At 41.4% G+C, this 71,866-nt stretch overlaps 2 protein-coding genes across 5 annotated transcripts; one reads left to right on the top strand and one right to left on the bottom strand.

Annotated features, from left to right (window-relative positions):
* Window positions 1-32,162: 32,162 nt before the first annotated feature.
* Window positions 32,163-52,835, bottom strand: CYLD (CYLD lysine 63 deubiquitinase). Of its 2 annotated transcripts, none has more exons than XM_026713966.2 (17): window positions 52,666-52,835; window positions 47,605-48,281; window positions 46,819-47,121; window positions 45,658-45,763; window positions 43,726-43,821; window positions 42,416-42,532; window positions 40,494-40,876; window positions 39,479-39,644; window positions 39,004-39,145; window positions 38,228-38,350; window positions 37,815-37,906; window positions 37,345-37,411; window positions 36,406-36,538; window positions 35,456-35,564; window positions 34,572-34,690; window positions 34,204-34,420; window positions 32,163-32,646 (listed from the first exon to the last, which is right to left on the bottom strand). In XM_026713966.2, exons 2-17 carry the CDS (start codon window positions 48,115-48,117, stop codon window positions 32,462-32,464), a joined length of 2,871 nt encoding a protein of 956 aa, XP_026569751.1. In that variant the 5' UTR covers window positions 48,118-48,281; window positions 52,666-52,835; the 3' UTR covers window positions 32,163-32,461. The 2 variants fall into 2 exon arrangements, with proteins under 2 accessions (XP_026569751.1, XP_026569752.1); XM_026713967.2 differs by having other exon boundaries at window positions 46,954-47,121; window positions 52,666-52,833.
* Window positions 52,836-60,335: 7,500 nt separating this feature from the next.
* Window positions 60,336-65,644, top strand: SNX20 (sorting nexin 20). 3 transcript variants are annotated; one of them, XM_087940358.1, is made up of 4 exons: window positions 60,336-60,467; window positions 60,878-61,093; window positions 63,181-63,323; window positions 64,032-65,643. In XM_087940358.1, exons 2-4 carry the CDS (start codon window positions 60,934-60,936, stop codon window positions 64,695-64,697), a joined length of 969 nt encoding a protein of 322 aa, XP_087796484.1. In that variant the 5' UTR covers window positions 60,336-60,467; window positions 60,878-60,933; the 3' UTR covers window positions 64,698-65,643. The 3 variants fall into 3 exon arrangements, with proteins under 3 accessions (XP_087796484.1, XP_087796486.1, XP_026569801.1); XM_087940360.1 differs by having other exon boundaries at window positions 60,350-60,467; window positions 60,927-61,093; window positions 64,032-65,644; XM_026714016.2 differs by having other exon boundaries at window positions 60,351-60,467; window positions 60,850-61,093; window positions 64,032-65,644.
* Window positions 65,645-71,866: the final 6,222 nt, after the last annotated feature.

Raw genomic sequence — 71,866 nt, 5'->3', positions numbered from 1 at the left:
GTTTTTGAAGTACAAATAGATAATGACAAAGAAGCACCCGAAACATAGTTCAGTTTATTTCAAAATAGCTCAGATCTGTCTGGAAGAATCAGGTCAACTAAATTTAGCAGTAGCTTAGCAAATGTGATTCAGACTGGAATGATTCAGATAGATAGATAGATAGATAGATAGATAGATAGATAGATAGATAGATAGATAGATAGATAGATAGATGATAGATAGATAGATAGATAGATAATAGAGGAAGGAAGGAAGGAAGACAAGAAAGAAAAAGAAAGAGAGAGAGAGAAACAGAAGAAATAAAAAAGGAAGGAAGGAAGGAAGGAAGGAGGGAGGAAGGAAGGAAGGAAGGAAGGACGGAAAGAAAGAAAGAAAGAAAGAAAGAAAGAAAGAAAGAAAGAAAGAAAGAAAGAAAGAAAGAAAGAAAGAAGGAAAGAAAGGTTGGCTGCAATATCGAGGCAGCTGGATTATCTCCTTGAGATAAACACAGAGTTACCAAGAAGAAATGTTGTTAATTTTGATTATGGTATTTCTCTTTTAAAATAGCAATTCACTATTTATGCCCATTTTACAGGTGAAGCTTTAAGACTGATCACTGTAGAACAGTGTTCCTCAACCGTAGCCAATTTCAGATGAGTGGGCTTCAACATCCAGAATTCTCTAGTCAGCATGGCCTGCTGGGGAATCCTGGGAATTGAAGTCCGCTCATCCTACAGGCACTAATGGTTGAGAAACTCTGGTGTAGAGGGTCGAGAAGTAATCTCCATATTAGTGGAAGCTCTGGACAAAAGTTCACCTTTATGGATGCTTGAAAACTGACCTGATCGGCAGAGCAAAAACAGAGGGAGCCGCCATTTCAATTCCCCCTAACACAGTGGTGGGATTCAAAAATTTTTTACTACCGGTTCTGTGGGCGTGACTTGGTGGGCATGGCTTGGTGGATGTGGCAGGGGAAGGATACTGCAAAATCCCTATTCCCCACCCTACTAACCTGCTTCCCAGCTCCGTTCTCCTGTGCAGGGCAACCAACGAAGACCCAGCCGATCAGCTGGGACTCAATGGGAGGCAGAGGATAGATGGGGTTGGCGCTGCCAGTCAGAGGTGGGATTGGCCAGTTCTCCAAACTACTCAAAATTTCCACTACCGGTTATCCAGGACTGGTCAGAACCTGCTGAAGACCACTTCTGCCCTAACACCTAAGTCTCAACCTCTGCTACGATGCACTGCAGGAAAAGGAAAGGTTAACGAGACCCCTCCCATGCAAGCTTATTTGGAACAGCAGCCCTAGGAAAATAAATAAAGAGGTGAGGGGGAGGGAATGAGAGCCACGGATGTCAAATGTAGGCCATGGACTCATCCAGGGATGACTTGGTTTCCCCAAAACCTCCCTGGAGTTTTCAGCTCCTATTGAAGGCAAACAAGCATTGATCCCTCCACACATCAAAGCAGCTGCCATTAAAGCCAAGCATTAGAAGAGGATTCTATCGATTCTGCTTTAAGGTTCCTGATATTGACCCAAAAAAAGGGGGGGGGAGAAGTGTGTTCCAGCTACAATATGGTTGGCATCGCCGGGGAGGGAAACGGGCTTCTAAATCCCTTGTCTTCTGGGTATCAATTACAGCGTTTTCACCCAAAAAATACTTTATTACAGAGACTGGCAAACAAGGGGGGAAACATCCCGTGTCATTTGCCACGTCTCAAACTCTCTGTGTCAGAGATAACAATAGGTCCTTTCTGTACGCTGACATATTTTTTGTTTTCTAATGTATTCCACCCTTTTGTGCCAGAGAGTATTCTTAAATAACAGGCACAGATGTACCGTTTTCCAAAGGTCTTTGACTCATCATGAGGTTACTGTCCTTCCCAATGAAATAAATTGATTACTAGCGACAATGTTAACTGTTATACAAAGACCACAGCTCGTGTGTGTGTGCGTGTGTGTGTGTGTGTGTGTGTGTGTGTGTGTGTCCTTTGTTGCATTTTTAAGAGTGGGATGAAGGGTGGAGGGGAGGGTGGAAAAGTGATTATTTGTTCCATATGACCGTTTGCAAGATTTGCCAGATTGGGAGGGGGAAGGAAGGAAGGAAGGAAGGAAGGAAGGAAGGAAGGAAGGAAGGAAGGAAGGAAGGAAGGAAGGAAGGAAAGAAAGAAAGAAAGAAAGAAAGAAAGAAAGAAAGAAAGAAAGAAAGAAAAAGAAAGAAGAAGGAAGGAAAGAGAGAGAAAGAGAAGGGAGGAAGGAAAGAGAAAAGAAGGAAGGAAGGAAAAAGAAAGAGAAGGACGGAAGGAGAGAGAGAAAGAGAGAAGGGAAGGAGAAGGAAGGAAGGAAAAAGAAAATGAAAGAAAGAAAGAGGGAGGGAGAGAGAGAAGGGAGGGAGGGGAAAGGAAGGAAAGAGAAAGAAAGATGAGAAGGAAAGAAGGAGAGAGGGAAAGAGAGGAGGGAGAAGGAAAGAAGGAAAGAAGGGAAGGAAGGAAGGAAATGAAAACTCTTTCTGACAAATATGGAAGACTATGATAGCCAGCCTTTACAGATAGATCTTCAATTATCCATTATGATTTATTCACAAGTTGAGCAACCTTAAATAACAGGCACAGATGTACCAAACAAGAGGCATTGAAACGGCCTGGAACATGAATGACTTTAATGAGAGTGTTTGTATCGAAGAAAGGAAAGGCGGTTGGTGCTTCCTTCAAAACCCCAAGAGGTCATCTAATACGGTCGTTCCCAAAACGTACCATTTCTGACCGCGGGTTTTCCAATCTTCCTTCTCCCCCAAGAAAACAGCATGAATGATATGGGGAGTAAGCGCCTTTAAGATGCTCCATCCTTGGTTTTAGATTTTTACTAGTTGAACCCATGAGACTACAAGTCATTGTATATGCTTATGGGAATGCAAATTTCAGTATATATTTTATTTTACTTTTATTTATTCTATTATTTGATATCCCCACTTATTTTATCACACATTTTATCACAAATAAGTTATCCCTTATTTTTTTAGAAATAACTCAAGTGGCAAACATATTCAACCCACCTTCCTCCTCCTATTTTCCCCACCACAGCAAACTTTGAGGTGGATTGGGCTAAGAGCGGGGAGGGAATGACCCAAAGTCACCCAGCAAGAGTTCATGTCTAAGGCAGGACTAGAACTCCCAGTCTCCTGGTGATTGGCCCCAAGCCACCAGCCAGCTTTTGAGCCTAAGGAGAAATTTCCTGACAATGAAAACAATTAAATCAGTGGAACAGTGATGGATCTTCCATCACTGGAGGTTTTTAAGAAGAGATTGGACAGCCATTTGTTTGGAATTGTGTAGGATTTCCTACAAGGGGTTGGACTAGAAGACCTCCAAGATCCCTTTCAATCCTATTATTCTGTATCCTGGTAATGAAAACACAATAATTGCACACCAAAATATTTTGCTGCTCTTTCATGTCTTCTAAACTCTTCCATCCATGGCAACGGATTCATCTTCTCAGCAATAGGACAGGTGGCCCTGGCAATATTTCACCTCGCTTTGGTTCCTATTGGCATATTTTATATAAGTTTCCAATTATTCACTGTGGCCTCTGGCATCTTTTTTTTTTTTCCCCACCATGTTTCTTCCATTAGTTTAATCTGGAAATAGTCTTAATTGCTTTATAGAGTAGGCGTCAACTCAAGAATAATTCAAGCTGGCTGTGCGGCTGTAACGGGAACAGTAAGTGTAAGAATCAAACATCTTTATGGGAAAGATTGATATAAAACCATAAAACTTCCCCCTATTTCAACCCACTAGGCCTAACAGCTTCCTAGATAAAGTAAATGAAAATTCATGGTAGTGTAGTGTGCCCAAGAGCCAGCTTAACTACCGGCAATATACAATTATTTATAGCTGGGAACCATCAGAGAGAACTGCTCACCCACCTCCTTGCTCTGCGGGGTAATTGATGTGAAGTGAGGCATCACTTCCCTGATGACCCCAGTGGAGCAAAAGTCAGATGGATTACATCTGACTCAATTATGATTGATATGATCAAAATCCGCGATGCATAACATGCCATAACAAGCTTTCTCGGGATAGCCATTGATTAACTCGGCTGGAGAGAGACGAGGGATAGGAATAGCCCGGCGTTTCCAGCTATTGGCTGGATGGCTTTCCTGTGATAACAGGGAAGCCATCTCCATAGGCAGAAGGAACTCTGGTCTCACAGGATCCCAGTGTCTGTATTATATTCCCCGGTATGTAATTCCTGAGCATAAATAAGCTTTAAACTTTCTCCACTGAGTTGGTGGGCAGAAAAAATGGGGGGGGGTGGGGGTGGAGAGACTAAAGAGTTTGGAAGGGACCTTGGAAGTCTTCTAGTCCTACCCTCTGCTTGAGGAAGAGACTCTGCCTATACCATTCCAGAGAAGTGGCTGTCCAGTCTCTTCTTAAAAGCCTCAAGTGATGGAGCCCCTAACAACCTCTGACTTTACACAAAGCCTCAATCCTGAGGAACCTCAACCCAAGTCAACGGGCCTCTCCACCCACAACTTCTGAAGGCAAGCTGACTTTACACAAAGCCTCAATCCTGAGGAACCTCAAGCCAAGTCAATGGCCACAACTTCTGACTTTACACACAAAGCCTCAATCCTGAAGAACCTCAACTCAAGTCAATGGCCTCTCCACCCACAGCTTCTGACTTTACACAAAGTCTCAGTCCTGAGGAACCTCAAGTCAAGTCAACGGGCCTCTCCACCCACAACTTCTGAAGGCAAGCTGACTTTACACAAAGCCTCAATTCTGAGGAACCTCAACCCAAGTCAATGGCCACAACTTCTGACTTTACACAAAGCCTCAATCCTGAGGAACCTCAACCCAAGTCAATGGCCTCTCCACCCACAACTTCTGACTTTACACAAAGCCTCAATCCTGAAGAACCTCAACTCAAGTCAACGGGCCTCTCCACCCACAATTTCTGAAGGCAAGCTGACTTTACACAAAGCCTCAATCCTGAGGAACCTCAACAAGCTTCTCCAACCAGCGCCATCCCTGTAGGCCAGCTGCCATCCCCAACTCCTGAAATTAATATTCGCCTCCACACATATTCCAGAGCCGTGAAATTCCACCAGCAATATTTTTGAGCAAGGGGACTCCCTATGCCGATTCCCAGCTGCATGAGGTGCCAAAGTTACAGGTGAGAACAGAATGAGATATGTAGTAGAGGGGAAAAGGCTTCGAGGTGTCAGCGGTGAGCTGTATTTCTTTGAACTTCTCCGATATAACCTTCTCCAACCACTTCTCGATGGTGGGATTTGCTTCTTAGTGATGGCAAACATCCCACTGCAAACAGAACAGAATAACAGAGTGGAATGGGACCTTGGAGGTCTTCTAGTCCATCCCCCTCCTCGAGCAGGAGACCCGATAGATTTCAGACAAATAGTTCTTTTTAAAAAAAATCTCCAGGGTTTGGAGCATCCACAACTTCTGGAAGCAAGCTGTTCCACTGATTAATTGTTCTAACTGCCAGGAAATTTATCTTAGCTCTTGGTTGCTTCTCTCCTTGATTAGTTTCCATCCATTCCTGCTTATCAGGCCCTTAGATTGACCCCGCCCTTCAAAAGAAAAAGAAGGCCCCTAGAAGCCTTTTTGCTTGGGGTTTAATTAAACATGAAAAACCAGGGAAGCTGTAGTGGCTGGCTGAGGAATTCTGGGACTTGAAGTCCCCAATTCTTAAAGTTGCCAAGTGTGGAGACTCCTTCGGTCAATCAAGGCAGAGAAGCTCATGCATTGAAAGTCAAGGCATTCACACATATCCTGTCACCATCTCTTCCTAAAAAAGTGCAAGGATACCATCCTCCCCGCCTTGAGAAGTTCTATAAATCACCTTCTCTTAGAAAGAAGTTCTATGCTACTTATTTTTCATCAAGTTGGGTGAGAACTGGTAGGGACGAAATGCAGGATAATTTCCTGGAGTGGCCCTAATAGGTGGGACTCTTTCTCCTTGTTTATGTTCTCCAAAATATTATTTCTCCGCTTTGATACTAGGCCGTACATAATATGCAAATCTGATAAAGCCGAGGTATGAATATCTACTGCAATGCACGTTGTAATATTAATTGTGTTTAATGCAGTCTTGCATTAGGTTGCATTCTTGACTCCCAACCCATGTTTGCAAAATGATATCAGAAACCATTAAAAATCTTTTGATTGCATTAGGTAAACATTCAATAGATAAATACATATGAAGAATGTCTTTTTTAACTTATTTATTGAATTTATATGCTATCATTACCTTATCAGCTCAAGGTAGGTCACAATAAATCGAAAATATCTGCTGTATATGAAAAATATATAAATAAGACTTGCGCAGTAAGTCTGAAACAAGAGCATCCATACCCCAGAATTAAAGCATCCTTATTAAGAACAAATAATGTCAACCCCATAACATCACAACATAATTAACTTATAATCAAACTCACTTTATTTGTCACACTTAAGCATAAAAGAAAAGTACACAATTAGAAACCAGCCAATTCCAGCAAGGCAATGCCAACAACCGAAGAAAATAGTGTTCATTCCAATCCAGAAAAAGACTCATTGAGTTTCGTTTTGACTTTGGCTCAGAATCCAAAACACCACCATGCCTGAACTGTGAAGATACGGATTGTATCATTCTAGATTTTTATCACAAATTCCAGTCAAAACAACCACATCCCTCCCAAAAATGTACATCTGAATATGTTGTTCTATAAGAGAGAAAGGCCACGACTCAAATGGTTAACCATAGGTGGTAGGCTTCAGTGTTTCTTCAGTTCATCGGAATGTAAAAACGAGAGGAACATCTTCAACAACCTAGTCCAGTTGCCCCTTGATAAAGGATATTTGAGGGTATCATGGCCTGGATGACTGGGAATCTCCATAGACATCTTTGAAAGTTGCTGTAGATGCATGTTATATATGTTGACGAAAGCAAGATTATGCATAATGAAGCAAAATCCAGATAACTAACGTGTTTTGTGAACTCAACTCATGTGATTAATTACCACTTCAGTCTGTTATACAAAACCCCAAGGTGGGTTAAAGAATAGAATAGAATAGAATAGAATAGAATAGAATAGAATAGAATAGAATAGAATAGAATAGAATAGAATAGAATAGAATAGAATAGAATAGGAATAGAATTCTTTATTGGCCAAGTGTGGTTGGACACACAAGGAATTTGTCTTGGTGCAAATGGTCTCAGTGTACATAAAAGAAAAGATACATTCGTCAAGAGTCAAGAATCATAAGGTACAACAATGATAGTCATGGGGTACAATAAGCAGTCGAATCATACTAGGAAACAGTCAATAAAAATCGTTCAGCTACAAGCAACAAGGCTACAGTCATACAGTCATAAGTGGGAGGAGATGGGTGAAAGGAAGGATGGGAGGATTAATAGTAATAGTAATGCAGACTTAAGCAAACCATGGTCCAGCAAACTCTAGGTACGTATGTCCCACAACCCAATCTTAAGAAAAGAACCTAACAATAAAAGAAATTGCAAGAGCTGTTACCGGCTCTCCCTCCACAAAAACATACCTACCCTATTTTCCATTTTCCCCTCCTTATCTAGAGAATCTTAATTTTACCAGGGAGGTAGCAGAACAAGAGGGGATACTTTGTTTGAAATTTGTATCTAATTTCATCTGGTTCAAAGGCTGCTTTGAGAACGATCCTTCCAACATCCCCAGCTAATGAATTAGTCTAAGCCCGCAGGATTCCTTCAGAGTTAGATTTTTCCAATAAGTTGAGTTTCTTGTGGCACACACAGTCCTCTACAAGCACAGGGGTCAGTGCCCGACCCACCTGTTGTAACGCTGATGAAAACCGGTCTTTGAAATTCATAAATTCAGGGGAAACCTGTTCTACCCGGACCGATAGCGCCGTATTAGTTGCATGAAGTTAATGAGGTCCTGTGTTTGAGTAGGACCAGATTAAAATGAAAAACGAACTACATTACATTTTGTTTCAACAATTATTATCAGTTGGTTGTAATATAAATATGCAAATTTCCCCGGCTTGAACTTTCACATCCTCCATTTGAGACCATTCATCTCTTCAAAGTATTAATTTAAGTTGGAAAAGGATCCATACATCACCGCCGTGTCATTTTGAAAACAAATATTAATCAATTTTAGAACGCGGGGTTGCCCAGGTGCAAACCCGACGTCCTCTTACGTTAGCAGCAAGGCAACAACGAGAACGATTTACATATTCATCCTGGGCTTAAGAAGTCATATGATAAATACAAGAACAATCTCCAGAAACTGAGCGGACTTAAGACCTTATCATCCCCCAGGCTAAGAGGACGGGGGAAAGGGAAGCCTGGCTCTGCATCTTCAATGCAATAAGCTCCTTCTTCGTATCTCTATAACCTTGAAAGTTTGTGACACTTGATGTCCGGGTATAGGATCTTCCTTCTGGCTCGGAAAGCAAAACACACAATGTACACAAAAAGGCATTTTAACTTTATTTTTTTCTTTTTCTTTTTTTTTTAAGAGACGGGACAAGTTTCAAAGAGGCCTTCCTGAACGGTTCTTTCTTCTGTAGCTCATTTTTATGTTTTGTCTCACGAGGTCTGGAAGGACTTGATAGCCCTATGAAAAGTTGCGACTGCATTTTTGTTCCCCCTCCTCCATTTTCCTCCTCCTCTTCCTTTTCCTCCTCCTCCTTTTCCTCTTCTTCTTCCTTTTCCTCTTCCTTTTCCTCTTCTTCCTCCTTTTCCTCCTCCTATTCCTTTTCCTCTTCCTTTTATTCTTCCTTTTCCTCTTCCTATTCCTTTCCCCTCCTCCTTTTCCTCTTCCTCCTTTTCCTCCTCCTCCTCCTCCTCCTTTTCTTCTTCCTCCTTTTCCTCTTCTTCCTCCTTTTCCTCTTCCTCTTTCTTTTCCTCTTCCTATTCTTTTCCCTCCTCTTTTCCTTTCTTCCTCTTCCTCCTTTCCTCCTCCTCCTCTTCCTTTCCTCCTCCTCCTTTTCCTCTTCCTCCTTTTCCTCTTCTTCCTCCTTTTCCTCTTCTTCTTCCTTTTCCTCCTCCTCCTCTTCCTGTTCCTCCTCCTACTTTTCCTCTTCCTCCTTTTCCTCTTCTTCCTCCTTTTCCTCTTCCTCTTCCTTTTTTCCTCTTCCTCTTCATTTCCCTCCTTTTCCTTTTCCTCCTCTCTTTCATTGTCCTCCTTTTCCTCCTCTTCTTCCTTTTCCTCCTCCTCCTCCTTTTCCTCCTCCTCTCCTTCCTCCTCTCCCTTTTTTGATCCAAAGGATAAACATCCTTCAGGCCTTAACCCGAGGCCCTCCGTTATGCACATCCAACAGGTCCCCCTGATAACAGCAAATCTGCCAGAAGTGGCTACCCTTAGCAAACTCCAAGAGAGAGCCAGGGGATTTTAGGGAAGTCCACTCTGCTAGTTTATTAAAATGCAGCGCCTGATACTGGCAACTCAATGTGCTGGGCAGATGGCAGAGGGGTGGGGGGGATGCTGGTTTACTCCTCATTCAGAAGCACCGCTGCCATCTGCTCGTGGAAAGTCCTCCTGGGGTGAGTTTGGGGGCAGCAGCAGAGGCAGGAGGAAATAGCACTCTTTCATGGCCAGCGATAACAGTGCGTGGAAAGCAAAGGACTTTGATAGGTTTTCTATTGTTCAAGGAAGTCCTCGACGTTCCAAGAATTGTCGTGCAAGGGCGAGATTTGACTGTTGAGATTAAAAACCCAAAGCTTGCCCTTTGCATGTTCCTTTGACACCCCTGATATAGGACCTCCTGCTTGAGCAGGGGGTTGGACTAGAAGACCTCCAAGGTCCCTTCTAGCTCTGGTCTGATTGATTGACTGTGTTCAACTTGGTGAACTGAACCTGGTCTGAAATGCCTGGGCATCATCTTAAGAAAACTGATGGAATGAGTTTCGATTAAAAGACCCTCGACTTTTGGGTGTTACAGATCTATAATGTATGTGGGTATATGCATAATTTTGTATTTATTTATTTATCGTGCCATGTTTATGTTTATATTAGAGGTGGAGACCCTTTGAGAGCTGTATGCAACATAGTTTCATTTTAATGCATGCCAATTAGTGTATATTCAAAGTGACAATAAAGTATGCTATGCTATGCTATGCTATGCTATTCTAATATTCTATTCTATCCTATTCTATTCTATTCTATTCTATTCTGTTCTGTTCTGTTCTGTTCTGTTCTGTTCTATTCTATTCTATTCTCATGGTTCTCTTCTCTTCTCTTCTCTTCTCTTCTCTTCTCTTCTCTTCTCTTCTCTTCTCTTCTCTTCTACTCTCTTCTACTCTCTTCTCTTCTATTCACCTTGTTTCCAAGCAGAATTGAGACATGATTTTTACCTGCTCGCTTGCATTAAGATTTGGTTAAGGTATATTTTACAAAGCACAATGCTGATGTGTCTGAATGCATAGCAGTGGTACGGAATCAGTAGAAGCCACCAAGAAGGAAGGGGAGAGAGGGGAGGGAGGGAGAGGGAGGGAGGGAGGGAGGGAGAGAGGAAGAGAAAGGGGGAGAGAGGGGAAAGAAGGTGCAGAAGTGATATGAGAGCAGTGTCCCAACATTTGAGGGGCTGCCACAAACAAGAGGGGTTCAACTTGTTTTCCAAAGCACCAGAAGGCAGGGCAAGAAACAATGGATGGAAACTAATCAAGGAAGAGAAGCAACCAGGAATTAAGGAGAAACTTCCTAACATTGAGAACAATTAACCAGTGGAACAGCTTGCCACCAGATGTTGTGGGTGCTTCATCACTGGAGGCTTTTAAGAAGACTCTGGACAGCCATTTGTCTGAAGTGGTACAGGGTCTTCTGCTTGAGCTTGGGGGTTGGACTAGAAGACCTCAACCATCCCTTCCAGCACTATTCAGTATGTATGTAGGTATGATCTGCAAAGCACAAAGGTACCTACCCGGTGGAAAGTACTATGGAAAGAACTATTAGCCGACGAGTGGAAAGCAGGAGGTAGATAATGAATAAAGCACCTGACTTTTGCTCCCTTCATCTCTTCTGCAAATTTTCTTTGCCCCTGTATGCATATTTGACAGCCAACCTTAAGACGCCCAGAGCTCCTATCCATCCCTTGCCGTGTCAACAGCTATTTTTTTCCTGCACGGCATAACAAATATTAAAAGCAAACAGAGTCTATTAGGTAATTTACCAAGGGGGGCCGGGAAATGGGATTCGCCCCTATAAAGCCAATGAAGTTATGACAGCTGCAGCCCAGGAGGAATCAAGGCAGCAGCATCAAAGACGGTCTCTGCGCCAGACAAATGATGATAAAGTACGCCTTTTAGTCGGCAGTCAATGGAAATTGACAATGCCAAACCCTGGAAGAAACGAACGGGCGGGAATCTTTGCCGTGACACCCGCCGAGTTGGCCTGAAAACTTTCCCCTGAAGGCGAAGATCACAGGCGGAGTTGAAGTAATCCTGCGAGTCGTTTGCCTTGGCTTCCTTCAGGTCCTCCCATTTCTTCTTTCCTTTTATTCATGAAGCGGAGCGAATGTTCTAGGTTTGTATGAGAAAGAAAAAGGCAAGTCCAAACTCTAGCAAAATAAAACCAACCAGCCTCTGGACCATTGGAAAATTTATCAGGAAAGCCAAAAGGTTCAGATTCAACTCACGCAACTGTTGGAGTTGAATTTCTTTCCTTCCTTCCTTTATCCTTCCCTCCCTCCCTCCCTCCATCCTATCCTCCCTTCCTTCATCCCTCTCTCTACACTTCCTACCTCACTCCCTCACTCTTTTCTCCTATCCTTCCTTTCTTCCTTCTTTTCTCCCATTCTTCCTTCTTTTTCTACTATCCTCCCTTCCTCTATTCTTTCTTTCTTCTTTCCTTCCTCCTTTCCATTCTTTTATCTTATACTTCCTTCCTTTGGCCCTTCCTTCCTTCTTTCCTTCCTTTCCTCCTTCTTTCTTCCTTTCCTTCCTTCCTCCTTTCCTTCCTTCCTTCTTTCCCCTATTCATTCTTTCTTCTTCCTTCCTTCCTTCCTCCCCTTTCTTTTCTCTTATCCTTCCTTCCTTCATCTCCCTCCCTTCTCTATTCCCTCCCTTCTTTCCTTTCTCCTATCCTTCCTTTCTTCCTCTATTCTTCCTTCCTTCCTTTCTCCCTCCTTCCCCCTTCTTTTCTCTTATTCTTCCTCCCTCCCTCTCTCTCTCCCACAAAAGGGTGGCCCTATCTCCATTTGCGTCCATCTGGAGTAGAAAAAGAGGGCTGGAGAATTGACAAGCCAGGCCCCACCAAAAGACAGCTGAATCCTGGCTAATAAAGCACCCCTATGCCTGAATATATATCTGAATGAAAAGACAGATTCAATTGATAAGTGGGACTGAGGGGGGGGGGGAGGTATAGACTGACTTCTGCAGCATCAAATGCCTTTGAAAACTGGAACACACACACACACACACACACACACCCCAGCAGAGGAGGTGTGGTTTTAATCAAATCCCCACGAGGCACATGCCTCGTCCCCTGTTTGGCCCCGAGAAACCTCCTTCCTCCGAGTTCTCCCATTCTTAGAGATTCATCCCCAACTCCAGAAGACCATTTCTCCCTCTCTCCATCCCCCACTCCAATGGACAGAGTGTGTTACATCCAACAGGCGTGGAGGGTGTAGCAATCACGCGCAACAAAAGGACAGCTGCACATTAATAAATATGTAATGTTTGATTTAAAAATATGGATTGTATTTCTCTCATTTCTCTCCCCCCAAAAAAACCCAGCTCGGTTGCCAACTACCCACCCCCTACCCCTCAAAAGCAGGAGATGCAAACTGGCACGCATGCTTCTTGCTGGCTTTGGAAATCCAAACCTCAAATGTTTTCCTGTCCCAGCTGTTTCCCATTGTTCCTGTTTATCAGCTCAAAGGGTGAAAAGAGGAACAAAGACGCACCAAAAATTAAAAAAATTAAAAATGTTAAAAAAAAATCCCCTTGCATTTCAAATGTGCCAGTCAGTCGGTCCATTGTTAAAAGAAGAACGCTGAATTGTCTTTCCTGCCAAACATCTTTTTGGTGGATGTCCAGTTTTTAAGAAAAGCTATTCAGCTGTGCAATTTGTTTAATGCATGCAGGGAGGCGGGAGGGACGGCGCAGGAGATCACATGTTGTGTGGAAGTAGTGGGGGTGGCAGGGGGGGCAGGGGAGGGGAAGTCAAAACCATATCTATACGTTTTGCAAAAAAGTTTTTGGCTGCCGGGCTGAAATTGGGGCCTTGGATTGAGAGCTGTCAGAATTAAATGATTAATTTCAGGAAGAGTTCAATCAACAGCAAAACATCCGGCAAATGACAATTTGTTCAAGTGGATAAGGTACCAGGCTAGAAACCAGGAGATTGTGAGTTCTAGTCTGCCATAGATATCAAAGCCGGAGGGATGACTTTGGGCCGAGCACCAGGAGACTGAGAGTTCTAGTCCTGCCTTAAGCATGAAAGCTGGGTGACTTTGGGCCCAGCACCAGGAGACTGGGAGTTCTAGTCCTGCCTTAAGCATGAAAGCTGGGTGACTTTTGGCCAAGCACCAGGACACTGGGAGTTCTAGTCCTGCCTTAAGCATGAAAGCTGTGTGACTTTGGGCCAAGCACCAGGAGACTGAGAGTTCTAGTCCTGCCTTAAGCATGAAAGCTGGGTGACTTTGGGCCGAGCACCAGGAGACTGGGAGTTCTAGTCCTGCCTTAAGCATGAAAGCTGGGTGACTTTGGGCCGAGCACCAGGAGACTGGGTGTTCTAGTCCTGCCTTAAGCATGAAAGCTGGGTGACTTTGGGCCAAGCACTAGGAGACTGGGAGTTTTAGTCCTGTTTTGGGCTGAAATCCGGCTGGGTGACTTTGGGCCAATTATTAGGAGAACAGTCTCCACGACGCCGCTTCAGATTCCTTCTTTTTGCAAACAAAAGATGGTTTGATTTTGGTTTTTGCTTTTCTTTTTTTCCAATAGCAGAGGATGTATTTTGCTTAATATAAAAAGAGTTTCTTCCTGCCTCCTCCCCCGATGTGGACTTTTTTTGGTGGGGGGCACAGGGGGGTGTCGAGTCTTTGTCTCCTGAGCCATAAAGAGCAAATTGGCAGGTCTTGGCAAAGCCAGTGATCTTATTGAACCTGTAATTGTCTCGTGCCTTTGTTTACAAGTTGGAGAGTCAATACAATATGATTGACACCAGCTCCAGCTGCATTAATGTCATATGCAAAAAACTGGGGAGGGGGGAGGGGAGGGGCTGGGAATTAACGGCCCCTTTTGAAAGACCTGGAAACTTCAGCTTTGGGCTAATTAAGCAAGCAAAGCAAGCGAAGAAATGCCACCAGCGGTTTGCGTGACAAGAAAACGTCTCGCTCTCGCCACCCGTCTCCTCCTTTCCTGCCCTGCTTGGATCGGTGAGGATTTGTTCCTGTTATGCTCTATTAAAGTCGAATCACACGCCGGGAAATTTCCAATTTCCAATTCGAAGGCCAACCTTCCAAAAGTGCAAAACAAAGCCAAAACAAAAAAAAGGCCGAATGACTACATTTGTCAAAAGTCTCTGGAAGCGCTTCCCAAAAAGGGTCGTTTGGGATTTGGGGCTAAGTGGTGAAGCTGGAAAACAAATCCGAGGATGGGACACGAGAGTCGGGGAACGGATTTAAGATCCCTGAAAAAGTAGGAAGGTTATTTAAATGCTCCTTTCATAACATGTACCAAGACTTTGGCGTAATGTGGGATACTAAGAGGGAGGAAAGAAAGCCCCGAAGCAAAATCAGCAGCAGAGGAACAGAGCTCGAAGGGACCTTGGAGGTCTTCTAGTCCAGCCCTCTCCTCAAGCAGGAAACCTTATAGCATTTCAGACAAATGGCCGTCCAATCTCTTCTTAAAAGCCTCCAGCGTTGGAGCACCCGCAATCTCTGGAGATAAATTGTTCCGCGGATGAATTGTTCTCACTCTCAGGAAATTCCTCCTTAGTCCTAAGTTGCTTCTCTCCTTGATTAGTTTCCATCTGTTACTTCTTGTCCTGCTTTCGGGGGCTTTGGAGAACAGCTTGACTCTCTCTCTTCTTTGGGGCAGCCCCTCCAATATTGGAACACTGTCTTCATGTCACCCCTTGGTCTTTCTTTTCATTAAACTAGATACACCCAATTCCTGAATCCATTCTTCGTATGTTTTAGCCTTCGCTTCCTGTTCTGACCCGAACCTTGTTCCAAGGAAACAAACACGAAACAGAGATAACAGCAAAACCTTTTAATGATTCTTTATGAATTGCGTTCCTTCACGGTTAAAAGGCAGTTTCAAACGAATTGTCTCTGATAAGAACGAGCCTTGCCAAGGTGGTGCAAGGCTGCCAAGAACACTAGATAAAGTTACTAAGAAATATTTCAAACCCAAAGAGTCTCCAAACACAAACTAAGATATTCTGAACGTCCATGAGGCTTGAGTGTAAAAACTTCTTTGCTTCCTGCAAAGAACTCTGGTTTCTCAGCTGGCTTTTATCTCTTAAGGGAGGGGCCATTACTTTGCAGTCTTGCTCCTGAGTCACCCATGCTGCTGCAGCTGCTCTTTCCTTCAAGCAGCCCTGCATGCATGCACACTGGGCACAGGCTCCTCGGGGAACTCTTCCTCACTGCTGCCAGCCTCCAGAATCTCCGAAGGCAGCATTCCACTCCCTGATGGTCCTGGCCCCATCCCTGCATCACACGCAGGCCCCTCATCTGAGTCCTCGCTCTTCGAGACCTCAGCCGTCTGCACTTGCTGCTGGCGAACCACAACACTTTCTTAGTCTCTGTGTTGGTCTTCTCTGCGCTCTTTCTAGACTCTCAACATCCTCCAATTGCAGGTCCAGATAATAAATGGTGATTATTAATTGTCACAATCAGCTTAACTCATCCCCAAAATCTGAAGCAGGAACACCCCCGCACCCCCAAAAAGAGACCGAGTACAACCTAGGATAGCAATCGAAGGGAACCGCGAGGCAAACTTGGCGATTTGATGTTATAAACATAGCTGTAGGCTGAACATGTGTGGCTTGACACCCCAGATAATCATCAGTTTAGAGAGCTGAAATAGTTTCTGCTATCTTCAATGGAGGGTAAGAGGAATCTGAAGTGGGCCACTGATTTGGTTTCAAGGGCCCGAGGAAAGTATGAGAATGTCTTGCTTGGCGTTCTGCAATTTTCTCTCCAGCAGTCTCCCCTGGCTTCTTATGCAAACACACATTCCAAAGAGAAGGCATTAAGAACTTGGGACATTATCACAGTTGGAAGGGACCTTGGAGATCTTCTAGCCCAACCCTCTGATCAAGCAGAAGACTTTATGCCATTTCAGGCATAAAATGGCCATCCGATCTCTTTTTAAAAGCCTCCAGTGTTGGAGCAACCACAGCTTCTGATGGCAAGCTGTCCCCCCTGGATTGTTCTGTTAGGAAAGTTCTCCTTAGTTCTAGATTGCTTCTCTCCTTGGTCAGTGTCCACCCATTGTCTTGGCTTCTGGTGCTTTGGAAAATAGGTTGACCCCACTCTTCTTTGTGGCAGTCCCTGAGATACTGGAAGACTTGCACTGATGATGTTACCTAGTTAGGTCATGAAATGTCTGCAAGAAAACTCAGAGAGCACCAATGACCCCACAGTCCTCCTCCTCTTCCTCCTCCTCCTCCTTTCCTTCCTTCCTTCCTCCTCCTCCTTTGCTTCCTTACTTCTTTCCTTCCTCCTCCTCCTATCCTTCCTTCCTTCCTTTCCTCCTCCTCCTCCTCCTCCTCCTCCTCCTCCTCCTCCTCCTCCTCTTCTAACCTCCAAGAGCAGTTTTTTTTCTTAATTATAGTCCCTCCACCGCGTTCGATTCTCAAACATATTCTTATTTATTTTAGGCCTCTGGTTTCTCCCTCCACCCCACCCAGGTAATGAAATGTCAGAAGCCTACTTTTTCTGGTTTTGTAGTATGTTGATCAAAGTGACCTTTGAGTGCAAGCAGACACAAATCAATACCATGCAGAGCGGCGTTTGACAGATAAAGGTGCAACATATAATAAATGACAATCACCGACGAGGAGAGGCCGAAAGCACCTGCCAACTTCGGTTCATACTGGCAATTTTCAGACAATGCTGCGTGTTATGTTCAAAGCGAAAATTCATTTGTCCATCTAATAACAGAGATGGGAGAGATATTAAAGGACTGGTTTGGTTAAAGAAATGTTTCATCCCACAGTAATAATTCAGAGGCCAAACAGGGGCTGAGTCGCTGCTGGTAAAGTTATTAAGTTTTGAAAAGCCGCCAAAAGGAGGCATTCACAGGTAAACTCAGTCCTCGTTCACCTGTCCCCAGTCAAATAAAAGTCCTAATGAATAGCTAAACAAGGCAGAAGAAGCCAGCCATGGGACGTTAGGGCATTGCAAGAATGAAAAGAATACAAGTAGTCCTTGATTTACGACAGTGTCTAGTGACCGTTACAACAACTTACGACTGTTTTTCACGCTTACAATCGTTGTAGCATTCCCCATGGATCAGAATTCAAATGCTTGGCAACTGGCATGTACTTATGTCGGTTGCAGTGCCCCAGGATCCTTTTTTGTGACCTTCGGACAAGCAAAAGTCAACGAGGGAAGCCGGATTCAACTTAACAACCACGTTACTAACTGAACAACTGCAGGGATTTACTTGACACACAGTGGCAAGCGAGGTTGTATAACGGGGAGACTTTGCAACAGCGGTGGCAAGAAAAGTTGTAAAAGCAGGCAAAACTCCCTCAACAACCGTCTCGCTTAGCGACATAAATTATAAGCTCAATTGCAGTCATACATTGAGGACTCCCTGTATTCTAGTGGGCTCCTGGGTGGGCTTTGAGATTCTCCTCCCGCTGGAGAGCTTGGGAACCTGAGGCTGGCATCTCAACCTGCCTGCATGGATCTCTTCGTTGATGCGTTGCCCATTGGCTGCACTGCCTTTCATCTCTCAGGGTTGGACTAGAAGACCTCCAAGGTCCCTTCCAGCCCCATTATTCTATGTTCTCTTCCTTCAACACCTTTTCCACATCCCAGGGTTGTGGAAAACACAACCTGATGTTATTACAAGTTTGCATGCATTGTTTATTTATTCATTCATTCTATTCCAATTTCATTTTAGACTGTATTTTGTTCTCATTTCATTTTAAATCATATCTTATTCCAATTTCATTTTAAATTGTATTTTATCCAATTCCATTTTCAATTGCTTTCATCAGATTTTAGTAATAATTTGTTTCTGAAAGTTTGATATGGCCCAAGGACTAATCAATAAAATAAAGTGGGGGGAAATTATTCATTCATTCATTCATTCATTCATTCATTCATTCATTCATTCATTCATTCATTCATTCGCTTTCTATCTTGCCCATCTCACTATCTAGAATGTTTCTTAGGATAATTTCTCTTGCTCACTATTTAGGAAGGATATTATTTTTAACCCAAAACCGAAGTTTGACTTTTAGATTCCCCCTCCCCCCTCTTTTTTCATTTTAAAAACTTCATATGTTAAAACACGTTAGGACCTTACCCGTTTGCTTTCTAAATTGTCAAAGTCTTCCGACTGGCAAACAGTGACCGGTAAACAGCAGATTTATAACCTGACATAATTAATTGCCAAGATAGTGACATTTCCCATATTATAGACAATCATGAATTATGAGACCGGCTGGTAGCCATCTCATTCACTGAAATCGGTTGATAAATATGTTTATTTGAGGTCAGCCCAGCCTCATCCATTAGAAATATTGTTTTCTCTAAACATTACATTGATTTAATTTAGCTCTAATCAATTTAAAATGGTTCTGACAATTAACAAAAGCTTCAAATATGACCTTAAAGTAATAGGATTCATTAGCTATGTTTAGGATTAAAGTTATCCTAATAGGCCCATTTTTCTTCCAGAGACTGACCGGTGGTCAGTCAAAATGAAATCAATTATTATAAATTATACAGTTTAAGTTGATTATGTAGTGCTTGCTAATTTGTATAAATAAGAACATCAAACAATAGAAGCCATTTATTAATAATTCTCCATCACAAAAGCTTTGGTGTCATACTTCCTGCTAAAGCTCCAGGGTCATCTGTTAACTATGAAATGCTATATTCTCGGCTGCCAGGCATGTATGCTAATTAAACCTATAATTAATTGTAACAGTTATAGTTAAAGTCAAAATGCTGATAGCATTCCTTGCCCTATTATTCATGGTAATCAACTGAATCAAAGGGAATCTAATCAACAATTCATATGGCAGACAGGGGATCACAAGACATGAAAGCAGGAGGCTACAGCTGGAACTCATAAGTCGTAGGATGTAATAAAATAATGACTGCCAAAAAAAAAAAAAAAAAGCTACTCGCATTGCAACATACCGGCGTGAACTCGGTGCTGCTGTCATATTGCAAAACAGCAAGCATTAAGTCATATTGAAGAATTCAAAGCTTTGGCAAAAAAAAACAACATTCTTTTTTAATATGCCAATAATGCAAATACCGGTATATATTAAAAAAAAAAAAAGTCAAACCATGCGTGACTGAGATGCGATGTTAAGAAAAACCTGCAGACTTTTTCTTATAAGGAATTTAGAAATTAAGTTTAACTGAAAGAGTTGGGCATATACAGACATTGCTTTATCTTGTTAAGATCACCTTGGAGGTGGGAGCTATATATTGGAGTTAAAACCCTGAAATTGAAGAGAAGAACTGCTATTTAATCTAATTAGATTAATCAATTCCATGGCCTACATTCAGAAGAAAGCTGTAGCATCTTTAGATATTGGCCATTCAGTTTTCAACTAATCATATAATGAAGCATGTTGTGATGGCCAGGGGCGTGGCACAAAGGCAACACTGTCAAATAAACAATAAGAGTCCCTTTAATATCTCCAACTTTGCCCCCAACATCCAAGACTTGAAAGCACAGCAAAACTCACAGAGTTGGGAAGTCAACGGGAACACAGATAAGCCACGACAATACCAGATAAATTCACAACTTGCTGTGCGCAGCTTCCTTCTTTATACACTGTGTTCCCAGCTGCCGTTAATGTAGGGAATCAGGGCCCTTTCCTCCCACATAAGCCATGCAACCCCTGTTGCTCCCTTCTCCGTTCCTCCCTGTGTGCCCTAGGATGAAGAGACGGTGGGCCTTGGTCTTCCTCTGAATTCCCTCTCCCTTGTTCTACCTCTTCCCTGCTCTGCCCAGCCAGACTTTGCCCTTCCCCAGTTTCTTCCACAGCCAATGAAGCCACACTCCCACTCCCTGTCAGCTGTTGGGCTTCCCCCTCCGAGTCAGATTCTGACAGGGGCATGACACACATTGCAGGTCCCATCAATTAGGAATGTACCTCTGATGGAACCACAGAAAAAGGAATTTCTTGGTGGTGGCCCTTTCTCTATGGAACATTGTTCCTTCTGAAATACCCATGTCATTGCTTTTCCGAAAACGTTGCTTTGTTCGAGAGCTTGGGGACCACAATTGACTTACCCTTGACTTACAACCACAGTTGAGCTCAAAATTTCCGTTGCTAAGCAAGGCAGCGGTTCAGTGAGTTTTGCCCCATTTTTATAACCTTTCTTCACACCGTTGTTAAGTGAATCACTGCGGTTATTAAGTTAACCACATGGTTGTGTTAAGTGAATCTGTCTCTCCCAGACTTTGCTTTCAAGGGTCACAAAAGATGATCACATGACCCTGGGATAAATACATGCCAAGTTGCCAAGTTTCCAAATTTGGATCACGTGACCATGGGAATGCTGCAACTGTCATAAGTCTGAAAAAAAATTCAGGACTGTTGTAACTTTGTATGGTCATGAAAGATTGTAAGTCAGAAACTACCTGTGCTAGCCCTGGGTTGCTAGTTAGCACCGATTTTAAATTAAAGTTGGAGTCGTAAGCCAAGGACCCCCTATAATTTCTATTACTCACCAACGTAGATTTGGGTGTCAGTTCCAGATTTGGGTGTCAATTCCAGATTTAGGTGTCAATTCCAGATTTGGGATCTAGCATAAATAATAGATAGGGCGGAGGAAAAATTCCCTTCCTTTGACAATTCTCAGAAATAACCCCCAATTTATTTCACCTCAGCTACACCTTTCCCTTCCTGGTTCTTGGAAGTTAATGACTGGCTGGATACTATGTCAACACAACAGCTGGAGAACAACACTTCCGTGTCACTTTATGTGATAGCATATGCCAGCCACTCGGAACATGTGATAATTCAAAGGGGGGCTGACTGTAGGAAAAGCAGATGGAATGAAGCATTATTATTCCCTCTCCACCTTCCCCAGCCCTTGAGGGAACCCTAAATAAAATCAAGGCAGATGGAGCATGACGGACTCATCTGTGTTCAACAACCAGCAACACCCTCACCTCCAAGAGGTGATATACGGCACCTTGGTAGAAAATGACACCGGTGTGGGAAGATGACCTCATGAAAAACGGCCTCCCACTTGGAGAGTTGAAAGAAGGAAGATGGAGGAAATATATTCACAGAGGTCTATTTATCACAAAGCAACTTTTGCGCCCCAGCCAGGGAAGATCACAGCTGCTGGCCTGGGCCTTCCGCTTCTCTCTCTTCCGCTTCACCTGATGCATGGTTGGTGCAAATGCCATCACATGTGGAGGCACTCGTGCAACAGAATGAGAAGATTGCAGAGAAGATGGTATGACTGGAGGGGGTGATTTTTTTTTGGGGGGGGGAGCTAGGAGGATTGTAACATGTATTGGTCGCCTTTGACTTTTGTTTTTTATTTATTTACTTATTTTGCCAATCGCTTACAAGATAATAGGTATAAGTATAAACATGAGTAAGAATACAAGAAATAGGTACGAATAAATGAAGACAATAGGATAGGGATGGTAGGCACGATGGTGCGCTTATGCACCCCCCTTACAGACCTCTTAGGAATGGGGTGAGGTCAATAGTGGTTAGTTTGAGGTTAAAGGAGTGGGGGTTAGAGTCAGGTAGTGCATTCCAAGCACTGACCACTCTGTTGCTGAAGTCGTACTTTCTGAAATCGAGTTTGAAGAGGTTTACATTGAATTTGTATCTGTTGTGTGCTCTTGTATTGTTGTGGTTGAAGGTGAAGTAGTCATTGACTGATAGAACCTTGTAGCAGATAATGTGGTGTGCTACGCTTAAGTCTAACCATAGGTGGTGTAGTTCAAGTTGTCCAAGCTCAAAATCTGGTGTTATAGGGTATTCTGTTGCGAGCAGAGGAGTGTAGTACTCTTCTCGTGAAATACTTCTGGACTCGCTCGATTGTATTAATGTCCGATATGCAGTGCAGATTCCAGACTGATGAGCTGTATTCAAGTATTGGTCTGGCAAAAATTTTGTATGCTCTAGTTAGAAATTCGATATTTCCAGAGGAGAAGCTTCATAAGATTAGATTTACAACTCTTAAAGCCTTTTTTGACAATGCTGTTACAGTGAGCTCTGGCACTTAGGTCATTTGATATGAGTACTCCAAGATCCTTGGCAGAGTGAGGATCATCACCTAGTTTGTATTTGGTGTACTGATTTTCTTTTACCAATGTGTAGGACAGAGCATTTGTTGGTCGAGATTTGGAGTTGCCAGATGTTTGACCATTCAGACACATAATCAAGGTCACTTTGAAGGATAGTAGCATTGTCGGTGGTCTTGAATAGTTTTATGTCATCCGCAAAGAGGATGCAGTTGCTAATAAGGTGATTGAAAAGGTCATTTATATAGAGTATAAAGAGTGTGGGTCCTAGAATGCTGCCTTGGGGGACACTGCTGTTAACTGGAGCATGGTTTGATATAGTGCTCCCTATTTTTACTATTTGTTGCCTGTTTGACAGGAACGTAGTAATCCATTTATGAAGGGATCCGGAAATGCCGTAAGAGTTTAGTTTTAACAGAAGTTTGTCGTGTACCACTGAATCAAAGGCTTTGCAGAAATCTATGTAAATTGCATCTATAGCTTTACCCTGGTCAAGTAGAGTAGTCCATATGTTTTTGCAGTGTAGGAGTTAAAGACTGCAGGATGATTTTTTCCTGAAACCAAATTGTTTTTTGGAGAGTAGGTTGTTTGACTCTAAGTGGAGGGTGATGAATTGGTTAATGATTGATTCCATGACTTTACATGTGACACAACACAGTGAGATTGGTCTATAGTTTTCAACCAGGCTGGGGTCACCTTTTTTGAAGGTAGGGATGACCGTAGCTAAGGACCACAGGTTTGGCAAGGAGCTGGTTCTGAATGATATCTCATATATAATGATTAGGGGTCCTGCTATGGCAGAGGAAAGCACTGTGAAGCGGTATACAAGTCTAAGTGCTATTGCTGTTACATGCCGGGTTGGGGACCAGTACACAATCCTGATTGTGCAATCCTCATTTACTTCCGGTAACATCTCTCACACATTTTTTATATATATATTTATCCTAAGCCATGTTTGATAAGAGAGGTTGTTGACTGAATCTGGGACTCTGAATCTTGCGATTCAACTGGTCACAAGACCAACTGACCAGCTATACAAACGAATAAGACCTTTCAGCCAAAATCCCTGCTGATGATGTTACCTAGTTTGATAATAAAACGTCCAAGAGATGAGCAGCAAGCTTGGAGGACAAACCCCTGGCTAAATTTACACACCAAGCTACGATTGTTCTCTACAACAGGGGTCCCCAACCTCCGGTCCATGGGCCAGCACTGGTCCACAGCATGCCACCAACAAGCCAAGCCTCCTTCCGTGGGATGCAGGCAGCATGCAAAACCATGCCTTCTCTGGTCCACAGAAAAAAACGTTTCTCTGTGGAACTGTTTCCCGGTGCCCAAAACGTTGGAGGCCACTGCTTTGCAATTTCTAACTTCCAAAGCCGCTGAGATGTGGTGGCACCTCCCAGCTGCTGCTTCTCCAAAGCATCCTTCGCCCACATCTTTTTACAACATTTGGATTTCTCTTAAATCCCCTCCATGCCATCCCTGCTGCACAATCAAGCAGAAATCTCAGGAGGGCTAACTTGATCCCCAGGACTTCTCTTTCAGGAGATAATCAGTTACACATTGCTACCTCTTTAGATATTCAGAGAGAAAAGCCATTAGGGAAGAGCCCATATGATTGCAATAATGGGGGCCTAGAGGTAAGGATTTATGAGACGGATTCCATACGATATTGGGCTTTGCTTACATTTTTAACAGCTGTTCTTCCATTTTCATGATCTTAGATCATTATCTGGTTTGGAAAAGGTAACAGAGGGATGGTGGAAGAAGCAGAGGTTCATCTTTTGGCATTTATTAATAATTATGATTGACTAACTCTTTATACATTTAAATGCTGCATAATTCAATGATTATTTGTAATTGAGCCCTGGAAGTAGGGGTTTTTATGTTGTTATTGTTTGGGTTTTTGCCAATCACGTGCATGGTCTTGAGATCAAAAAAATGCTCTTTCTATATATAATCTTTATTATTATTATTATTATTATTATTATTATTATTATTATTATTACTATTACAATGTGCAATAAGAGACAGAAAGAAAAAGATTAACTCAGAAGGCTTCAGTTTTGATGGAATTCTTTGTAGGGCTGAGAAAGATCCACTTTAAACTGAAATAGTTTAAACAGAACTGCAACACAAGACACGTTACTCTTTGGCCAGTGTCTAAGTTCACCCATCACTTGAAATCATGATGGATCGTGAGGCTGGGTGATGATGAAGAGGAAGGTGGAATCCACTTTCATATCAGGTGGAATCCACCCATTGGGATTTATCAACCATGATTCACACCTTAGCCCACCGAGGGAACCCATCACTGTGTACTAAATCAGAGTTTATGTCTTAATATTATGTGTGCATCCAGCTAACACATTTTCTTCCATCAGTCATGGTAGAACAGCCATGGATAGGCAAAATGTGAACCAAGCTACCCTCAAACCTTTGTTTTGTCCCTATAAAACAAGGGTATCCAAACTTGGCAACTTCAAGACTTGTGGACTTCAACTCCCAGAATTCCTCAGCCAGCTATGGAGACCTCTGCTATAAAAGATAGAAACTAAGGAACATCTAAGCAAAGAGCGAGAGGGATATACCAGAGTGGCTATAGAGTAGGACTAGGTCAGGATTAGTGTCAACCTTCAGTTACATCATGATTTCTTAGCCTTAGCTGATTTTTTTTTTTTAAACTCAGCTGCCCTTACAGGTCTATTTTTGTATGGAAAAAACTGTAAATAATCCCTGGAGGAAAAGCAAGATATACATCTCAACGAAGAAGAAAACGAGAAGTAGTCTCACAAATGACTGACTTGACATCTACTCACTTTTTATGTTCTGAGAAAAGATGTTGAAGCAACAGTGGAACGCTGCAAATCAGTCACGCCGACTAGGAGAGCCACAACAAAAGAACCAACCCAATAAGTCTACGTTGCCGTACAAGACATTGTTGCGTAGATGTTTTGTCACGGATAAGCAGAGGTCAGATAAAAATGGTGGCTCAGGAGCTAAAGATGAACCTCAGACTCTTTTCGAGAGTTGAATGAACTCAGCCAGTGGGTGTTTTCCAAGGCTGGTCCTTCAAATGCCTCCGCTCTGGTTAAAATAAATTCTTGTTTCAGGAGGGACTTCGGCCAACTGGCTTTGCTCCTTTACTTCTGCCTGCCAGGCATTTGGATGGCAGGTAAATGGCTTTATTAAAAGTCCATTTTTCCCCCTCCTTCAATCCAGAGCCAAATTCCCTCAAGGTGATCTGTTTGGATGGGACCTGATGACCAGAGCATTTAATGAAAAGGATTAGCGGGTGACACGATAGCAGTGTTCCAATATCTAAGGGGCTGCCACAGAGAAGAGAGGGGTTATTCTCCAAAGCACCTGAGGGCATAACAAGCAGCAATGGATTGAAACTAATCAAGGAAAGAAGTGAACTAGAACTAAGGAGAAATTTCCTGATTAATCAGTGGAACAAATTGTCTCCAGAAGTTGTGGGTGCTCCAACAACTGGAGGTTTTTAAGAAGAGGTTGGAGAATCATTTGTCTGAAGTGGTATATAGGGTTTCCTGCTTGAGAAGGGGGTTGGACTAGAAGGCCTCCAAGGTCCCAATTTTACTATTCTGTAGTCAGAGGTGAACCAAGAGACAGTGAAGCCACAACCCCAAACAAAGGATTTCCAGTTTACTTCCTAAAACTTTCTCCTCTCAAATATGCTTATTCTTGGTCGCTCATGGAGGGCTTGTGATATTATCTTGCAAAATGTAGAAAAAAAATGAGTTGCTGTGATCTTGAAATCTTAGTGACCAACTAAGGTGCAAAGTCAAAATTTCCTTAGAATAAATTCAATTAAAAAGAAAACAAAAATTGCTTTTCCAGAAATGAATTTTTCCAACGCCTCCTGTTGAAGGTCAATACACAGCCTATTCCGTGGGAAAAATTTTTGCAAGGAAATTATTTGGTATTGCTTGCCTCCTACTGGTCATGGGGAAAAGATTAACTGAGGTTAACAGGAGTTATCAGGCTGGACTCAAATAGTGCTAGAGCATACTGAGAGTGCAGTTGTTACTTTCTAGCATATTCTATATAGCCTTCATAGCAGTAATTTGGTCACCACACTATAAAAACGATGTTGAGACTCTAGCAAAAGAACAGAGAAGAGCAACCAGGGTGATTAGAGGATGATTGGAGGCTAAAACATATGAAGAACCGTAACAGGAACTGGGCTTGGCTAGTCTAGTGAAGAGAAGGACTAGGGGAGACAGGAGAGCAGTCTTCCAATATTTGAGGGGCTGCCCGAGAGGAGGAAGGGGTCAAGCTATTCTCCAAAGCACCCAAAGGCCAGGCAAGGAACAATGGATGGAAACTGAACAAGGAAAGGTTCAACCTGGAAATAAGGAGAAATTTTCTGAGAACAATCAACACATGGAATAGAAGTTGCCCTCGGAACTTGTGAGACCGTCATCACTTGAGACCTTCAAGAAGAGATTGGACTGCCATTTGTCAAAAATGGTGTAGGGTCCCCTACTTGGGCAGGGGGTTGGACTAGATGACCTACAAGGTCCCTTCCAAATCTGATTATCTGTTACTCTGTTTCCCTTCCCCTATTCCATTTTGTAATGAAGAACAAGGGGCATCTTCTGGTAGCTTCCAATTTAACGACCACAATTGAACCCAATTATTTTTGTTGCTAAATGAGACAGTTAAGTCAGTTAAGTAAGTCCGATTTTACGACCTTTCTTGCCACAATTGTTAAGGGAAGAACTGCAATTAAGGTAGAAAAAAATGATTGTGACTTCCCTATTGGCTTCGCTTGTCATGTCACAAAATGTGATCACATGACCCCAGGACACCATCACTGTCATAAATATGACTTACTTGCAAAGTCTCTAAAGTTAAATCACATGATCAAGGGGGGTGCTGCGAAGTTTGTAAGTGTGACACGTGGTCCCTTCTTTTTCAGTGCCGTTGCAACTTTGAACGGTTACTAAAGCAACAGTTGTTAACTCGAGGACTATCATTACAAGCATAATTTATGGTTGCCTCCATAGAAAAGATCTAATATCTTCAATGAACTGATCCATAGTGAAGGGGACAGCAGTTCTAATCTCCCCAAATATTTCATTTGTACAATGCTGTACAGAAATTTTAAGCGGGTAGGATATTTACTTCATCATAAAGACACTAGAGCTCATTATTTCACAAGCTCAGCCAGGATGTGAAATATTTTAATCAGTTAATGGTATTTCCTTCGGCTAACCTTACTGAAAAAACATGAAGTACAAATGCAATTGTCTCATGCACTAAAACATTTGGATGCATTAAAAAAAACCCAGATATTATACTACTGCCTCAATATGTACAACATCTGGGTATACACGAACAAATTAATTGGCACTTAGAAAAATTAATGTGGTGCAGTTGCATTCCAAATGCTACTACAAAGCATTCCAATGTTCACTTCCTCCCTTTTTTTAAAAAGAGGGGGTGTTATTATTACAGCAGTTGTGTATTAATTCCACAAGGTGGCATCTGGAGCATATATGTATATATATATATAAATATATACATTTAACCTAATGTAGCTGCAAACAAAAATGGATACAAGGTTGTCTTTCAAACATCAAGATAATAAAGGAATCAAAAAGTAGGTTTGTTTCAAATGCACCTATGCTTAGAAACCCACAGTTGAAATTGGTGTTGAGAATGTGCAATGAGGGCACTAAAACTTTTCAGGCAATGAAAAGGTATGCAGTGTTGTGTGTCTATGGCAGCTCTGATAACCAGAAGCCTATAACAGGCCTAAGATCATAGAGGAATGTTTTGGCTGTCAGATTTTGGGCTATCTAGACCAGGAATATCAAAATCTCGGCCCACGGGCCGGATGCGTCATGCACTGGCCATCGCCATGCCCAGTTTAGCAAAGGGGGGAAATCACGATATATCACATGACGATGCCGTGACGAGACGAGTTTGGCACCCCTGATCTAGACCGTCCATCGGTCCATCTTACACAAGAGCACTAGAAGCAAAGTTTGCCCATCTTCCGTTCTCCACCGGGTGGGACATGCCGATGACGCTCATTTACGAAAGGCCCCGAAGCTGCAAACAGCAACTATAAATGCAATAGTGCACAAGGCCGTTCTGTTCTAAGGAGGAGCTTTTCAACATCTGGAACAAAAAATCCATTTTCTTACATTCTCTGTAAAAATTCCTTATTTTGGAGGACGCCTTCTGGGAATGTATCAAAGGGTTATTTATTCCAGTCATTTTCTTTGCACATTGGAGTCTTTCAAAATGCCAGGCCCAATGCTCACGTACGTAACGGGAAAACCTATGAGAGGATTCAGCATAAATAAGTTTTTAGGCTGTAATTCTTAGGTCTGTATGCTTAAATCTAAAGCTTCTTCAATTCTATAACCCTCTTTTCTCTTACACCATATATAAAAGTTCTTCTCTTCTATCCCCAAAAGCAGTTAGTAAAGTACAAAATTTTTAATGTGGTCATCATTTTCCCTCAAAACCATGGATGCCTTTCCAGCATTCTAAATAAATTACACAGCCACAAAAATGATGAGTTTAATAAATATTAGTACAGAAATAATATAGGGTACCATTTTTTTTTCTCGTTTGAAGAAATTAAGGCTTCACACACACAATCTGAAAAATTTCCTAAAACTCTCAGTTGAGACGCTCTATGAGACAACTGCACTCAAATCACAAAATCTTTTTATTTTTGTTTTCCTAAAAATTGTGCAAGCCAATGCAGAACGTTAAGTTTGTTACAATGGCAGACGAAATAAATCCTGAACCTTGAAAGAGGCAATTCAGGTCAAGATAAAAATTCAATTCAGTTCTCGTGTGGATTCAAATGCTATTCTGTGTGACAATCTCAGCCCCAGGGGAAAGCAAGAGACGACACTTTTAATGTCTTGCTTACAACACCAAAGTCTGTGCAGACATATAGAAAACACGGCCTCAAAACGAAATGATTTCACTTCTGTTGAGTTCCTTCTGCAGGGCAATGGCTTAAAGTTCGCTTTTCATAGTACTGCCGGAGACCTTTTAGAGCGTGGTTATCAAAATGCCAGAATCACGATGAATGAAACAGAGAAAACAGAAAGAGCAAGGAAAGGGACGGACAGCGATTGCCATGTAGGTTTTATTGCACTGCACATTCGAAAGGGAGAATCTGTCAGCAGCAATGACTTTCCCTCCAACTGCAATATTAGGAAACAAGCTGGGAAGGTTCATTATATATCAAAACCACCAAACTAAATCTCATACACCACCTCTGATGTGATTATTTCAAAACGGAGACAGTTCCCAAGATTCAGCTGGCCACCAGCTTTCTAAACCCTGTTGTTTTATTCAGATCTCACCTCCACATAAACATTTGTTCTAGGATTAGAGCCACATCCTCAGATGACCCAAGAACGACTCCGGATGATGTATGGATGTGTCCTCGTCCTTATTCTCCACACCCCTGCAACCTGATAAAAAGATGGAGCTTGTTTTCTGATCAGTATCTCTTTCCACAAATTCTTTCAATTACTGCTCATTTCCTGCCCACGTTCCTCCATCTTACTGCTCCATCAAGATCGCCATTTTCATCTCAGTCCAAGCCAACTGGAGCCCTACGTGTTCTCAAACCACAATTTCCCAACTATGTTCTGAAGCTCGGAGTTCCCACAAATATTCCAAGGAAAAGCAGGATCGGTAGGAACAAGGAGGACATCCAATCACGAGTTACACAAATGAGAATTAATGCCATGAGTTGGTAGCCCTGCTGGGCAATTAGAAACCATTGAAAAAAGTTTTAGATGCCTAATTACTCTCTCCATCAGTTTCCCTACAAGCTGATCTTAAGAGACATTCAGCATCCATCATCCATCCTGAAGTTTTTTTTTTAACATATATATAAAACAATCTACTTCATAACATACAATCCGTTTCTACCTCATTCATGGTTTTCTTTTCTTCTCACCTCAGACATGCCTTCAGCTGCTGTCTTCAAAATGTACCTAAGGCAACAATAGCAGGTTTTCTTCCATACTGCAGAAAAGCTATTACATCTACAGTTCATAAAAATGCTCAATACAACATTGATACTTCAAACAAGCTAGTAATGTTTTGAACAGCAAGTCAAATGATTTAACTACATGCTGGCTCAATATAATCCTTTGAGATGATAAATGAGGCAGTACAATTTCTAAAGCACAAAACTGAAAGAAGTACAGTGTTCGCCTTCCATGTAACAGACAACAGATTTCATTTCCGTGGCATTCCCTGAGACAAAAAAAAATATAAGTGCACAATAACAACTAGCAACTGAGGTCGTAAACATGCTACTATTACATATGGTTGTTTATGGGGTACATTTACCCCAAATGTATATGCCGACTGATATGGGACAACTCGATGCAGCAAACTCACCATGGCCAACTCACCATGGAATAATTCAACAATTAAAATAATTCGAAACATATTGTAATTGTTGTCATCCATATTTTCATTTTATCCCTCCTTTGGCATCCTTTCTTTAATGATTCTATTCCACTACTTCTTCGACATTAGTGTAACTCTCGTCCTACGGCGAGTTGTTCCGCAGCAAGTTGGCCGTGGCAGGTGGTCATAGACCTGAAGACGCTGTCAAATCCACCCAATCAACATACAGTTCCTAAGAGTTCCCATTGGGAGAATCAGCTATAACCATAAAAGGCAGCCTATGCTGCTCGCGAAACAGCAAAGAATATTTTGATGGGATTAAACTTGACTCATATTCCCTTGGTCAGAACTGTGGAACAAACGTATTAGAAGACTGGATTGCTTGCATAATCCAAATTTGCCCTCTAGATGCGAAAGCATGCGAACACATAAACTATTACCTAACAGAACACAGAAAGATAATTTAATGGAGTGCTTTTTTGAATGATCTCTACGACAGCTCTTGAACCGATATGAATTGATCTCACCCCTGAATTGCAAGCTGACAGAGGGCCTTTCCCCCATCACTGGAGGAAAGGAGAATAGCCTCAGACCTTCCAAATAATTGGATACTTTCTGGGGGGGGGAAATTGACCAAGCAGCATGCAGAACACATGCTGAAAAGTTTCCAAAACGCATTTAGGAAAGAAAAAAAACAGGTTTTCAGGATTCTTTCATTATGGAAATCAAGCTTGAAGACAGGATTAACTTTGAAGATGGGCGTATCCATTGAAAGACATCATACTGGTTCATCCCACACATTCCCAGAAATGACTTTACAAATGGCATCAAATGCGTGGAACAGGACTTAGGAAGAAGTTGTGGAAGGGAGGACAATCTTGCCAAGGGAGGCCACTTCTGGAGCTCCTTCCGAGTACCGCTGCAAGGTTGCAGGATCATTACTCTTCCTTTTCCTGGGAGGAACCCGTTTGCTACGAAGAAAACAATGTGCATTCTTGGTCCAGGGTGACAAGGAACTGATCAGATATATCTGCATTGATACACTCAACTCAATGCGCTAGAGATGTTTTGGGATTCGTGATTTAGCTTATTCCAGGTCAAAATAAGAAGCAAAAAACCCTTGATGCCAAGGTCCTAAGGCTTGTCTTACAGACACAATGGATACAACGCTGGGAAACATACAACACCCAAAATATAGTCCTCGTTCTTTAGGCTGTGCAGGATCAGAAGAATCAGCAGAAGGCTCCAGAGGGGATGTAATCTTCGGTCTATGTAAACAGTTTTTTCTGAAACACAACCTAAACATTACAATCGCTTCATTTAGACTTTTTTTTATTTTTTTAAAAAAACAACACACACACACACACATACACACGCGCACATGTCCAAGAGCAAAAACACTTGAGTGTTTTAGCAACACAACACTGCACTGTAGAATGGTTCCGTTTTCCCCCTTCCTGTTAAAATAGCTGCTTCTTCTTTCTAGTTCTTTGATTTCCATACCCTTCGAAGCATCCGTTGCCAGCAACAGATGCGCAAGCTGAGAAGCCGACAGCTCCGTTGAGCTTTCTTGGGCCACAGTCCGCTATCCTTCCTCACGAGAATCCTCCAGGTCTACTTGTACAAACTCATCGTAGGGCTCTGATACATGCACATGTAAGCATCGCAAAGGAGCCTTCGTGCACAGCCTTGGATTCTCCTTGAGTCCAGAGAGTGCAATTCATCGAGAGACATTTTCAGATATTCGCCAACTTCTGGGCAGGGAGTCACTTGAGGGATGTTAAAACCATTTTGACCTCCTTGGAAGAGAAGAGAAGACATGGGATTATTCCAGCAGGACAATAAGACAGTCCAAACTAGATGGTTTTGAGATGAAGACGCGTCTTATGGAGATTCTCAGTTCATCCAGGTCATGGCTGTCCCAAAAATGCTTTTTTCAGGAAGCAACTGGACTTTCTGGTTTTTCTTTGAAGACGTTTCGCTTCTCATCCAAGAATTTTTCAGCTTCTTCAGAGCTGAAGAAGCTTCTTGGATGAGAAGCAAAACATCTTCAAAGAAAAACCAGAAAGTCCAGTTGCTTCTTGAAAAAATGCACCTTTGGGAGATGATGTAATCCCAGCTGAGAAGCATTCTACTTCATGCCAACTGAAATCTCCAACCTGTGTCCAAAATTATCCAGTTCAGAATCAATCACATGAGTTCCACAAAAAAGAAAGAGTGCAGAGAAGAGCAACGAAGGTTATTAAGGGACTGGAGGCTAAAATGTGAAGAACGGTTGAAGGAACCAGGTTTGTCTATTTTAACGGGGGCAAGGATTGGGGGTGATATGTTAGCAGTGTTCCAATATTGGAGGGGCTGCCACAAAGGAGGCCAACCTGTTCTCCAAAGCACCTGGAAGGCAGAACAAGAAGAAATGGATTGGAGCTAATCATGGAGAACTAAGAACTAGAACTAAGGAGAAACTTCCTGACAGTGAGAACAATTAACCAGAGGAACTACTTGCCTCCAGAAATTGTGGGTGCACCAATACTGCAGGTTTTTAAGAAGAGACTAGACAACCATTTGTCTGAGATGGTTTAGGGTTTCCTGCTTGAGGAGGGAGTTGGACTAGAAGACCTCCAAAGTTCTTTCTAATTCTGTTATTCTATTATATTGTCTCTTTCAATTTTCCATATCTTGCCACCATCCAAATTCATCTTGGATGTGCTGGTAATTTTTGGAATTATCAAACATAAGCAGAGATTTAATTTTTTTTAATCTCCCCGGCCTTAGCCTACAGTGGGAGTCAGCAGCCCACGGCTCTGGAGCCACATGAGGCTCTTTGGGCCCTTTGCTCTGGCTCCCTGTTGGGTGATCCCACCACTGGCTGGCCCCTCCCCTTGCCCTCAACTCCCAGTCAATCCTTGCTTGGCCTGAGAAGGTAAAACACAAAAGACAGAAATGGGAGGGAAGGAAGGAGAGGCCCATTTGCCACAGAAAACACCGAGAGCCACAAAACCTGGGTAGGCGTGGTGGTGGTGGCGTCATGTGACTGGGTGGGAGTGATGTTGAGTTGGCCACGCCCACCGAAGTCTCGGGGCTCCCGGTGTTTTGTTTTCCTGTGAGAAATGGGTCCAAATGGCTCTTTGAGTGTTTAAGGTTGCAGACCCCTGGCCTACAGCAACAACCTAGCTTTTCTCAACAAGGTGCCCTACAATCTGGGGAACGTTGACAAAAGTGTACGCCATGGTTGAAAGACTGAGGAATGTTGTTTGAACCATGACACGAGGAGTCTCGTGACCCATGTTAAATACTAAAACGTTTGTTAATTTAAGGCCAAGGCTAACAGTCGAGAGTTCACAAAAGAGAAAACATACCATCCCGATCAGCCATGCTATCAAAAAAGAGCCAAGACGAATCTTCCTTGCCGTATTTAACAAAAGCCACATAGTGGCTTGTCTCTATACAAAGAACGGCAAAGAGCTCCATCTTCTGACAAGGTATGCAGCTGTGCCTCCAATCCCAGTCCGGTAAATCTTTCGGAAGCGACACTGGGTTGAATTTATGACTCTGCCTTTTGGGGTGAAGATGAACCTATTGTGAGATGGAGGGAAGAAACATTTAGCAAAGGGAATTACATTCTTGCCTCTTTCTGAAAGAACCCAGTTCTCACACAAGACAGCAACGTCAAAAACTAATTCTTAGGTCATTTCGGAAAGAAAGAAAGAAAAAAACAACAACTTACCTGCGTGTTGCAAGTTTTGCAAAACTGCTTGATTTTACCAGAGGAAATGTCTGAATCTTCGTAACATTCCCGACATTCGTACACTGCAAGTCCTCCGCAGATACGACACTGTCTCGGAGCTGCATTTTACAAGAGGAAAAATACCCATTGTGCTGGATGCTACCATTCTGTATAAACAGAATCCACACCTACAATTTCTTTTTAAAATAGAAAATCAAACATTTGAGTAAAAGAAAATTAGCCCACTCTATTCATGCACAGATACTATTACTAATTTAAAGAATGTGCTCTGTCATATTTGGAAGTTTTGTGTTCTTCTAGATTTTTCTATTGAGAATTGAACAGGTGTGGCAGATAGGAAGGAACAGGTGAAAACAAGAGGGGAAATGGGAGGAAAAAACCCTCACAATTTCTCCAGGAATTGTTGGAAAAATTAATTCTTGTTCGTTCTGCGTTGATACAGTGGGCGTGCAACTTAAACACATTACATCAAAATCCTAACAGAATAAAATAGCCAGCAGACAGGCTAGTAAAAGATTATTTCCTAAAGAGCTAGGATATCTGTATTCTTTATTTCCTAATGGCAGTTAGAACTTATTTATTTAGGAACCTGAGAAAAGGTGTTATGAACAAAACTGGAGCAGTTTGGAAATCAACTATTGTTATGGCTCTGCTAAAGTCTGCAATGAAGATTTCAGATCCTGGTTCTACTTGTGTATCTCCATTGAAAAAAGATTTTTATGGTGCACAGCAATTCCATTTTGCATTATTTTGCAGGTGATTCATTTTATTGTTGAAGGTATCCAGGTTCATCAAATGTCGTGGAATTCATTTCAACTGAAATTCAGTCTTATTGCACTATCATGAGGCATAATTAAACTCACTGTCTTCCAGCAGGTCTGTGATATTCAGTTCCAGAGAAGGGAAAATTTTGTTGAACATTTTGAAGTCCTTGCCAAATCGAGGCATCTGAATTATCAGACATGATGGGGCCTAGTAAAATGCAGCAGAAAAAGAATATATATTTTATCTAAGAGACTTCATTCTCTCTGTTTGTTTACTACATCCTGATGCCCCTAATGTAAAGTTTAAAAATAACTTTCTCAAAAGCAAGGAACCATAAAAACCTTAAGGCAGAGCTCTTCAAACTTGACAGCTTTAAGACTTGTGGACTTTAACTCCCAGAATTCCTCCTCCAGTCATGTTAGCTCAGGAATTCCGGGAGTTGAAGCCCACAAGTCTTAAACTTGCCAAGTTTGAAGACCCTTGTCTTAAGGTTTGGTATACATATAATCAGTCATACGGATTAGTCCTATCTTTGACTTAATCTAAAGCAAGGGTGTCCAACTTGGCCACTTTTAAGACTTGTGGTCTTCAACTCCCAGAATTCCACAGCCTCGGGATGTTGAAGTCCAGTGGTCTTAAAGTTGCCAAGGTTTGACACCCTGATCTAAAGCAAGAAGGAAACTAATGGGCCTCAAGGTGATGCTGAACTAGAACTCCCAGAATCCCTTTTCCACTGGCCAGTCACACAAGGCAGCAGTGAATTTAAACTGAGGAACATCTGGATACGTTGAGTTCCCCACCTATGCTTTAATTAATAAATCATTTGCACAAATAGCTCAAGCAAAGCGTCAAGAAGTTCTTCTGATATCTACTGAAGAAGCAAATCCCCCATTCATCATAATGAAGAATCACTTCCTAATCAATTAAGAATTTATTGAACTACTGTGGAGACACTTGCATGCTTCAGCTTCTCGCAAGCTGATCAACACCAGCCAGCAAAATGTGCACCGATTGGTAAAACTATAAAAAGAGGAATCTTTCTGCAAACCTCTGCAAATTTCAAATTGCTGTTGATGAAAGACCATTCCAGTAACTGCTGTATGGTAGGCACTCCAACTTTCTCATTCTTGTCCATAAAAATCTGATAGAAATAGCAGTCCTGAACTTTTTGCCCTGCCGATCTAAGAAGAGAGATACAAGTGTATTTGACAACGGGGACACTTAATATTGATTTTAAAAAGTACAATCTGCTACTATTGCAACCAGATTTGTCTTCAAGGTTACAGCAGAATCCTGTAGTAATAGATTCCTGCATCTGGAAAGAAACCAGATGACTTAGGATTTTAAGATCCTTTCCAAACCTTTAGTTATAAATATAAGAATACATTATTATTTATTCATATATTTATAACAAATTACACACACTGCTGGAGAAAAATTCCAACGTGAGTCTAAGAGGTCGGAAGACTAGATTTTTGGTCCCAGTGACCGACCCCGATTTGATCCTGAAATAAATTATTCCCTAAATTGATTAAGAGATTATTTCAAAAGTGATATGTACCAGTCTGTGAACTATTAAATTTATATTTATATATATAGACTGAGTCTATAGGTAAGTGCTGCAAGTTGTAATTTAGCAATACTGAGCTGACCGCAAGTTTTCCACACCTGATGCTATTATAGCAGATACAATGTTGAGGCATAACTGTCATTTATTTACCAGTGAAGTTAAGTAAGTGAGACCAGGCAGCAATAAGAGCTTTTGAAATATGCCCAAGTTCTCAAGATAAAGGCATAGCTAAATGTTCACAGTTTACAAAACTAAACACAAATAAAAGTAATGGAGATGCTTGAAGGGTATTCCCAGCCATAACTTTTTGTTGGAAATTATCCTCAAGATTGTAAATTATAGATAACAAATAACAAATGACAAATAACTCTTTGTCACTTTAAAAAATTTCTTGTGTGAGCCAAAGATTGTGTTTACCTTATTTTTAAGAGTGGTTCTACTCTTAAAATATGATGGAACAAAATATTCAAAAATTCTTCTGGATCTGAAAAAAAAAGAGAGTGTTTCATCAGGCTATCAAAGCACAGGCAACTAAAAAATAATAGCAAAAATACAAAGTTACAAAACCTGCCAGAAACCAAGCCTCAAAACTTGGTTTTAATAGCAATTAAAAATGTGAACTCTTAACCATACGTAACTGGGAAACCAATATTTTCTAGATTTGGGGATGATCTGACACTTGTCTTTAATCATTTTAAGAATCCACAGATGTAGAATTTCATTAATTTGTTATTTTAAGTACAGTCTTTTAAAAAAAGGACAGGCTACCAAATGAACATAAAGGAGTTTATTATGGTGGTGGTAAGATCTTATCTAGACTTCTGGTTTAATAACATGAAACTTCCTTTCAGTTCTTCCTCATTAACAATATTACAGAATGAACTTACCTTTTTCTTCAGACGTGAATCCTGATGCTGCTTCAACTTTTTCCAGGATCTTTCTCAGCTTCATTATTTTTGTGGCACACACATATCCATATCTAGAAAGTAAAAGATGGAAAGTCTGAAAAGGCATACCGAGCCCCCAAGAGGCAGAATCTAAAGAGGCAACATGGTCTACGATATTATCTACAACCATTTGAACTGCTGCCCACAAACCAAAAGGAGGAAACAAGCAAAAAGAGGTAAAAACCATATAAAAATTGTAGAGGGGCCTGAAGTGGTCGACTAAAGGGGTTTTCAAGCTTCTTGTTCCACCTTCCAGAAACCATTTCAAACATCTTCTTCCTGTTTGTGGAAGAAGCTTTTGACATTCCCCACCGAAGCTGGCATGTTTTTACAGGAAGCTCGTATGTACTTACATTCGAAGAGGATTTACGATCTCTGTCCGTAGCAATTCTTGAGTTTCGCTATAATATTCTACATCATTCTTCTCTTTGGGCCGGAGCAAGACTGTATCCAGGACAGAACTGAATGCAAACAGGCTGAAAGAGCAGGGGGGAAAAATAAGTTTCAAACTGGAAAGGAGAGAGGGGTAAAAACATCACCTTCCGGTCAGGAAGTGTCCCAAAATCTATCGCAGAGAGAGATGCTTTTAACGGATTCTGTGAGATTCTGACAAATACCTGTTTCCAGAAACAGCATTTACATAATCTGAACCTTACCAGCAACTAATCTCACCTTATAATACAAATTTTGCCTTAGAAAAGAGAATGAGAGCCATATCAAATACCAAAGGCTCAATCAGCAGAGAAAGAAACACTTAAATGGAAAAAAATCCAGGACAAGAAGTAGTTATTAATTTTGATTCTGTGTCTTAAACATGATGCCTTTCCCAGAGTGTAAACTAAACTCTGAGCAACTTACAAGGTTAAAAGAAATCCCTAATATATACAGTATTCCTCACTTAAGGACTACTCTGTTTAATGACGATTCAAAGTTACGAAGGCACTGAAAAACTTTGTAGTCCTCACATGTATGACTATCACAGGATCCCCACAGTCAAGAGATAACATCAGGTCACAAAAATATCATGTGCATGCCATTAGATTCATGTAACTTCGTTGAATTTTTAAAAAGGCATATCATGTGTTTTCTTCATCTCAGGCTTGAAACGCAGTTTTTTTTATTTATTTACCAGAATAAGGTGGAATCTAAGTAGCAGGAGTTATAATGACCCTGGATCCCCTTTTTCTTTCCGATCATTGTTTCTAATCCTTCTTTTTCCATTTTTGGAGGAGTGTTTTCTTCGACCACTTCACTGAGATAGCCTCCAAAGGCTGCAAAACAAGTCGGGAAATTAAAGCTACATCTGTTCTCTTTCATAATCCCACATTAGCAACAAGCACAATGGAAATATCAAAAGCCCATTACGTAGTCCAGCAAAGTCACAGAGGCCACCCACTTCTCCATTCTCGTGACCAACATTGTTTTGACGGAAACATGTACAGGCACTTATTTCTCACAAATGTGCACGCACACGCACACGCACAAACACACACACACAGACACCTTCCTTGATCATTAGAAATGTGGTTCCCCCCCGACCCCCAATTCGGAATTAAAGCAAAGCTGGAGAGAGAGAGAGAGAGAGAGAGAAAGGTGGACGATACCTAAGGAATTGCAACGTTCGATCTGATTGGACACCGGCTGCAGTGAAGCAAATCTGGAGTCAGGTCGACAGCTTTTCAGCTTGACAAAAAGAGCTTTCTTTGGTGCGCAGGTAAAGTAACGGGTTCCTTTAAAAGTCCCATCGGTGCAACCTGCACATTCATCTTCCTGAATAAAAACAAATAAGAAATCTGCACTTCTCTGTCAGTGCTATACACCTATAGAAACTTGTAGCGATGCGAGAAACCTCTCCGTAAAAACCTGGCTAAATGGCGGTCACAACGCTTACGCTTCCCAACCAACCCTTGAACAGCACAGTCACATCATCCCCACAAATTCTGACAAAACTACAAAGATTAAATGTGGCTCCTGAAGAGATCATGGTCTCCTTTGATGTAGTGTCTCTTTTTACATCTGTCCCTCCCCACTTAGCACAACGGGTCATAGAAGCACTGGTTCTTGACTTACAACCAGTCATTCAGTGACTGTGCAGAATTACAATGCACCCAAATGGGACTTATGACTCGGTTTTGAAGTTCCAAAGTCCAGACACACACACACACACACACACAATCATATGACATTTTGGGCCCTTGGCAACTGGCCTGCATTTATGGCTGTTTGCCTGCGGTCACATGACCCACAATTTCAGACACTTTTGCCGGAAACCAGTGTTTACTTCCGGTTTCCAGTAAAAATTTGCCCCACAGGAAACAATGGGTTTACTTAACAATGGCCGCAAAAAAGGATCATTAAAATCGGGTCTGATGGAGACCTATGTTATGACCATCATGATTTACAACCGTAATTGCAGACGAAATTACAGTCGTAACTCGAAGACTATCCGTACATCAAAATTGTGAGCTGGCTTCAGCCTGGCGGTAAGTTTGCCTCTGGCCTGACGTCAGAATCAAGCTGTAGCCAGGAAATTTAAGAGAAAGGCGATAACGAAAAGACCCTGCAGGGTAAGAGGTGGGCAGGAACTGCCCATGGGTTCTCAAATCTGACGGTAATTACCAGCTCAAGCCCGGCTAACACTTCATTGACCCCTGGCGGCTGGCCGATCCAACGGATTACTCCGTAGAAGGGAGGGTTCTCTTTCACTTCTGCTAAAGAGCCAGCTTCGAGGCCATGCATGTTGATGGGGGCTGTGGTGGCTGGTGGGCTCTCCTGGATTGGCCCAGAGGTCCCTTCTCCAATAACCGATTGAACCGATAAGGAGAGCGGGCTGTGTGATATAGAACTGTTGGTGGTGCTTGACATCTTGGTGAGGCTGAAAGGCAGGGAATGGAATCTGTTTTCAGAAGATAAACTATTCGACGGGGCAGGCTGCAGCGGTGGGGAAGAATTTCCAAACCCAGAAGAGGAGTCATTGAGTGATTTTGCAGAATCTTCAGCCACTGTTAGAATTGGAGGCAAGCAAAGAAATCGGCACAGATTACAAATTACAACTTATATTAAGGCACCCAAACGGATGTGATGTGCTTTTCATAAAAATGAGTAAAACGTGCTGGAATCTCTCTCTCTCTCTCTCTCTCTGACTAGATTCTATCATGGAAGAATAAATTGCTTAAAAACAGTTTACTGGCACTTGCTAAGCACAATGAGATAACAGGTAGATTTTACTAATACTATAATCAAGGACTATAACCAAGAATCTGAGCTTCTGCTATACCAATCAGCAAACTGAATAAAATTTTGTAAATAATTATTACAAAGTTTCTTAGTGATACATTGCAGCAGGTGACAGATAGTTCACAGCAATTCCAAACTTGGGTGGAAGAAACTGGGATCCTGGACTCATTCCAAATTCATACAGAATATCATGTGAGTTTGGTATATGCTCCAAATAAATTGGGTATTGTCTCTCAAGTTTTCTCAGACTCCTACAGTCTATGGCAGCTGGCATAGCAGAAAAGTTGATGTAACAACAACAAAAAAACCTTGAACATAGAAACCTTTGAAGCAACAATTCCATCTTGTTCAACACTTAAGGACTCTTGAATTTAATATTCAAGAGTTATTGTGTATTTTGTGTCCGCTATTTAATCATATGAGGCTTATTGGTCAACTTTAAGCTATTTTCTGAAAACTGCTATTTTAGATTGTGCAGGCGAAGGAATTCTGGGAGTTGGAATCTAGGTACCACACAGTTGCTGAGAAACAGTACTCTAGATCTTAGTAATCTGGGAGCCATGATTTACTGGGAAGCAAAAATGAAATCTACACCTCTTGTGAATTCGTATCAGTATCAGTATCAGTGAGGCCCTAATCAGTAGCAGAGTATCACAATCAGTAGCAGAGAGGCCCTAAAGGACACATTCACCAACTTGTCTCCTGAAGACACATAAATAAATCATGAGTCAAAGCACAGTGCATGAGGTCAGAAGCTGGTATAATAGCACATTACTATTTATAAGCCTCTTGCACACTCTGCCTGAAACCCAACTGGTTTAATAAAGAGTGTAAGATCAAGCTGTCATGTAATGTTGGGTTATTTTCTACCACGACTAAGAAATTACCATAAAACCTGGGCCAAAGAAAAAGTCTTCAGTTATCTGACAAACTACAGCCATGAACTAAGGAATGGGAGTTAACCAAAAGAGATTTGGGTTTTCCCCACCCTCTTAAAGCCATGCGACTGCTGCTACCACAAGGAATTGCTAAAAAAAAAAAAAAGTCAAGGGCAACTTTCAAAAGCTGTTTGTGATAAGTTGCTGGATCAAATGAGTGTGTAAAATAATTCCTCTGGGGTAGTGGATGATGGACTATGCTCATCTTGACTCAAAGCAGCAATACAAGGAAAGCTGCAGTTTGCGGAGAAAAAAGATGCATCAAAGTGCTTCCAAAAATATAACTCAATACAGTTGTCAGAATTCTCTGCATCATTACAGTTCATATTTTGTTACTACATCTGTGATCAAAATCCAGTTTGTTACCTTCATCAATATACCATGTATTTTTTGATTTTGGCTGTGCTTGAGAATCAACTGAGGAGCCATTTAAAGCGTAGAAAAATTCTGTTCTGTTTCTGTTTCCAGGATCAGACAGTGCACCTGAAAAACAGGCCATGTCAGAAGGGAAGAATATATACAAGTAAGCTTTGATGTTCTTTGGAAAGTCTGTAAAACTGCTTCAGAACTGCATGACTTTAATGGAAGAAACACAACTGCAGGTTATCTGGTCCAATCACTACAATACTGCATGATTTCATACTCCCAACCCTTTAAAGAACAGCTCTGTTCTCAGCTTACATCTCCAGCTATACACATAGTACCTTTTAGAAAGCAAAGCTACATCAGGTAACAATTCTGTTTCAGCTTAATGAAACTGTTTTCTCAATAATATCTGTAAGATTAATACCATATACGGATCACGGATTTCAGACTTAATATTTTAGAAGGAATGAACATCGGTGATTTAAAATTGCATGCCGCCAAATCCCAAAAACTCTTGACTCATACATCATAATCAACACTTTAAATGACTGAGATATGGACTGTTTAACTGTAGTCATTGTAATATTAATATGCAAGGCAGAAACTGCCTATGTCCAGTCTTGTTCACAGACTGGAAAGATCAGCGGGTTAGGAATGGTGCAACCAAACTTTCTTCACAAGTGGCTTTACATAAGTGTGTTGCAGGACCTTGGGATAATCCTAGAAATATGCACCTATGCAAAAGTTCTCATGATTCCTGCTGAAATTTGGACATCCTTTTGCAATACATCTAACCCTTCGACGTAAACCCCTTTTCTTGCTATTTTATAGATGACATTTGCAAGTAAGGAGCGATTTCGCTCCTTGTGTTTCATCTGAAGCACAGAAAATTCAAGCAGTGAATCCAGACGGTTCAGGGGAAAATGAATATATCCATTTCCATTCCTATCTATCTATCCTTTCTCTCTTACCTCTCTCTCTTACCTATCTGTCTGTCTATATCCATCTCACTTATCTTTCATCCAACCATCCTAGGAAGTCCTTTAAGTATCACTCCAAGGGCTCCAATCATAATTGGTGTAATAACACATTTATTTTTCCATTTATATGGATACCAATTAAAAATGCTGATATGGTCAAACCTTTATAAGGAATACAGTAAAGTACACATTAAATATCTTCACTGATATTGATGGAGAGACTGTTTTAGTAGTCACACTTGTCTTTAAATAGCAACATGAGGGGATTGCACGTGGCAATCCTCATTTAAGAAACAACACTAAGTTTCACTAAAATGTTGAGTGATGTACCTGTAGACTTTGGCTTGCTATGACCAAAACCTTTGTCACCACCACCTCTGGAAGCATAAGCAAGTTTGGGAGGTCTCCTGTCCTGACACACAGCCTCTAAAACAGAGCAGAGTTTAGATATTTCACAAAGTATAAGAGCACACTATACAACAAATGTAATGTATTAGTTTCAAAACGTTAAATCAAAAACAGGAGACGCATTATTAGACCTTCCTCAGGAGGCCTGAAAGTCCTGATGTATAAGATTTTACACAGAAAGATAAGCCAAACTGTAACATGATACCTCAATTATAATACCTGTCATAATGGAACTATAACATAAATTGCCATTCTTTAGGAACAATTTGGGAGTTTGTTTAAAAAAAAACCCTTAATGATTAAATAAGGACTTTCTCAGATGGCCATTGTTGGAACAGTCTGTCAGACTAATAAACCTTTATACTAATCCAGCTGAGCAATTCTAATGTTTTCTTACTCCTATCTGCATCTCATCTGTCTCAAATTCAACCAGTGAAACCTTAGGTTCCCTTTACACCTACAAAGCTTCTGTCTTTGTCCTGAGCAAGCCAAAGGTAAGTCTCCTAATCCAGCTATCCTTTCCCTAGAAATATATGATCTGCGGTTCCAAAGATTGCTCACATGTTTTAATTTCCTTGGCAAAGCAGCCAAGTAAATAGTTTCATCACTAATGTCAAGTTTGAAAAACCAGGAAAGGGCCGTCTAGTAACTTAGATTCTATGGTTTCTTTCTAAGCAAATCAGCTAATCTCAGTAGATCCTATTCAAGTAACTATATTCCTCCAGTGCAAAGCAGTTGACTCATGCATGCAGCATAGGGCTTACAGTATTATTAAAGCTTTGTGAATAGAAAAACTGGCACTCTAATAATATGGAGAAAAGAACAGATTGCCTGTGGTTCCGAGCTCTTCGCACAAACACCAGCTCTTTTATCAGAGCATATGTGGGCATCTTTTGAACATATTCCTTTTAAATAAAGTGTAACAATACCATAATCCAGTACACAAATGCTGTACAAAAATTAGAATCACCTGGTGAGACCTTATGCATCATTTCTTTCAGGTTTTTAAGTGTTCTTAACTAGCCTTTAAATCATTATGCATAATTATTCACGAATGTGAACTGCAGCCGCATCATTTCTATTCAACACTGTTCCAGTTCCCTAACCCACACAATAACCTACTAAACAAAGACAATTTCTCAAGTAGAAAATTCACTGCCAGATAATGGGACTTTCAGTCCTCAAGCTTTATCATCTGGAAATAGTCGAGAAGGCCAGCATTCCATTAAGACCAATACATTTGCCTTACAACAGTCCCTTTTACTGACTCTTCAAAGTTACAACGGCACTGGGAAAAATTGACGGTTTTTCACTAACCGTTGCAGCATCGCTATAGTTACAGGATCAAAATTCAGATGCTTGGCAACTGACTCATATTTATTTATGATGGCTGCAGTGTCCCAGGGTCTTGTGATCCACCTTTTGTGCCACACTGACAAGCAAAGTCAATGGATTCACTTAACAACCATGATACTAACTTGGCATCTGCAGTGATCACTTAATAACTGTGGCAAGAAAAGTTGTAAAAAGGGGCAAAACTCACTTAACATCGGTCTCACTTTAGGAACATAAATCTTGGGTTCAATTGTTATCGTAAGTCACGGACTACCTGTAGTGCATTGTAGCAGCATCTCTTAATGAGTTTAGGGGGAAAAATACACGACATTTTAAAAATTCCGAAAACATTTCCAGAATTAAAAAATTACCAAGAAAAAACAATGCCCAGTAATATAGTAGATACAGAAATATCTACTTTAAGAATGAACCGCAAAGGCCAAATATAAAGCTACAACCAGACATTAGTCAACCTGCTAAAATCTGGAGACTCTTCTCAAAATCAAAATAAAATATTACCTGGGATAACATCATTGATATGCAAAAGAAGTGTGCTTTCAACACTTGCAAAACTACAGAGCTGCTGTCCATTGTATCTTCCATCCCAATTTCCAATTGGATTGTCCTAAAAAGCATTTTATAATATGTTTATTCCTTATAGCTCAAAAGAACAGCTGAATGCATTCAAAACCAGGATGTTATGTTACTAAAAATTTGCAAAAGCTATGCAAAGCTAAGGTTGAAAGCACAAGCCATCATGAAAAAAGATAGATTCTTGTAATGCTGGCAACCCACCTCTCAGACAAAAACACAAAGGATTCGTCTACTAATCATATGTCACAATTAAGAAAAAAAACCTCCCAATTACTGAAGTACAAAGCCCAATTTGTAAGCAATTTGTGAAGTTACACAAATGCAGCTATTCTCAATGGTTACTGAGAAAATAGAAAGGCTGACGAGAAAGGTAACTGTTTTGATCTTTCATAGTTCTAAGTGGAACCAAGTGAGCCTATGCAAGTATAACCCATTATGTTCAATGTGCAAACGGCGTTTTGCTACATCAAATACTTAAGGATATTTTCTGAAGTAGAACATTTGATTTCAATATTTTTACTGGAAAGCTATTGTACATTTTCCAATTATAGAAACAAACTTCAGGAAAGTGAGGAACAGCAAGTATTACTGAAGTGCTCCTGAGCATTACAAATTAAGAGGTGGAATTCAAATTCATACCAAAGAGTCTTTTTATATTCCTTCAAGAGGCTAAATCCGACACCTGTCACCATTTTTCTCAGAAAAGAACGGAGTTCAATAAAACATGCTTATCATTAGAATCAAGGACAAGATTTTCTTTTTTAACTTGGCAAGTCATTTTTGAACATAAAGTAAAGCCTGTAATCTTGTTCATTGTTTGCTGTCCAACAAAGTAATAATGTACTGTAAGATTCAAATGCCCTAGAGGAGATTCTCTGTTGCTATACTGTAATCCAAGAAGCATGATTTATCCCCCCCCAAAGCAAGTTAACATACATTTTATCTGATAACTAAAAAATATACTAGAGTGATTTACACATGGCAACAACTGCCATAAGTCGCTTTCAAGGATTCCACCCACCAGCAATATTGCATGTACTATTTTAAACACACATGCAAAAAATCATAAAAATCTTAATTTCTTACCATGTCCACTCCAACAACGTATCCTAAACTCTCGTTTCCTGGTATGACATCACAGAATATAACTGTCCCATACTCTATATTCTTCCCTATCTTCACAGAAACCCTGGAGTTGAGCTCCAAAGGAGGAAGTTCTACCTGCATTGAGTCAACTGGAGCTGCATAGTCATTCTCCAGTTCATTGTCATCATCGTCCATCAGTTCTAGTTTGTCTAGTGCAACAAACACTCCACAGTCCTCATCACATCTGAACAGCTGTTTGCCTTGGTACTGTCCATCAGTAAAGCCCTGACCACGACCTTCTTCCTGTATTTACAAAAGGAAAAGGAAAATGAATTGTGAAGTTCGGCCAAAGGTTGAGCTGAGGAAGGCCCCAAGTTTTATAACCTTCATAGAAATTGCAACTCACGGGAAGACCTTGGATTAGGGAGGCCTGTTCCATGCAATATGCTGAACCACTATAGAATCTGCTTATTTTTTTAGCTTAACAAACTGCAGGAAAATCCAGCAAAGGAGAAATTGAAATTTATGCAGAGATATTTATCATAAAAGCAACTCGTGTCTGGCACGCAGACATTCTCTCAACGCAACCTCCTTCAGCTACGTTGCAAGGATAAAATTGCATGGAGAACCATCCCACACAATCCTTCCATCCTAAAAGGAAGACAGGGATACAAATGTAATAAACGAATCAAACCTAACACTTTACGGGTTTTTAGAATGCACGCTCAGTGATACCAGAAAGTACGTTTCACCAATCTACATTAAAAAAAAAAAGACAATCCTTACCAGAAGCTCCACTCCGAAAAATATACCCGACAGGGATCTCTCTTGTATTAAGGGTCCTCTAAAGCGAACAATGCCAGGGTATTTCTCTTCTCCTGACCTCAGCTGCACTTTCACCGGGGAACCAACATCGATGTGGAGGCCCTTACGTAGCCTGCTTCTGCTTTTAAATATACTGTATCTTTCCTCACAATTGGTGATTGCCAATAGCAGCTCGGCTCTTTTTTCCTCTATATCAACGATCTCTTTCTCGTCGACGTACAGGACCACATGGGGCTGTTCCAAAATCTTGATTCCTATTTGTAGCTTCTTGTTTTTGGATGAAGGGTTGTTCCTGATGTGCCCACCACCGGAAGACCTGTCTTGAATAAACTGACCGATACTACCTTTGGGTATTTTTAATAGCTTTTGAGTCTGCTTGTCTATAATGCTACATTCCTGGAGAAGCAAGTAAAATATACGCTCTTCCCAATATGGAGAGCTCGCTTTCTCTTGACTCCACAAACCCGAAGTCATTGTGCTTCAAGCTTTGTAAAAAGATGAAAAAGATGAGTCTTCCAAAGAAACCTAGACAGGCAGCATAACTGTGAATGAGAAGGTTTTTTGTTTTTTAAGTTCCAGTTCCAATACTGACTTAATTTTCTTCATCCATGTCCTGAGCTAAATCCAGAATAGATGACCTGAAGCATAAAAATAAAGGAAAACATTATTAGAGGCTAAAGGATACCATAGTAAAAGGACAGGAAAACAAGACACTTTTGAAAGCAAGCATCATCACTAATTTTTATAGACCTATGACAACATCCAGCTGGCAAGAATGAGAACATGTTTAGACAGCTATAAAGGTCATGCTGAAGAATTTCTCTGCACAATAAAATTGACTGACTAATAGAGTCATCATCACACCATCGCCACCACAAAACTGACCATTTAGCTTTCATCTTTGCAATCCTTATTAATATCTTGAACTGAGTGGACAGCTGTTCTCACAAATAAGAGCTTTTTTTTCCTTTTAGTAATCGAAACATTTTTTAAGTTTCTTGAAAAAATAAAGGTAAGACAAGAGTTTTGTAATCTCACAATCTGACTATAGAGAAAAATCACCAAAATACATATTTAGATAGTACTTAGAATAACACATTTTTGGCAAATATGGTATCATGGATATTTATGGAAATATCTGAGTGGCAGCATGTCAGAATAATCTCTTAAGGAAGATATGCTTCCAAATAAAAATCAAGGTAAATAAGATTAGACAAAGAAATTTGTAAAGCTATTAAGCAATTGGAAAGTCATCAGTGTACTTCATAGTTTATTTATCAATAGAAGTCAAGATGCAAAAGAAGAATCACATCTGTAATCATTGGAGTTGAGACGCTTGATCATTACCTAAAATAAACTCTACAAGTCACTTTGATTTATCTTTCAGTTTAAGTAGAACTACCAATAACACATTATTATACAGCAGCATTTCACAAAAGCAATGGTTCTTTTCTTAAGTATGAGAACAAATAAAAGCATCTCCTCAATCTTCGGAACAGGAATAAAAAGAAAGAAAAGGCATAATTGAGAATGGAAGACTTTTCAAGGAAAGGGTAGTGTTACTTTTTGAAAGCCTAGGAGGTACGTAGACTTAAAACATCAATAATGAATAGCTGCAACAAACAGCCAGCTTCCAAATTTCATTAAAAGAAATAACCTTAGGGTGTAATGTTTGAACCAAAGATCAATATAGGAATTGAAACAAGGGTTCAATTATGAGCCTGGGAGGCAAAAGAATGGTTAAAAAAAGTTGTTTTTCCCTCCATGTCAAGCACAACTATCTAAATGATCCAATCATGTAAGAGGAAAGTAGAAGTCATTCTGAGAGCAAGGTTTGTTTTGTTTTGAGTGGTTATTTTACTTCCATAAAATTTTACAGGTTTTATACAATTGCAAGCCACCCAGAATCTGCACGAAGTTGACAGCATAGAAATGCTATGAACAAATAAGTGTCAACAAGTAACAACTGAGATACAGTGCACCTTTCAAGACTGTTCTATGGTGAAAAATAATCATTACTATACACAGAAAACAATGATTTCTAAAAAGACAAAATAACAGATAAAAAACTCTAGTTTCTTCCCAAAGAACTATTAACCAAAGTTTTGCCCTTAGTGTGGAAAACTACAGCTCACTGCTAACTTTGTGGTTCAGTTTGACTTATGCAAAGAGACTCCATGGGATCATAAGACTTGCATATACGTATTTAAGCTCACTAAATTAAGACATGAACCACTTCAGTCTGAAGTTTCAGCCTGAGCAAACCAGTGACCCCATCCTGGCTTATGTTGCAAAAACAGATTCTAGTCCACAAAGGCTTCTGCCACAACACAGCTGTCCTTTTGTGCAGGCTAACTCACAATGAAGCACGACTGAACTTAATAGGCTTTATTCCAGGATAGGCATGATCGTGATTTCCCTCTAAATCTCTTCCTGTTAAATGATATTGTGGTCTCAGTATTTGTTTTCTGATTGCAAAAGACAAACCCAAGAACTCTGATGATGTAATACAAGTACTATAAGAAGTATTTTTATGGTATAGACATGCACATACACAAAATCCACTGTTCTATAGAATAAACATTTTACAAGGACGAAACCACAGAACCTTTGTCTATTTTTAAGTATAAGAAATCCATAGAAAAGTTAACAACTTTCAGAGTGAAAAAAATCTTAAGATCCTGCCTAGAAGTAAACAAGACTCTTTTTTTGTTTCATCACCTTTAAGAAAACAAATGAAAAATGATGTGTTTATCTGGCATAAATACATACACACAGAAACACACATGCACATATATATTATACGTATATGATACACATATGAACAGATAGAGGCACATAGGTACATATACACATATATTCTCATACACACATATACAAACTTTGGGCAGTTTTGTCAACCTGCCTAGGACAAAAGGTGGCTCCCTAAATGAGAAAGTGAAACCTGAAAGGGAAGACAAGGGGAGGAGGGAGAAAACTTTCTCTGAAATTGTACACAAAGCATATGCTAAACATTTTATGGAGCTCCTTCTATGTCTCAAGCAGGTAGGTGTGTGTGTGTGTGTGTGTGTGTGTGAATATAATGAAGAAGCCACTTAAAGGAAAAGAGTCAATGAGGAGGGGGAGCAGCTGCCAGCACCATCGTAACAATGTGAAGAATAACTTTGCCAACTAATTGCAAAAAAGTGAAAATTCAACATGAAACGAACAACAGCAAATGGTTGCCTTTGTACTGAAAAGGATAAAACAATTAACTGTTTGATCAGAGGCTCAGCAAAATTTCACAAACTAACCTCAAGCAACCACATGACCAAGTTGCAGAATTATTCACTGGAAACTTTGCCAAAAGTTTTAATTTGAATATAGCTAAGAAGGCAACTTCCTGGGACCCTCAAGTTGAGGTGGTTTTGGAGAAAAAACAGGTTAAGATCTTATGGGACTTTCAAGATCCGAATAATACTAATAACACATCTTTGTTCATCACATGCCAGATAGAACAGTTAATGTCAAGAAAGCCTGGTTCGTTGACGTTGCTATTCTGGGTCATGCTAGGACTGAGGAAAAACAATTGGGGGAAAACTTACAAAATATTCAGACATGCAGATCGAAGTTGAATGCTTATGGGAAAAGAAATTTGTTGTTATATCTATTATGATTGGAGCCCTTGGAATGATACTTAAAGGACTTCCTAGCATGGTTGGATGATAGATAAGTGAGATAGATATAGACAGATAAGTAAGATAGAGAGGTTAGATAGACAGAGAGGGGGGCAGGCATAGATAGATAGATAGATAGATAGATAGATAGATAGATAGATAGATAGATAGAGACACACATGTAGACAGATGATATAGATAGATAATAGACAGACAGATGACAGATGGATGGATAGTTAGAGACACAGACCAACATACATATATATAGAGAGAGAGAGAGAAAGAGAGAGACATAAACAGATGATATGAGATAGATGATGGATAGATGACAGATACAGACTAACACAGAAAAACACATAGACAGATGATACAGATAGATGACAGGCAGATAGACTGACAGACAGAGACACAGACCGACATAGAGAGTAGGTAGGTAGGCAGACACAGACAGACAGACAGACAGAGAAAGAGATAGATGGATGAACAGACACAAATTGATAGAGACGAATAGCTAGATAGAGGCATATAAATACATAGATGGTAAGATAAATCTAAGAGAGAGAGAGAAAGAGAGGAGGAGGAGGAGGAGGACTGGGCCCCAAGTTGCCCATGAATTCATCAGACATAAACACCCTAATCTTAACACACACACAAAAAAACCCCAACCCCAAAACCCAGCTTGGATCTGGCCCTTTCCTCATACTTAACCATCCTTAGTTCCTTGCTTAGAACTTGAATGGCTAAATTTCCCTCCAGACTGTAATAGCAGACAACAAGAACAACATACTTTATTCATTAAACCTGAAACTCAGTCAACTGAACATTCAAAAATGCATCACAAATTTCATTGGTTTCTTATGTTATAATATTATCATGATAATAATTATTATCATTATCATTATCACTATTATTATTATTCAGAGACAGTCAATATTTGTGATACATTTTTAAATGTTGACTGAGTTTCATGTTTAATAAGTTAACAATAATAATCAAATACTAATAATACTAATAAATACTAATAAATACTACTACTAACAAAATACTAACAAAATAATAAAAAATACTAATAAAATACTACTACTAATAATGATGATAATAAAGCAGCGTTCCCCAAAGACCCCCCTCTCCTCCCACCCAAGCGGTCGAATCTCGGCCGGCCGCTTTTCCTGTCAGGCCAGCCTACCTCGCAGGGCTGTTGTGCAGCGACCTCGAAGGGTCTTTTTTTTGGGGGGGGGGACGTGACCCATGGAGGACCCCGAAAGAAGGAGGGTGAAGGGACCGAGCCCGTCGCGACGCGTTTCCCACCCCCCCCTCAGCGCCATGGGCCGGCGCATCCCGCTCCCGACCGGCTTCCCGCCATTACCGTTCTCTCGTCCCTTCGCAAGCGGCCGCAGCGGGGCTTCTTAGCCTCCCGGCGCCCCGAGGGCAAGGAGGGGACCGACGGCGACCGCCACCATCCCCATCCCCTCAGGAGCTTCGCCGAGCGGCTTCGCCAAGTGCACCCTAACCCCGCTGCTGGGTTGCCAGCGCCCCGCTCCGTCCCGCCCCGTCCCCGCGCTTAGCCAATGGGAACACGCGGGAGCAGGCGTCGCTCCTTGCGACTGGTTCCCTCTCCCTTTCGCTCTCGCTTTCTGTCAGACGGAGGGAATTTCCATCTTTTTTTTCCCTCACCAGTCTGCTAGGTTGAGCGGTAGCGACGAATCGTTTGGATTGGCTGGCCCGGTTCGTTCCTGTTCGATGAGTGGTTAAAAAGGGTAGAAAGCCCACCCACCCCCCCACATGCCTTTCCCCGAACGCGCCGAGATCAGTTGATTTGATTGGGCACGTTCTCCCAAGGACTCGCCTACCTCGCTTCCTATTGGACCAAAAACCGAAAGAGCGGAAGGAAAAGAGAGCGGGGGCTCTCTAAAAAGTAAAACGTTACCATTCCTCCTCCTCCTGCTGCCCCCGCCCCCAGATTGATGACGTCATTCGGAGGAGGGCGGGGCTATGTGTCTGTCCTGCTATTGCAAATTAATAATTACAATCGGCGCTTATCTACTGTAGATCTTTATTGGGGGATGCTTTCATTTCTATTGTTTCTCCCCCAAAATAATTATTAATAATAAAAATAACAAGGTACAGTTGAAAAGCAAAGAATAAAAATGGAGGAACACCTGTTGAGACTGTGTGCAAATGCGTATGAATGCATAAGGGGAGAGAAATTCGTTTAAAACAAGTGAAAGTCGTTTAAATCTATGCAGATCTTTGAATTGTTTTCGTATGGATGGTTTAAAATGTATTAAAAACTGTGCATAGAATATGTGCACTATTTTTAAACATTGACAGACAATAAAGGAACAAACTATCTACCTACCTACCTACCTTCCATCCATCCATCCATCTATCTACCTTCCACCATCCATCTATCTACCTACCTACCTTCCATCCATCCACCTACCTACTTTCTATCCATCTGTCCATCTTTCTATCTACCTACCTACCTTCCATCCATCCATCCATCTATCTATCTTATCTATCTTCCATCCATCCATCATCCATCTATCCATCCATCCACCCATCTATCAGTATCCATATAATAACAGATATAAAATTGTGTGTGTGGATGGATGGATGGATGGATGGATGGAGAGAGAGAATGAAAATAGATGTAATTTATGTGTTACACTAAGTCTTAGATGTAGAATAACTATTGTCACTTTGAATGTACACTAATTGGCAAACATTAAAATGAAATTTTGTTGCATACAGCTCTCAGTGGGTCTCCAGCTCCAATATACACCACATTTCTGTTTTTAATGGGATTTTTTTAAAGCAAAGATTTATTTATTTATTTGATAGATATTGATGGCTACCTATCTCATACACATGGTACTGAAAAAAACCACTGTACAAAACCGAAAAGGTTGGAGACCCCTGATCTAGAGTTTGCACAAGTCACTCTCTGCTTGTCCTTCCTTCCTTCAATGAAATTGACCTATGGCAAAACTGTCAGTCAATCATCGTTCGCTTCCTCCAGCTTCAAGCTGACTAATTGCTGAGTGTCTCCATATAAATGAGAGAAGGTATTTTTTTCCCGTGCTCTGTCCATTTGTGCATCTGCAGTTGGGTCCCTGAGTCTGTTGGTTCTTCTCCCCTGTTGTGGTTCACCAGCAGCCTGTGCAGACGGCAGCGGAATCAGACAGAGGGGAATAATGCGGACCAGTCCGGGAATCTGGAGAGGACTTGGACGATGGTCCTGCATCTGATACAGAGATGGGGCCAGGACCATGTGAGAGTGTGGTGCTGCCTTTGGAGCCTCTGGAGTCTGGCAGCAGCAAGGCAGAGGACCCAGAGGAGCCTGTGTGTATGTGTGTGTGTGTGTGTGTGTGCACAGAGCTGCTAGAAGGCAAGAGCAACTGAGACAAAAGGGGCAATTCAGGAGTAAGCCTTGGAGGTGATTGCCCCTCCCATAAGGTATAAAGGACAGGCAAAGGTGACGAAACCTTTGCAGGAAGCAAAGTGGTCTGTTCGGTTCAGATTCATTCTTGAAGCTCTTTGTACTTCAGTTGCTTTTTTTTTCTAGTTCATTGGACACTTTTGTTATCGGCAGCACTTCACAGGAAGGAAAGGTGGGTGCTTATCTCGAGGGACTGTTTGACAATTCATGACCCGCTGGGAATGAAAATAATTCCCAGTGTTGCAATAAAACAAGAAGAGAAGGTCTGGGAAGGAGAGTTGAGTGTTAGAAAAAAGCAAAAGCAAAACCAAGAAATAAGCAAAAAGTCCATAGAGATTCTCAGTCCTCCAGGTCATGGTTGTCCCAAAGGTGCTTTTTCAGGAGGCAACTGGACTTTCTTGTTTTTTTCTTTTTTCTTTTCAAGAAATAAGCAATGACACTGAAAGGTTGCTAAGTTGCCGTGGCATCAGCCCTCTATTGTACTCGGAATCTCTGCATAGCCCAACAGCTATCGTAGTTACCACGCATCTTGCCCAAAGAGTAATGGCGGTGCCAACAACTAGCTATGCTGAGAAAATGGAGAACAGGAAAATGACGGAAACTTCACAATCAGGAACAAGAAGCCAGATCTTGGGAAAAACACATCATGGCTGCATCTGCAGGAGGCCAGGATATGGAAAAAGAGAAAAAGATAAATCTCTTCTCCCACAGGAACTCTTGAAGTAGAGATATCTCAAGAAAACAAGCAAATGAAAACTGGTTCTGGGATGGTATTCATTGGACCAGGTTGGTCATCATCCCCAGAAGAAAAATGTTTCCAGCACAAAGATTGGACTCAATGGCAAGCCTCTTCTTACAAAATTGAGTAATTATCATGCAGTTAAGGGAAAGTGGTGGGGTGGAAACTAGAGGTGGAGCTCTCGCCTCACAATCAGGAGGCGGTAAGTTTGATCCTAGGTAGAGGCAGGTATTTTCTCTCTCTGGGCACGATGAGGATATATCTGCTGAACAAAACTCTGCATCGGTGACAGGAAGGGCATCTGGCCATTAAACGATCTGCTAGTTCCATTCAGTTGTCAGACGCCGCCCCGCATGGGATTATGGGCTAATTTAAATGATGATGATCATCATCATGGGGTTAAGGGGTTTCCATCATCTCAGAGCTCCTTCCTTGGTGAAGCTTCACCTTTTCAACCCTAGCTTTAGAAAGATGCTACTTTGCTGGCACTTCTGCACCAATGTGATGCCAATATGCAAATTATTTGGAACAATGCACACAGAAAGCATGAGCTGAAAAGTGTCACAAAGGCAACCCCAGGTAGCCCAGGGTCATAGAGGTGGGGAATTCATTCAGGTATCTCCATCCAAGTCAAGAGGGACCTTTTGGTGTCTAGTATTAGGACTTAGTAGATTTGACCACAAGGTGCAGCAGTCTTGTTCTCAGGTGCCTTTTCCAAGAGATCTTGGTGCTACCTCAAAAGCTCAAACAAATGAGGACAGCGAAGTGCTGGAGATGCTTCCATGGAACTATTTTATGTTGCCTTCGCTGTTTTAGGACGAGGAAAAGGTACCCATTCTTCTTTCTGTTCTTTGGCTTGCTAAAACAGTGTTGACATGTAGGAACCATTTGGAGAAGCTTGTATCTAATATCGGTTTTGGATTCTAGATGAAAGAATCAGAGTATCTAATCCAAAGGAGGGTTCTAGACCAACCTGTATGACATTGTTCAAGTTGTTATTAATGGATTTCCAAACAGTCCATCAAGCAATGATACTTGGAAAGGGCATCAGTAAAAGAAATAATATTGTAAAATGCTGTCAGATAAAAGGTTTGTTTGATTCCCAGAGTAAATGTGAGGATTTCCTTAAGTGTCATGGGAAAAAAAAATCAAAATATACAATTCCAAAGATGTTTCCACAGTTTTCAAAATACTGAGAAGCATTGCCCCCTTTTATTGAAATAATAATACGCAAATATTTTGTTTTGTTTTGTTTAGGAAAGCAATCAAGGATGCTATTCCCCGTAGCCTATAAAACAATTCAGAATATTCTACATAAGAATATTTTCAAGGGTTTATCCCATTCCCTGAGGGCCGTTGGCCAATCTATGTGGGACAGTCTGAAGATCAGTTCTCCATCTGATGAAATTATTTGCTTTTCCTGCAGTTCAGTGGAAAAAATCCTGGAGTTTTCTGGAGCCAAGTGGTACACGCCAGGTCTGGAACCAGTGATAGTCCACGACATCTTATCAGACAGCATTCCGGACAAGGACAACGATTGCATGGAAATTACCGCGATGATGCATGAAGCGAAAGAAAATGGCGATCTATTGAATGGCGCTTCAGACCTGAATCTAGAAGATGACTCAGATCTGAGCAACATGCCGGTCGATCTCCAAGACTACCTGGATGAATGGAATGGATATAGTACATTTCCAGGCCGTGACCTCCAAGCTGATGAGACAACAGTGAACCTAATGGATCAGATTATGCAAGGAGAACCTAAAGAAAAAGGAGAAGAAACTGGACGTCATTCTGGACCACCTGGAGAAGAATAAGAAATGCAGGATGAAGGACAAATCTACATGAAGTATCAGGCCTTGAAGAATAACAAGAAGATTCTTATGCAAGCTATTTCCTTTGATTCTGAGAAGAAGGGATCTTGGCTTATAAACAAGACTTCAGATTTCGAAAGCCTGGTTGGTTAAGATCCAGAAAGTCTTCAGATCTTCAACCTAGAGCGAATCCCAACAAACTATTTATTTGATTATATCAGCAAGGCATTTTTCATATCTGTTTTTTTTAAAACACTGACGCTAGAGCGGGGATAGGTGACTTTTTCTGCAGAAGGTCCTGTGTGGGTAGACCGTAATCAGTGGGTGAAATTAACTATGGTCTCTTTGCACTTCCTTATCCTTCTGACATTCGTTTTTCCCCCTTTTCTTCAGAGCAAACTGGTATGGATCACTCTCTTCAGAAGTCTAAACTTTGACTTGTAGGCAGCTTTGGAAAGAGGTACTTCTCAGGATGCAGGTTATGCCCCCTTAAAAGATAGGTATTCTTTGCAGATTCTGGATTTCTTCACAAAACCTTGTCGACTGATGATTGTGTCGTACTACATTTCTACCTTGTTTATTTCCTTTTTTTGAATAAACATTTTAAAAAACACTTGAATCTGTCTGTTTCTTTAAAATGCAAGGAAGGTAAGTCAACGCTGAAGAATTCCACAAGAAAAGAAAGGGAAGAAATAGAATACCCCTTGTCCTCGTATAAAATATTGATAAGGGCAGTAGGCTTCTATTCTATCAGAAGATTTGAAACTGTATTCTTTAAACCTGAATGGATGCTCACCTCACCTCACATGGTATATTTTAAAAAAAAAATCAAGCATCTTTTAAAATGCGAATCTGTTTTCCAACTGAGGTTTGGTGGTGGGAGGGGTGTTTTATTAGACATTATTTACAAAAAAATTAAATTGCTCTACGTCTGTAAACAGAGTGACATAAAATAGAAGAATGCATCCTGGCTCATACGCAATGATAGTTCATCATTTTCGAAAGCCCAGTTTGTGGAATAAGGGGAGTGCGCATATGAGATCTAAACCAGTGGTGGGGTTCAAATTGTTTTACTACCATTTCTGTGGGCATGGCTTGGTGGTTGTGGTGTGGTAGGTGTGACTTGGTGGGCATGGTTTGGTGGGCGTGGCAGGGGAAGGATATACTGCAAAATCTCCATTCCCTCCCCACCCCACTAACCTGCTTTCCAGCTCCCTTCTCCTGGGCAGGGCAACCAAAGAAGACCCAGCTGATCAGCTGGGACTCAATGGGAGGCAGAGAAGAGATGGGGTTGGCAGGACCAGTCAGAGGTAGGATTTGCCGGTTCTCCGAACTACCCAAAATTTCCACTACCGGTTCTCCAGAACTGGTTAGAATCGGCTGAATGCCACCTCTGATCTAAACCATATTCTTCAGCTGACAAATTGTAGTATTTGAAGTCACCTAAACTAACCCCCCCCCCCAAAAATAATAATAATCTGTGACCCAAGCTCTGTTTTTGGTGGGCTTTTATTTAAAAGTTTGAGGAACCAACTTCAGATTCCTTTTCTTTGAAAAGTTTCTCGCTGTGACTTGAAAAAATGATTTGCTCTCTCAATTTTTAAGGGTGCCAATCATTCTGAATTCTGCAAAATGAAGAAAGTCTCCCACAATCATTTTTTTTTGGAGGGGGGAAGAAATCCTTTAGGCCCCCAAGTCTCATCTTTCGAAAATTAATACCTCACCCCAACATCAAACAACCTATTTCAAGATCCTGTAGGCCATCACAACTGAAAAAGAATCATGTTGGACTGGAAATTACCCGCCAGAATTCTCAGAAATTTAAACGACAGTGCAACACTTCTGGTAGCACAATTCTATTATTAGATGGTAGCAGCTATTTTAAACCATTTTATCTTTTGCTGAGAGATTGGATTAGAGATTGGTAAGTCAGAAGGTCCTGGGCTACTGGGTTTTTTTGTTAGTTTTGACAGGAAGCAGTTTGAATGTTATATTTATAGTCAAAAAGCTGTCTGCTCACATACCAATAGAGCTTATTTCAACCATGGCCTAACTGGCAATAACTGATAAATATTAATCCTTTAAAAATGCAGACACTGAATGGAGACTGTTTCCTTCATTTCCATTTACTTTAACAAACTCAAGGGGACCTGAGGCATCTGGGAAATTGTAGCCTAGAAATATCTCTCATTGGTGACAACCCCATTCTGAATTTTGATTTTCTGACTTGGTGAGAAATCTGACTTGGTGAGCCTTTGGCAAGACGTAGATGGTCAAAGAACAAATGGCAATCTAGAAATCAGAATGCAGAATAACAAAGTTAGAAGCGATCTTGGAGGCAGAAGACCTTATTCCATTCAGATAATGGTTGTCCAATCTCTTCTTAAAAACCTCCAGTGATGAAGCACCCATAAAACCCTGAAATATGCTCCAAATTCTATCATCATCATCATCAATTAACGGTGATGAATGTAAAGTATTTCCATTCTGCCCTATTGTTGAGTTTTGGAGCTGCTTATACAATATTTTTGTTTTCAAAGACCAGTAGACACAATCTCTAAGAACAAAGAAGCCAAAACATCTCATGTGAGATAAAGTGATATCAATCCACTGATCTTTAAAAATGTTTTCAAAAATCCATGTGCCCTTCCTCAGTTTGTAGAGTCCTGGTTCCTAGCTCAATCAATCCAGACATTTCTGGCGGAAATTTTTCATGGAAAAGTAGGAAAATAAGTATCCGGGGCAATCAATACATATCCCAGTTTCACTATTACACACAGATATTTGAAGATTGCTATTCTCAACACTGACTAGATTATTGGGAGTGTGCCAAGATCTTGTCCTCATATGAAAGGAACCATATCATATTTCAAAAGGTATCATATTTCAAAAAATTCAGAGTCCTCATGCCTTTTTGTAGCAACCACCTTCTTAAAACAGCACAATGAGATTAAAAATGAGGAAGCTCAGCTAAACTTCCTTCGTTAGAATAAAATAGAGAAGTTGACAAAGATATCTAAAGTGAAAGTAAATGTTTATTTGTCTCTGGAGAACTCAAAAGGAAGCCAGAAGGGTAGCTATCACCGCATTTTAGAGGCAAGAGCCTCACAACGTAAGAAATCATTTCCAGAATTCTACCAAGTCAGGATTTGGTCTGTCTTAATTAAGAGTAGGTAAGTTTCAGACTGGTGGGGTATGCTTGCTTGTGATTTTTGCTTAGGACTATATTTATTCCTAACTGTATTGTTTGTCCTGTTAGAGAGGACAGTAGGCTACATGGTTTTGAGAGAGCTCTACTGCACCTTATGCAACCAAATCTGGTGAAAACATGTTTGAAAAGCTTCCTGTGGTATGCTGTCAGATTTCTCAGGTAGAGCAAACAAGAAACATGTCCAGTTGAGATATTTCTACTTTATTGTAAGGCTACATTAACTAAACCTTGAAAGCCTGATAGGAGAAATCTCCCGCCATCTCTTTGATAAGTTGGGGAGGCTTTTTTCTTATCCCTGTTATGCATCTGTGGGCCATGTCCCCTCTTATCTGTTCATTCCCTAGATAGCTTCTCTTCCCTCCACCTTTCTAGGTCATTCCCACCTACCATTATACGTACCAATTACATTTTTCCCTGGAAGCTGTGCGATGGATGAAAACCAGTCCTACTCAGGAGCAAAAGAAGGGCAGGAAGACTCCACAGAGACATCCAAGCCTCACAGAGTCCATTCTGGTGACAAGGACGATTATGAAGACATGAATTCATGTCAAGCAACCCAGGAAGCAAAAGAGACCACCAACCAACCAGGTAAGCCATTTTATAGGATAGGCAGCTTGCTGCCCTCCAGATCAGGGGTCTCCAACCTTGGCAACTTTAAGACTTGTGGACTTTAACTCCCAAAGTTCCTCAGCCAGCAAAGCTCCGGGAACTCTGGGAGCTGAAGTCCACAAGTCTTAAAGTTGCCAAGGTTGGAGACCCTGCTCCAGATCGTTTGTATCCCAAATCCCATCAGCCCCACCATTGGAGAGGCGCTGCTAAAAATTGTGATCCAACACAACCACCTACCTGTGGTTCTGAATTCAGTTGCCCTTACTGGTTCATTCTGATTCTGAATTTGAATGGACCGGCCTTTTTACAGGGATGTCCATGTATACACTCCAGAAAGTTCAGATTACAGTGAATGGGGATTTGACAGAACTGAATAAATCCAGAAAGGGAAAAGATGGGGGGAGGGGTCTTTTATCCCCTTTATTATTTATTTTGACGTTGGAACTACTGAACAGGGACATTTGATAAGATAAAAGAGTAAAACAATTACAAATTAAAACACATCAAGTATAAACTTTGTGCTTTGGTTGATGACTTGGTTTTGGTTTTGCAACAGCCGCTAGAGAATATTGAATATGCTAAGAGGAAGATTAAAACATTTGGAGAAATGGCGGGTTTGAAAATATATAAGAGATGATGATTCTGCTCAATGTACTGCATTGCATCCAGCAATCATGGACTGTTAACTGTGGCTTAACTCAATGTAGTCTATACAATTTTCCCCTAGCATTCCAAGTTAAAATTATTTCAGTGCTCTAAAGATAATAATATGAAATATCTTTATTATGGCCTTTGAATGGCCCTTACAATAAGAATACAGTAAAAAGGAGAAATAGTTTAATACGGCAATTAGTTATCAGGGAAGAGGCAAAATAGTCATAGGACAATAGAACAGCCTAGCTGATGAAAACTTTTCCACCATTGTGTAACTGGGGGAAAATATTTGGCCTCCTGATATGCGAGTATAAGGTTAGCATCCCTTCAAAAAAATAATAAGCAGAATTGAGAATAACTTTATTTTTATTTTGAATGTACACTCAACAGCATACATTAAAATGAAATTTCATTGCATACAGCTCTCAAAGGGCCACTACCTCCAATATAGTCCACATAATTCATGGGTGGGAGATGGAGGGTGATTTTATTATATTAATTTATTTGATTCTTCTTACTAGTTTTACTGTTTTAAATGTGGTTTTACACCTTGTAAGCTGCCTTCGGTCACCATGGGCAAATAGGCGGCAATATAAATCCAATAAATAAAAATAAATAAACATTACAAAAAGATAATGCATATACTGTACCCACACCCCCACATATATTACATGACACAGAGAAACCACACAGTCTACTTCGGATGTATACATGTGCATGGAGAGAAAAAACAACCTTGCGAGTTTACCAGATGGATGGCATAGGGCGGGGTGTTAAACTCAAGGCCCACGGGCCGGCCTGGAAATAGCAAAGGACCAACCCGCAGTGCTTCAGCCAGTGAAAATGGATCATGCCCCCCCCCCCGGCTCCATTTTCACTGGCAGAGGTCTATCGAGACAAACAAACAACAAAACAAAAGGAGAAATGTTTTCCCTTTGGCATTTGACCATGCAGGAAGGATCAGGAAAGGAGAAAGGGAAAAGAGGAAAGACAAAAAAAAAAAAAAAAGAAGGACAGATGGGAAGAGAGCAAGGAAGGAAAAATAAGGAAGAAGAGAAAGGAAGAATAAAAGAGAATGAAGAAGGAAGGAAGATGAAGACGAAGACGAAGACGAAGGAGGAGGAGGAAGAGGGAGGGAGGGGGGAGGGAGGGAGGGAGGGAGGGAGGGAGGGAAGGAAGGAAGGAAGGAAGGAAGGAAAGAAGGAGATTATAATGAGAGTGAGCGAGGGTCTCAGGGAAGTCCTGCCTTAGGACATGGCCACCACAGGTGCCCCCGACATGAGTGATGTCAAGCTGGCCATGCCTATGATGGCCATTCCCACCCCCAGTCACACCCACCCACCCACCCCAGCTCTCCGAGGTCAAACAAAGCCCTGATGCACACTGTCTATAATCCATGCCTCTAATTTTAGATGAGAAAAACCCCAACTCTTCCATGACAACTAAAGAACTTCAGGAATATTGGCGGAAGGAGAAACAAAACTGCCGAGAAGTCAAGGTGCTTTTTGAAATCCCATCAGCCAAAATTGTAGAGAAGGCTTTCTCTAAATATGTGGTAAGTTGATAAGCTAACGAAAGAGTGATCGTGGTGGAGGTGGTGGTGGAGGAGGAAGAGGAGGAGGAGGAGAAGGAGAAGAAGGAGGGAGAAGGAGAAGGAAGAGGAGGAGGAGAAGGGGGAGGGGGAGGAGGAGGAGGAGGAGGAGGAGAATCCTAGGGCTTGAAGCAACCTGTGTTGACCTAAGATGGCTCAGTTTTCTAGCTGAATAAATTCCCTTTCATCAGTTGAGTCAATCACTACTCTAATAACTTCATTTGGGCTGGATAGTTTCATTTGTTGTATTAAATCATGGTTAAGAATGTAGTGGTTAGGTTAACACCACATTATAAGCCACAAATATAGTGATTATAGCAATTACTGGATTAAGCTACATTGCACCTTAGCACAAGCATTGTGGTTTTGAATAGGGTGGTACCCCAGTTGTAAACTATAGGTTGCGGCAAAGCATTATGTGTGACCCAGTAATTCACACAAAGCACTAAGCCATAAGTACAGTACTTGGATCATGGATTGTTGAATAAACCATGGGATATAAAAACATATAAGATTAAACCATCCATCATGGCAAGAAGCAGACACACTCTGCTAAACTAAAACTGCAAATATTAAAAGTAACACAACCCATGTTCAGAGTATCTTCCAGATGACTGTGACTCCCTTTCCATCCGACGTCCCTAAAATATTTTGCTTGTGTATCCCTTCTAGAAGTACCAAATCATCATCATCCAGACTGGCAGCTTTGACAGCAACGTATCAATGATTGAACGCCGATATTCTGATTTCGAAAAGCTGCACACAAGCCTATTTAAAGAGTTTTACGATGAAATGGAAGACCTTGTCTTTCCCAAAAAGATCCTGACTGGCAATTTCATGGATGAAGTCATCCTGGAGAGAAAACTAGCTTTCCAGGATTATTTGCGAATTCTATACTCCATGGAGTTCATCAGGACATCGCGAATGTTCATTGACTTCTTAACAAGGCCTGAGCTGGAAGAGGCCTACAGCTGCCTTCGAGGAGGACAATACACCAAAGCTTTGGAAGGTCTTCTGGAGGCCGTAGCTTTGCAAGAGAAGCTCACAAAACACAGGCCCATTCAGTTGGTTCCCACCCTATGCGCCATCCTTGTATGTTACAAAGATCTGGAGAACTTCAAAAGTGCCTTCGAATTTGGAGAAAAGGCCCTACAGCGTTTAGAAAAACACCCTGGTCACCGGTACTACCTACCATTGCTGGAAACAATGATCTCTTTAGCATATGAGCTTGGGAGAGATTTCTTGTTTTTCCAAAAGAAGATGGAAGAGAGGAAGGCCAAGAAGCTTCCACAGAAAATGTTGACGCTGAAGGAACTGACAGTACAGGAATATGTGTAATGGGGGGAAGAAAGGGAGAGAAATATAACGCAGCTTTTGACAAGACAGGAACATTTTCCCAATAGAAAGATTTGAAAGATATTGGGAACTTAGAGGGGAAAAATATATGAGAAGACCAGTGGTGGGATTCATTTCTTTTTACTACCGGTTCTTGGTAGGTGTGGTGTGGCTTGGCGGGGGAAGGATATTGTAAAATCCCCATTCCTTCCCCACCCCACTAACCTGCTTTCCAGCTCCGTTCTCCTGTGCAGGGCAATCAAAGAAGACCCAGCCGATCAGCTGGGACTGAATGGGAGGCAGAGAATAGATGGGGGTGGAGCCAGTTAGAGGTGATATTTTCCAGTTGTCTGAACTACTCAAAATTTCTACTACTGATTCTATGGAACTGGTCAGAACCTGCTGAATACCACTTCTGGAGTGGACAGCTTAATATATGATTTGTTTGTGGAGAAAGCAAAATTTATCACTCATTCTTCTTATGATAAAATTCAGATATCACCCAGTGGAAACATTGCAAAGAGACCCAGAACTGTTTTTTTAAAAGTGTTCCCTTGGACATCATCTAATAACTGTGCGGAACTTGATGCTGACAGTTTCCAAAATTGGACTTTCCTTTCTTCCAGGACAAGTTGTGTTTGGACAATAGAGTGGAAATGAGAGACATCTCCAACTCTGGAGCTGAGAGCTACTGTCTCTATGTGTCTGTACCCTTATTGCAGAGATACCCTGCCTAAAAATCCAGGAATGTAAGTGGCCACTGGAAACTTGGGGTACAATCCCCCCAGAGTCCTTGCAAAAATTGCCCTCAGATTGTATATTTTTAATCTAACCGGAGGAGGAATAATGAAAGACACTAGGGGCAATCTTGTGAACTAAACTGAATTGAGCTCATATGATTCTAATCCCATTTAAGTGTTAAGTCAAATTAAATGAGGTTTAGGTTTGGATCTTGGCTTGGAAGATACTGTTTAAAGACCAAGGACAGAACTGTGTAAAGAAATTATGGTGGGCTCAGACATCAGGATGGTGCACCTCCATTATAGGTGCGTCCATTGTAGGATGGTGTACCTCCATTGTAGCCAATCACAGGTACAGACCTAAAAACTCTATGATAACCTTGCTTAAGATCCAGTCTGAATTGGTCACTGGGACCAGTCTTTGGAGATTTTGACTCATGCTGGAGCCCACCTTCAGGGAGTCCAAAGGCACAGAAGACAAAAACCTCTGGTCCCAGGGACCAACCCAGATTGGATCCTGCAAAATTATCCTGGGATAATGTTTAAAATTCTTTTGGGTGGATAAGAGAGATTTTTATGGCTTCATGTGTTCTATAGCAGTCCATGTGGTTAATTTACGATTTACCGAAACCCAGAAAATGTCCCCTATCAGCAAAGGAGTTAATTGTGTTGTGTGAACGCATAGACACCCTTGGTTATATCAGGGTAAGCAATAAAGGACCACCAGTGGTACAGTGGTTAGAGTGCAGTACTGCAGGCTACTTCTGCTGACTGTCAACTGCTGGCTGCCTGCAATTTGGTAGTTCGAATCTCACCAGGCTCAAGGTTGACTCAGCCTTCCATCTTTCCAAGGTGGGTCAAATGAGGACCCATATTGTTGGGGGCAAGAGGCTGACTCTGTAAACCGCTTAGAGAGGGCTGTAAAAGCACTGTAAAGCAGTTTATAAGTCTAAGGGCTATTGCTATTGCTAAGTATACTAATATAGAGATAAACTGTTCTCTTTTGATTAGATTGTTAGTTTGTGTGTTGACATTTCAGAAGCTTCCATGAGCCCTTGTAAAGAAACCAATCACGGGTGACAGACCCAAATGCAAATCCTATGCTATTTCATTTCAAAAGAGATAGGAGATGGCTAACATCTGCCTGATGCTTTATAGAAACCTCCAATGACACATTCGTGAGCATGTAACATCTGGGTGGAACAGTTTGAACAACCTCTGGGATCCGTGTTACAAGTTATTCATGTTTGAGCCCATTTTCACATCTGTTAAAATTACTGAGAATAGAGAAGTTTACCTTTGATGGTAAAGATGTTGAGAACATAGAGTGAATACTGTTAGATAAGAGGCACATACCAGAAATCCAAGAAGTCGAGAGTAACCCAAGACTCTAGGACAGTATTTTTTCCACCTTGGCAACTTTAACTCCCAGAATTCCCCAGCCAGCATAAATATATTTTCTAAATATAATTAGAAATTATGCCCATCCTTCTCAAGGTGAAGGCACCCCTGGGTTATCTGCTCTGAATGTCAGGCTGGCATATAGCAATAGCCCTTAGACTTATATACTGCTTCACAGTGCTTTACAGCCCTCTCTAAGTGGTTTACAGAGAGCCTATGGCCTCCAACAATTTAGGTCTTCCTTTTACTGACTTTGGAAGGAATGGAAGGCTTAGTCAACCTGGAGTTGATCAGGATTCAGCTCTGACTGGGTGGTGGGGAATGGGAGGATTTATATTCCTTGCAGACAGCTGCTCATTTGTGTTCTTTTTAAAGAGTCCTTGAAATCACTCGGAGGTTTGTTTGTGTCCTCAGGGTCACCTGAGTGGTGTAAATGGGTGTGGAGCCTTTTTGCAAATGACCAGCTGTCTTCAAGGAGTAAAAATCCTTCCTTTCCTCGCCATCTAGTCAGAGCTGAAGAAGCTTCTTGGATGAGAAGTGAAATGTCCTCAAAGAAAAACCAGAAAGTCCAGTTGCCTCTTGAAAAAAACACCTTCGGGACAACCATCACCTGGGTTGATGGAGAATCTCCAGAGACAAATCTCCGTCCTTCTATTACCAACCTCAGAAGGATGGAAGGTTGAGTCAACCTTGAGCCGATTATGAATTTATGGTGCCGCTAGATGGTGCTGCCACATTAAATGCCATCTGTAGTTCTAGGAGCCTGTCATAAAACCAGCCTCTTTCTTCTTTTTTTAAAAAAAGCTAAACTTTTTATTTTTCCCAAAAAAGAAAGAAAGAAAACAATTGGAATCGAGACCCGCGATTCAAAAAAAAAAAAAAACAGGCCATTTACCTTATTAAGGATTTAAATTTGAAAAAAAAAACTACACACCCCAACACAGTTCCACTGCAAGCTTTGAATTGAGGAATTTACCTTTCTAGTAATCCTTGAGGACAATTTAATATCTCCCTTTATCACGAGGCTGTATGAGCCAGGCTGGAGAGAGAGCTGAAAAGAAAAAAAAAAGAAAAAAACCTTGCAGACTTTTAAACCTGGTGAGTTCAAAGCTGAAGGCACAGCTGTGCTTCCTTCCTTGCAGTACCGTTTCCTCCTGATCAAAAGGAGGCAAAGTAAAACTTGAAACTCTTTAAAGAACTATCGGATAATGAGGGGAGGGGGAGAACAAAAATGAACTCTCTTTCTCTTTGCGTGATTCAGAGGACAGTTGAAATTCAGTGTATTTCCTAGCCGATTTTTTATTTTTTTATTTTTTTTGGCTGCGATGAGAAGTTGCCTCAGATTGTTCAGCCTCATTGAATGTTGAGAACCGAGAAAGTCAAGAAGGAGAAAGAGAAGGAAAGAGTGAGAGAAGGAAAGAGAAAGAGAGAGAGAGAGAGGAGAAAAGGAGAAGAAGAGAGAGGGAGGAGAAAAGGAGAAGAAGAGAGAGGGAGAAGGAGAGAGAGAGGAGAGAAAGAGAAGAAGAAAGAGAAGAGAGAGAAGGAGAGAGAGAGAGGACAGACAGAAAGAGAAGGAGAGAGGAGAGAAAGAGAAAGTGAGACAGTGAGAGAAGGAGAGAGAGAGGAAAGAAAGAGACAGAGACAGAGCTGGCCCGAACCGGTAGAATCCCACCCCTGGTCTAGATCCAAAACGTGTCCAACCTTGGCAACTTTTAAGACTTGTGGACTTCAACTCCCAGAATCCCCCAACCTCTCATGCTGGAGAATTCTGGGAGTCGAAGTCTACAAGTCTTAAAGTACGCCTGCTCCAGATAAAAGCAGCACCAATCATTCACAGCAGGGAGATTCAATCTGCACTTGACTGACCTTTTTTGACGAAACAAGGCCAGGCCTGGTTAATATGTGGAGGGAAAAACTGCAGAAACTAACAGGGTCATATTGGGAAATCCAGATAAATCCCAGCAGGCATTGACAAACCACTTCTAAAATGAGATGAAGTCAACTTCAGGGATGTGGCTATATACAGTCACCAGAAACCAAGATTGATTAGAAGGGGAAAGGGTATTTTTTTTATTATTATTATTCTCATGCACTGAGGCCAGGTTCATAAGTCACTCTTATGCCATGAGTATGATGCAATTGGCCGACTTTACATGCAATGCTAATGGCGCACTAAACCACAGTGGCTGAACCTACAAAGCAAGCCACATTATTGGGGTGGTGCAATGTGGAAACTTATCTTGGCGTTTTCTTTGATCCAGCATGTTATTGCTTATTGTTTTATGTCCCAACAACATTTCCATGGGAGAACCTCTTACTGGAATCTGACAGGCTTCCACACCCAAACCATTCCTGGCTCCAAGCTGAAGAAGATGCAGAAGCTACTATGGAATGTATGGGTTTGGGGTTGGTTCCCCTAGCTTTTAGCTGGGTCCACCTTCCCTTTATACGGCCTTCTGGGAGACATCAGCTTCATTGTCCAAGGCTGCTTGGAATCCAGTCTTAGGAAAAAAATAAAATTGGGAGACCTCAACCCTGCAGCATCTTTGATATCCAAGGATGTTAAACGAAGACCTAGGATCTCTACAGATGGTTTCAGCTGCTATGCTCGCATGAAATGACAACCCACAAATAAGCTTCTTATTCCTTCCACCCATTGCATCGGCAGTCCTTGGTAGATGACACCCAGAGTTGGCCTCTCCTGATACAGATGAAGAGTAGGAAGGGACCTTGGAGGTCATCCAGTCTGACCCCTCTGCCTGAGCCGACCCTGTACCACTTCTGACATATGGCAGTCCAGTCTCTTTCTGAAAGCTTCCAGTGATGAAATTCCCACAACTTCCGAATGCAACTTCCGTTCCATGGGTTGATTGTTCTCACTGTCAGAAAGTATCTCTTTATTTCTTCTTCTCTCCTTGATCAGTTTCCATCCATAATTCCTTGTCTGGCCTTCAAGTGCTTTGGAAAATAGCTTGACCCCTTCCTCCTCTCTGTGGCAGCCCCTACAATATTGGAACATGGTTATCATGTCTCCTCTGGTCCTTCTCTTCACTAGACTAGCCAGGCCCAGTTCCTGCAACCGTTCTTCGTATGTTTTAGCCTCCAGTCTCCTCATCAGCCTGGTTGCTCTTTTCTGCACATTTTCTAGAGTCTCAACATCTTTTTTATAGTGTGGTGCCCAAAACTGGATGCAGTGCTCTAGGTGTGGTCTTACTAAGGCTTCATAGAGTGGTATTAGTACCTCCCTTGGTCTTGATTGTATCCTGATTGATGGACCCAGTGGTGGGATTCAATTTTTTTTTACTACCGGTTCCGTGGGTGTGGCTTGGTGGGCGTGGCAGGGGAAGGATACTGCAAAATCTCCATTCCCTCCCCACCCCGCTAACCTGCTTTCCAGCTCTGTTCTCCTGTGCAGGGCAACCAAAGAAGACCCAGCCAATCAGCTAGGACTCAATGGGAGGCAGAGAATAGAAGCGGGTGGGGCCAGTCAGAGGCGGGATTTGCCGGTTCTCCAAACTACTCAAAATTTCTGCTACTGGTTCTCCAGAACCGGTCAGAACCTGCTGAATATACCACCTCTGGATGGACCTGAAGAGATGGATAAGGATGGGTAGATGTAGGAAGAAGAGGGGAGAAGATCCCTCAAATCACCTGGTTTTATACCACGATTAATTTTGCACAACGAAAAGAAAGAAACTCAACTTTTCCTCAAAGGAAGAACACCGTGGAGCTTTAGTCTCCCAGGAGCCCAATCTCGCGTGCCAATCTTGTCTCCTTATTTTGTTTTTCAGCCATCTCCCCACTTACATCTTCCAATTCCCTCGAAACCCACCTCCCAAGTTTTCTTTTCTCCCCCTTCTGGCTCTCGTTGATCACCTGCCCTTCCCGTTGATGTATTCCTGTTTGCCTGTTTCAAAAAATAATTTAAAAATAAAAAACCCAAAGGAGAAAGCAGGAGGGGGAAGGAAAACCAAGCCAAGCTGGAGCAGTTGGATCTGTTGCCGCATCTACAGTCCTTTAATATGTTACAAGCAAATCTGGCAACTTTCAATCCCGTTTCTTCCTTTGAAACACGCCTCAGTCTGTCTTTCCCGGTTTCTACTTAGCAGATCTTCATAGGGTTTTTAATACTCTTTCTCCTTTTGCCGTGATCAAAGGAATCAGCTCTCCGTTTGCTTGTTCCTCTGATAAGTGATAAAAGGTGGCACTGAGACTAATGAGAACTGTCTCCAGCCTTCTTAATAAAACCCCTGTAGAAAAAAGTAAGAAGAAGGAGAAGGAGAGGGGAGCGAGAAAGCACAATGCACCATCGAATCTTTTAAGGGAAGAAGGTTGGGTGGGAGGGAGAGAGAGAGAGAGAAAGAAAACACTAGGTCACAAAAGCTGTGTAGGCCATCAAGTATTGGAGGGCGCTGGTTTTGCCAGGAGAAATGAAAGCAGCAGGACAATAGCAGAAGTATCTCCAATCCAAAAGTCCCGTCATAGATTCCCCAAACTCTACAGCTCCTTCAGACGCCTTCATGAAGCTTCAGATTGCTCAAGATCCTCCGACACTGCGAAAATTAAAAAAAAATGGCTTTAATAGCACCCCGAATAACAATAATATTGGATAGTCTCATCAACTTTTGAGGGGGTCGATGTTGAGCAGTTGAGGAACCCTGATCTAGAAGGTGAACCAACCAACCAACCGGGTAGATGTAGCCTTGGCCAAATTATTCTTGAGGATGTCATAGTTGTGTATGGTTTTTATTTTACGGAACGTTCCACAGGCGACTTTTATTAGGAAAGCGACCAGGGTTAATAGCAGAAAGGAGATGTTACTCCAGTCCAGAAGTCCTATCAGGAGTCCCCAAACTTTTCTACTCCTTCAGACCTCCACACTACTCTCTTCTAGCATTGATGATGTTGCCTAGTTTGGGTAATGAAATGTCTGCAAGAAAACAACCAAGCTCACAGAGCAGGACCTCATACTCTCTGTGATGACCCAGGGTGGGATACAAAATAAACACAGTCACAAAAACAGGTGAAGCC

The sequence above is a fragment of the Pseudonaja textilis genome, chromosome 11 (assembly GCF_049901715.1).
Source record: "Pseudonaja textilis isolate UNSWEBS1 chromosome 11, rPseTex1.2, whole genome shotgun sequence".
Classification (NCBI taxonomy): domain Eukaryota; kingdom Metazoa; phylum Chordata; class Lepidosauria; order Squamata; family Elapidae; genus Pseudonaja; species Pseudonaja textilis.
This window is presented reverse-complemented; position numbering and strand designations above follow the sequence as displayed.

Coding starts and splice junctions, on each gene's coding strand:
- CYLD (XM_026713966.2), bottom strand. CDS start 48,117: ATGACTTCGGGTTTGTGGAGTCAAGAGAAAGCGAGCTCTCCATATTGG. Junction 38,351..39,003: donor TTAGATTCCACCTTATTCTG/GTAAATAAATAA, acceptor CTGCTCTTTCAG/CCTGTTTGCATTCAGTTCTG. Junction 32,647..34,203: donor TAGCATGGCTGATCGGGATG/GTATGTTTTCTC, acceptor TTCTCTTCCAAG/GAGGTCAAAATGGTTTTAAC.
- SNX20 (XM_087940360.1), top strand. CDS start 60,934: ATGGATGAAAACCAGTCCTACTCAGGAGCAAAAGAAGGGCAGGAAGAC. Junction 61,094..63,180: donor AGAGACCACCAACCAACCAG/GTAAGCCATTTT, acceptor CTCTAATTTTAG/ATGAGAAAAACCCCAACTCT. Junction 63,324..64,031: donor AGGCTTTCTCTAAATATGTG/GTAAGTTGATAA, acceptor TATCCCTTCTAG/AAGTACCAAATCATCATCAT.